Here is a 58,161-nt window from a genome sequence, read left to right on the forward strand (position 1 = left end):
TATTATTGTTTCTTCTTCTTATTGTTTCTTATTCCGCCGCGTCATTAAACCCAAATATGACGCCCTAAACATGCTCAAATGTTCCCAAAATGTAGCACGCTCATCAAGACTGGCGGAAAAATTCAAGAAAATGTCAAACGTAACCCCCAGAGGGCCGCGATGTGCTCTCTAGCGCCACCTAGAAACACTAAAACCACCACGGTTCGAAGGATTGTCAAAAAGAGATCAAACCAAAAACTCAGTTGTTCTCATCCAGACCAGTCCAGCAAATCGTTATGGAGACTGTCAATCAAATTGTGACCGCTGAACCCGTGACCCTGACTTTCCCAAAAAAAAAAAAAAAAACCAGACTCCTTCAAAATAAAAGTCCTTGTTTATCAAATATGACAATGTGGATTCCAAAATGCATATTTAAGTGTTTAGCTAGGCGTAGGGGTGAGCTGGCATGCAAGATAAAAGTCCAAAACTCATTCAAAATAAAAGTCTTCGTTTATTAAAAATTACACCGAAAAACCTCATAAATTGATATTTAGGGATTAGCTAGATTATAGTTTAAAAGCCAACTGCTTTTAAAATAATAATTTTCACAATATTATTATTATTATACTTGTCTTTTAGCGTCATTGATGTAGTTGTAGAGATTTCTTACTCCATAAGGATCACTAGGTGCCGTTTATGTTGGGGGTCCGCGCACTGGGACCATTTCAGATGGCTTTTTGCAGTTTGGCTATCGATAATGATTAATAATTGTCAAAGATAGTTATTAATTATGTTATTAAAAAGTTAATCTGATCTGTATCAGATGCTTCGGGAGCACCACCTGTTTAACAGTAAATGATAGCCAATTTAGCTAAATCAGTCTCATAAGATATGCTGAACAGTTAATTAGGATTTACTGTCAAACGTTTTTTTAATTAATAGTTAAATTAATTACAATTACCAGAAAAACAGCAACTATGATTCCAAAAATTATGTTTATAAACAATGAAAACAAATATAACACAGATTCTAACTACGTACAGTATATACAGCTTGGTGTGTGTGTAGAGAGAGAGAGAGGGGCCACTCTTGTTTGTTGTTGTTGACAGATTCATCGTTCTCTTTAACGCGACGTCCTTTTGTCTGCCACTGTTTACACCTTTAATGTAAATTCTTAAATGGAGTAGTTTTGTGACGTGAATGCATTAAACGCAGACCCAGCCTATTTTTAAGACTGAGAAAAATGTCAAACCCTTCAAACTCGAAAATTCTCGTGTTTACCATATTTTGAAATCAATGTATTTTTTTTACACAGGCAAGAAAGCAATGCTGAAAACAATGTAGTTTTCATGTTGGGCCACTGGTAGGAGCTGTTTAGATTAAGTCAAATGTTAAAAATCGTATGCTCTGTGATCAAATTAGAGGCTTTGAGAAAGTAGGATATTTTAAAAATGACTTATTAAATATAGAAATAAAGAGAATTTAAAATTATGAACAAAACATTATGAACGCTTGAAATAAGTATACTATTGTTGAGAATAAAGACAAAAATGATCAAATAAAGAGATACAATTAAATCAGTAATGCATATAAAGTTGAATTTATTATAATCAATCATTTAAAAGGATATCAGAATGTTTTTATTTTTAAGGTTAACTTAAGATCATAGAGAGGTTCTGATGATTTCTATATAAATGTGAAACATTTATATGGAAACGTTTGGAAAACGCAGAAGCGCAGAAACACGGAAACTGGTGTAGTTCTCATGTTGTGCCACTAGGAGGCACTGTTTGTTTTGTAATGAAACCAGACACGGGTGACGAGAACAATGGGCTCTAAACATCAACAATGGGAGGACACGGACATTCTGGTGGACAGACCACCAAGTTGGATTCTTATTATGGTGACTGTCAAAATAAAACTACAAAGTCCCAAGAGAATCTGGACTGGGAATAAAACACCAAGGAGCTCTTGTTGCACCATCGGGGTCAGTAGAGCTGCTTATTGCCCCCTCCGGGTAATAGTGCTTCTTGTTACCCCCTCTGGTTCCATAGAACTCATTGTTGCCCCCTCTGGGTCAGCAGAGCTCCTTTTTGCCCTCTCTGAGTCAAAATAGCTCCATGTTGCCCGCTCGGGGTAATAGAGCTCCTTGTTGTCCCCCATGGGGTAATAGAGCTCCTTGTTGCCCCCACATGGGGTCAGTAGAGCTCATTGTTGCCCCCTCAGGGTAATAGGGCTCCTTGTTACCTCTTCATATTCAATAGAGGTCCTTATTTCCTCTCGGCATCAGTAGAACTCCTTGTTGCCCCATCGGGGTAATAGAACACATTTTTGCCCCCTTGGAGTCAACAGAGTCCCTTGTTGCTACCTCGGGCTCATAGAGCTCTTTGCTACCCCCTCTGGGTCAGCAGAGCTCCTTTTTAACCCCTTCGGGGTCATAGAGCTCCTTGTTGACCCCCTTGGGGTCGGTAGAAGTCATTATTGCCCTCTCGGGGTAATAGAGCTCCCTGTTGACCCCCTTGGGGTCGGTAGAAGTCATTATTGCCCTTTCGGGGTCATAGAGCTCCTTGTTGACCCCCTTGGGATAATACAGCTCTCAGTTCACCCCATGGGACCAGTAGAGCTCCTTGTTGCCCTCTCGGGGCAACAGGGCTCCTTGTTGCCCTCTCAGGGTAACAGAGCTCCTTGTTGCTTCCTGGTCTCGGTCCACTGCTCCCTCCGACCACACAAGGCAGACAGGATTTATCGAGCCATTCAGCCAATCAGAGCGCCGCTCTCAGGGCGAGCCTCCGCCGCACGCAGCCAATCAGCGGCGCGGAAAGGGACTCGTGCCTCCAGAGCGGTCACGTGAGGCAGAGAGCAGGAATGCCAACATGGACCCGTGGCAAGGACGGAGCGCCAACGAGCCGAGGCAGTAACACGAGCGAAGCAGCAGCTTCCCCCCCACACACACCACACCACACCACACACACACGGCGGGACGGAGACGGAGAGGAGGCCGCCGGCCGCCCGCTCACCGAGCCCTCCTCCCGGTACCGCACGGTAGGTCCAGTCGGATCGTCCTGCGCGGTCGGAGCGGGTATAAATAGACGCTGCTCCTCCTCCACGGGGCGAACTTGAGACGCGTGGATCCCCCTCCAGTGGGATGGCTGACCGGCCTGCGTCTTCGTCGATAGTTGCTCGGACCGATGGCGCTTCGCCGCCCGCGGGAACTTTCGCCGGCCGTGTGTTATTGTTGTCGGTGGGCGCGGTGGGGCGGCCGGGCGGCGGGGCCGTGTTTACCCCGCACCGCGCTCCCGCTGCTCCGGGGGGGGGGGTCCGAGGCCCTCTGCTGCAACATGTGCCCCGCCGTCTGACAGCAGCGACACCCAGCCTTTACATAACCACCGCTGTTGTTGTGCCGCTCCGTGCTGTCAAAGCTGCGGGCCTGCGGGGGGGTGGAGGGGGTGGGGGGGGGGCTCCACTTTAGGCCACAAGGAGACACTGTAGTATGTTCCTTATTGTGGGACATTTTTTCCTCATAGATTATTAGTGAGTGTGTGTGTGTGTGTGTGTGTGTGTGTGTGTGTGTGTGTGTGTGTGTGTGTGTGTGTGTGTGTGTGTGTGTGTGTGTGTGTGTGTGTGCGCGCACGTGTGTGTGTGCGTGTGTGCGGCAGTGACTAACCACGGAATTGTCTAATATCAACATATAATGAAATTAATAGAAAATAGGAAACAAATGGCCCAGAAACATGTTGTATTTATAAGTTAATAATTAAATAAGTTATGAGCTATAAATTATTAAACTAAATTAAATGTATGTCAAACACTATAACCAGAATTTTATTAAAAAAAATTAAACTGTGATCAATTTATTCATGTCATTAATTATATTTATTACGATTCGATTCTGTTGTAATTGGGTACAAAGGTAAAACAGCAATGAAATATCAACAGGTGTTACCACAACAAAATTAGATATGTGAATATGTGTATATAAAATCATTTAATGACTTATTTGATATTTCAGGTATTTAATATAGTATAAAACTGCATTTTCTTGTTTTCTTCTTGAAACTCAAATGTAAATTGAATATTAAATTATAGAGCATATCACGTGTATATTTTCCAATTGTGGTATTTTTGAGTTTAATGATGTATAAACTTTAGATTGGAAAGATTAAAACAAAATTTCAGAAAATCAAATTTTCTGTTCAACCTAAAGGCCCCTTTACACAACCTTGTGAACGTGAAAACAAAACTTTTGTATTGTTTTGGGTGTCCAGAGCCACTGAAAACGCAACGTTTAGAAAACAAATCGTGTAAACCAGAAAAAGCTAAACTTTCCGGCACTGCTCGGCTCCAGAAACGCCGTTACTGCACATGCTCAGTAGTTGCCCAATCAGAACAATGTTTCATGGTGTCATGACTCCTGGTCCAAATTCTCCTGGACGTCACCATAAAGCAACTTGGTCACGCTCTCATTGTTAATGTTTAGAGCTGATTATTCTGTAAAATCTCTAAAATAATTTTGCACAATTTGAGTTGACGTGTCCCCAATAATTAAATACACCATGTAGCCCTGTAGGGGGCAGTGGCTCTGCCCTGGGGCTGTTGGGGCCATTAAGTGGCTGGGGTATCCTGGCTTAGGTGGTTGCCGGCTTTGCGGTCTGGGGGGATGGGGGTCCTGGCGTCTATCCTGGGGGGGCTGCGGCCTGACGTGGGGAGTTCTGGGGGCTCCAGGTCTGCCTTGCTCCCAGATCTGGGGGGTGGGGGACGGTGGGGCTTCTTGTTCTGGATGGACAGCTGACTGAAGGTGACTCCCAGGGCTGGAAATATGGGAGTTGGTCTTGTGTGTGTGTGTGTGTGAGTATTTGGGGGGGCTGGTGTTCCCTAATTGCTGGCTTCCAGCCAGGCTCGTGTTGGGCCATACAGGTCTTATACTCTGCTGTCTGGCCATTGGGTGGGGTGGAGGGGGCTTCCTGCACAGGTCCTCTTGCGGGGCCTTGTCAGGGTGGTTGTTGGTCCCCGTATTCTAGGCCGGCCGCTCGAGGGTGGGGTGGGACAGTGCAGGAGGTCCAGCTGCTGGGCCAGGGTCCTCGTAACGGGGGGTTCTGGGGGGTAGAATGCCCGGGCCCCTGCTACCCCTCAATTTTCAACCGCACCATGGGGGGACTCCCACTGTGTTCTCACCCTGGCCCGGGGCGAGTGCGGCTGGAGTGCGGGGGGCGTGGTTGGTGTTCTGACAAAAGCCTTGGTCCCAACACGCTGTTTGTGCTAAGACAGGATGGACTTTTGTTTCCCCCACTACCAAAAGTTGTGGATGTTACCGAACAAACCGTCGCCAACAGTTACAGTTTTCCATCCCTCCTCCGTTGAGTTAACTGGCACAACAAAACGGATCCCATAAGGAGGAGTCATCTGCTGATTGGTGTATCCATATAAACCCTCCCATTGTTGTTTTCTTAGTGTATTTATTGAAATGTTGGCGCTACACGGTACCGTGGTCTCGGTGGAGATGCCCCTCATCGTAGGAGGAAATTCAGGAGATGCTTCTCTTCGGAATGAGAACGTTTTCCACCATGTCCCAAAATAGAGGCTCATGGCTTTAATCGGACTCAACGTCTGCATTGGTCCTGTGACTACTGTGGTTTAATGACGTTACATACCTGTGTCGTTCGCAACCCTGCTACATTGTAATGGTACTCTCTGCAGTGGGACCACACAACAAGGTTGGGTCTGGGTGTGATTTGCTGTGCCAGCCTGCCCCGGTCCGCTCCGGCATGTACTACAGTGAGACCGAGGCTAAAGTGTTTGTTGCCGGTGCCCCTGGTCTTCAAACGTTAGCAATCCAAAAACATAGACAGACAGTCTTGCCTGGTTTTATCTTTTGTGATGACACTAAACCTCCTTGCTTCCCCTGCAGGTTTTTTTCTGTGATTCCTCGTCTGGATTGAGTTTCGTCAACACCCCCTTCAGAATTTGGCCTGGATCGATGGTGTCTCTCAGCAGCAGGGCGCTGGTCTCTGAGAATGACCTGTTCAGGGACAGCAGCAACATGTTCTCCCTCAGCTTAGGGGATGGAGCCCGCAGCGAGGGCGGCAGCTCAACCTCCTGTGACAGCCCCGAGGCTGGGGAGCTGGGGACCATGCACAGCTCCAGCCCTGGACAAGAGGAGGATGAGGAGGAAGAGGAGGAGGAGGAGGAGGAGGAGGAGGATGAAGACGAGGGTGAACGTCTGCATATTTTCCTGAGAGAAGGGGAGTTTGCCAGTCAGGATCTAAAGTTTCCAGAGTTTTGTTTCCATTCGTCTTCCCCGTTCTCACCCACTCTGGAAGACATTGAGGAGTTCCTGATGGAAAAGATGGAACTAGCCAAAGAGGGGCTGCTGACGCCTAAAGAGGAGTCCTCGCCTCTCCCGTGCAGCTCTGTTGACTCTCCATCCTGCACCGCTCCCCAGACGGCGTCCTCAGAGACTCCCAACGACCCTGAGACTACTGCCGCCTTTAGCACTTCCAACCCAGGGACCCCTCAGAAGAAGAGCCCCGCTGATACCTCCGCTCAAGTGAACCCTTTTCCTTCCACCGTAACCGCCCCGATGGTTCTGGGCGGTCCGCTGGTCCTCCAGCTCCAGCCTCTTCCAATGCCCCAGCCCTCAGCCCCCTCCCCTCCCGCTGCCCCGAGTAGCGGCCTCTGGCTCACTCACCTGGTCATGGGGCTTCAGGGCACAACAGGACAGAATGTCACCCTTCTGGCCCCCCAGGTTCCCTCCGCCCAGACCACCTTGCTATCCCTGAACAGCGGAGACAACAAGTCAACCGATCAGAAGTATGTGAAGATCGCCCCGTTGCCCATCACCATGAGAACTCTAGAGATCACGGGGGTGGCTGGGATCGGAGGCCGTGGAGGCGGAGTGCTGAAAGCAGTGGCTCCTCGAATGACCAGAGTACCACCCACAGAGAGGGTCCACAAGTGCTCCCACCCGGGCTGCGGAAAGATGTACACCAAAAGCAGCCATCTAAAGGCTCACTTCCGCCGACACACAGGAGAGAAGCCGTACACGTGTAGCTGGCCAGAGTGCGGCTGGAGGTACGTAGCGTGGGAAGGGGGGGTAGGGCTTCAGTTCGTCAATATCGGAGCACAACACATCGATTCAAGGTCCATGAGACTCACCAGATATCAAAGCTTTCAGACGCTTTTGATACTGAATTGAAGCCTTGGTATTATTATTATTATTACTATTACAAGACATCAGTTGAACACGTGATAATGTTGAGTACTGCAAAGGTGATACGACTGATATTATATGTTGACGTCTCTGTTCTCTCGATTTGTACTTCCCAGAACCAGTGCTCTTTCTCATTTTAGACACAGTTTTAACCAGAACCAACTGTACAAAGTTTGGCTTTCTTCTCTTATCATATTTACGTCTGCAGGTCCTACCAGCAGCGTTAAGAACAGAAAAACACCATCAACATACTCATCTGGATTTTACTGTTTGTCAGTTCATAGTTGATCAAACATCAGAAATTTCTTAAAAGTTGACCTCATATCAATGTTTTCCGTGAAAACCCTAAGATATTTACAATTAAACATGCATGAAAACCAAGGACTGTACATTTGGGCAATATTCAGCACATTGCTGCCTTTATACTTTTTTAAAGCTCAGATTTCTTCTGCATTGTTCCGCACATCATCTCTTCGCCCTCTAACCCTAATGGCTTCAATATCATGGTATTTGTGCCGCAGATCATCTAAAAGCCCCATGATTGTTAAATATCAGCAACTGATGTCAGGGAAATTCCCAAGCAGCTGCTGATTCATTCAGGTCTTGTTATCTTTGCCTCAGCTTTACCCAGAAAACATCTGAAGCCTCTGAAGGTGGTGAAACGAGTCAGCTGATGTTTGACTGTGAGACAAGATTCTCTGTTCATCTGTTATTTGATTTTTCAGTGCTGAGCCTGACCTGGATTTATCAGACTGAGCATCAATCAGGGAATGATTAACTTCCGTCAAACAATGTTGTTGCAAAAAGTTATGTTTTTGTCCGCGTGTATTTATTGGTTTGTATGAATGATTGAATGAATGAATGAATGAATGAATGAATGAGTGGCGGTTGGCCAATAAAGGATGCCAGGGCGAAGGTATGTGCTCTACTGAGTGCACATTCTAGTTGGGGTCCAAGCACTGACAGTGCCTAGGACCCTATTGGAACCGTAGGGGTTATTATTATTATTATTAGGCACTGAGCCCGAAAGGCTTGGAGACAAGGACCCTATTGTATTTGGTTCATTTATCATTATTATTGTTGTTGTTTTTCTTTCACTCCTGAAAATGTGTCTGTTCGCCAAAATTTGACCCACTAAACACACTCTAAAACTCACCATATTTGGCACGCTTATCAAGACTGGTGTGAATAGTAAGGGAATGTAAAAATGAACTCCTAGAGTGCCAAACATTTTCTCTCAAGCGCCACCTAGAAACATTACAATGGCCACCAAAAACACTAAAACGGTGACCACGGCCCGTAGAAATGCCGTAGAGATGAAACAAAAGCTCAACTTAAATCCAACAGGAAGTCCGCAATTTGCTTTGTGGACGAACTAACATGCTAATATGCGGTTTAAGCACTAGCTAGCATGCAGCGTGTGGACAAGCTAACATGCTAATGTGCACTGTGACATAATCCTAATGCTTTCAAATGCTTTATAATGCTAATGGTGAAGTAGTTAGCTTAGCAGATTAGCATATGCGATAGGACCATATTCCAGGTCAGGGACACCTGGGGAGTCACCTATGTCATTTTCAGGTAGACCATAGGTACTATCCTAGCATGCTAGTTAGCATGCTAAGAAAGTTTGTTCAATTGTGCTGATATTTGGGGGATGGCCTAAAGGGGGGGCTAGGGTTAACGAATTACGAGATAATTAGCTGGGTCCCGCCCACTTTTGACCCCATATTTTTCAAAATAAAAGTAGTTTTTGGTTAAAACCTTGAAAATCTTTCATAGATGGATGGTGCACGCTAATGACGTTGTATTCTTGTGCATTAACGTCGACTGAACGTATACTGTGGGCTGCAATTCAGCGTCCGTTTTCATTGTGCAATCTACACATGCTAACTTTATCTCGTGGCCAACAATGATTGGCTCATGTGGAACAGTGTGGCCGGCTGTGAACTTATTACTTAAGATTGTTAAAACTGTAGTTTGAGCCGGCCTGATCCTTCGCTACTGGATGTTCAGCTCAGCTATGATGCTGGGACTTGGACAGCGTTACATTTTCTCAGGTAGTACACACTGTGAAAAGTTTAACAACCACTGTTCTAACTCTGTGTTTGTGCTGCCAGGTTCTCCCGATCCGATGAGCTCTCACGCCACCGCCGCTCCCACTCGGGGGTCAAGCCCTACGAGTGCTCGCTGTGCGAGAAGAAGTTCGCCCGCAGCGACCACTTGTCCAAACACACCAAGGTCCACCGCAGCTCCAGGCCCAACAGGATCCTCAGAGCCACCATGTGACGGCCCGTGGTCACGCCCATCGCGGTCTGGGGTTCGCGCTCCGCCCCTACAACCCCCCTCAGGACTTTTTGGTGCTTCACAAGCAGAACTTTGAGAAGAATCCTGCTGTTGGGCCCTGGCCTTCCTCTTCCTCCACTGTTTCCTACCTGACACTTTCTCCTGAGCCACCACCTCAGGAAAACACACACACACACACACACACACACACACACACACACACACACACACACACACACACACACACACACACACACACACACACACACACACACACACGCACACACGCGTGCGCGCACTCAGAGCCCCCCACCTCCATGCAGGTGCTGCCTGGCGAGGCTACCGGTGATGGTCTCTGACTTGGTCGGCTGGGTGAGATGAGCAAATCAAACATTTGAAAAGAAAAGAGCGGATCGGGGGCCTCATTGATAATGTTGCTGAAGCACCAAACAGGTCCTGAAAGATGCGTACGCCACTTCCCACGCAGAGTTTGTGATTTAAAAAAATGTACTTTGCGTACCAGTAGGCAAACTTTGAACCTTGAGCAGCACATTGTAGAGACGGAGAACCTGGTAGTGCTGATTGTGAGGTGGAGAACTGAAGCCAGGTTCATCTCAAAGTTTAACGTCTTCAAATATCAGACTTGTAGATCCACATAATCATGAACAGCCAAGCTGCAGTGTTCTAGATGTTGCTTTAGTGGAACGTTACTACTGGATCAGCACCTTGTTGTGTTAAACTTTCATCTTCAAGTGACACAGAGAGGATAGAACTGACTGATTATCAATTGTGACAAAGTGTAGAAATCAGTGTCATTTCAGAGTAAACACATAAACAGTGCGGTGACGGTCGTGAGTAAAGCTACAGTGTGGCTGCTCCGGTACGACCATGCGCTCTGGAAGCAGTGGTGCTGGAGACAGACGACCTCCTCGTCACCCTCCGCCTCCCACTGCAGTGACTGAGGACACAAAGTCAAACATGTAATTCATACATTTAACACACAGATAAAAGTGAGCTTCACCGGCCTGCTGTGGTCTCCACCAACACTGCAGTGAGCTCTGGTGCTGGACCCATGATGTCACTCTCCTCTGACCTCCACCTTCAGATCAGACTCTTCTCCTCCACCTCTGCAGTCACTGATCTCTCTGTGACTCTCACTATTTCCAGCGGTGACGACGAGCTGTCGATCACTTGTTTTTCTTTCATTAGTGATTCCACTACTGTTACCACCAGATAAGATCATTTTCCTGACCTCCACCTCCTCCATGACTATTTCACTCTGTAAAATAGGGCGGGATCATTTTGGTGCTAGTTTAAAGACTATTTCCTGGTATGGTTTGTCTCGTGTCCACAAGCTGATAGTTCATTTATCTCTTTAAGCCCGGTTCACACAGCAGGATAATTTTGGCCCCGATTCTCCCCTTGTGACAATTTTAAGGAGGCTCAGATCATCATCAGATAATCTTATCAGATATTCCTGCCGGGTGTGGCTTGTTAAGACTGCTCTCGTCTGCTCGGAAGGATGTCGGGGGGGATATTCAACATGTTGGGTTGTTTTGGCCCGAGTTCTCGTCGTGTGTGGGGCCTTCAGAGCACGAGCCCGTTGACTGTGATGCGTAGCCAATCAGCAAGCGAGGCGACGTAGAGGAGAGGAAACGCCGGACCGGAAGCGCGCGGGGAATCCAAAAATCAAAACGGCTGTTATGACGAACCAACACGTCTTGTTTTTAAAACGTGTTTTTTCTGATTAAAAACACCACAAACGATCGCCATTGTGTCCTCGTCGTCCGCCGGGTTCGTTGACTCTGGAATCACGTTTGATCTCGAGAGGTTTTGCGAGATTTCCCGTCTGATCTGGGGATGTTCGCCAGTGAAATCGGTGGGTGTGTTGATGTTGCTGAGTGGCTGCACAACACACACTGTACGACCAAAACTGTTAAACCTGGGATTATGTATCGTGTGTGTGTGTGTTGTCTCTCAGGTTTGGGAAATCTGCCGACAGTTTTTTAATCCTGCCGTGTGAACCGGGCTTCAGTTGTACACAGCGTGTCAAAAAAAGTTCTTGGTAGTGTATTTTCACATAAGATGACGTCTTTCTCTCTTCCTGTGAAACATCGCCACATTTGTTTGGACTCTTCTTGTACTCCGGGGGGGGGGGTTCCCGATCGGCCAGACATAAAAATCCTCTGTAGTCTCCAAATTTCAGTCAAACGCCTTCAGGATGTTGAGGAAAATTACACTCTGTTTACACGACAACGTTTTCAAGAGAAACATTAGCGTTTGTTTCCACGACAGCGGTGCATGGAGCCACTGAAAACACACATTTTGAAAACGGCTCCACCGGTGGAACTTTTTGAAAACACTCTTGACTCACATCTCCTTGTCAATGGGTGAAAACTCAACTTTCTGCAAACGCTCTGCTGCTGCTCTGCACCTTGGCCGTAGTAACTAGTACTAACTAGTCCTGCACATGCTCAGTCGCTGGACAATCAGAACAATATTTCTTCTGTGGTGTCATGACTCATAGTCCATATTCTCCTGGGACTTGGTAGTTTTACTTTGACAGTCACTGTAATAACAATCCAACTTGGTCGTCTGTCCACTAGATTATCTCCTATTGTTAATGTTTAGAGCTCATTGTTCTCTTGCTGCACGTGTCCCGGCATGCTAACGACATTGGTTACATGAAAACATCAAAAATGCTGTTTGCCATTGTTTTCCAAATATTGCAAATGCGAATATTTCCTGAAACAGAAATGCAGTTACGTTTTCACACCATTGAAGGATAAACAGCCTAAGATTTACTATATAGCTTTTTGGGGGAAATCAGTTATGTGATGGTGGAGCTCCAGTACGGACCAAAACATCTTGGGAACATTTACATTTTCAGCACGAATAAATAGACAGTTCTGATGGTCAAAGTCAGTTTAATATTTTATATTGTATTTTCCACTTCGAGTTCAGTATTGTATATATTTGCAGATATGCTGGTCAATAACAGTCGAGTGGTTGCGGTTACACAGTCGGACATTTGGCACGTGAAGTCGAAACAAAGGCGACCATTGAACTCCGTACAAGTAAACAACTTCGCAAAGGTCTGAATTTGCTCATCTCACCCGCGAAATCTTTCCCCTTCCTCTCAACCAAACACCAGACGACATGAAGCTTGCAGACATTTTGAGTTTTCGTTTGTCTCATTGTGTTCGTGAGCGACAACGGAATTCTTCGCCGAGAAGTGGCTTGGCAGTCGACCACGAAACGGGACGAAGTTGCGATTGAAGAGGATGAACTCTCGTACTGATCGACTCTTCATCGTCAGAGGCATTAATGTGACGACGGCCAAGCCGTTGAAGACCCCAAATCAATGCTTGATGCAGCCAGCCCTGGCCTTTTTAATCACATTATGCCGATGCTTCTCTTCCAAACCCACTTGCCTTTTTTTTTTTCTTCTTCTTCTTTCTTAAGGCCCTGTCTCGACTTGGAAACCACTCAATCGATGCCTTTTGATCACGTCACTAAGCCGATCTTGATCTTTCTTTTTATCGAAGGACTGCTCTGGTTTTAAACTGTGATTATGGGTCTGGGGGTTGAGTGAAGGGACGTCGAGGAATGGTGTTGCCAAACCAGAACCCAGTCCTCCTTTCAACAATGCAACTTTGAATATAAGCTCTTTTTTCCCTCTGGAACACATTGTGTGGCCTAGAAACCTTGGGTTCGATGGTGGACCATGAAACACTGCTCTTCCTTATTTTACGGTAGCACTTACAGTTTCTTTCTTAGTCGTAACTGCAAGAAAAGCTAATCACTAAACAGCTGGAAAGGCAGCTAACATTTATCCAAACATCTGTATTATCTTGCTCACTATAACGTGTACCCAGTATAAAAAAAGACTAAAGTAACTCTTGTACAGCTTGTAGCTTTTATGTAGATGTTTTTTTTGTTTTTTTTTCCTAAAGCGAAAGGAGTTTTCAGTCAGTGCATTAAGCTATTCAGTGGTGTTTCTGGAGAGGTCCGTGGTCTGTCCTGTGATTGTAGCGCGATCAATCAGTGGCATGTCGGACGTTGGATCGCAGTCTGGGATTTTGGAAAGCGTTCACGAAACATTAAAGCCTGCTTTAGTCTGCTGGACTCAAGTGCACTTGCATAACGTGGAACGCAAGCAAAGTTCCACAAAAATGTTATGGGAACCTTAAAACGTCATGGGTCGTTTGGCCTCGACACGACCTGGTGCTCGCTATCCTGCCCCGCGTTTCAAGTAGCTGGATGGTTTCACTTCCGCTGGCGGGGCAAGGAGCTCTGTGGCACGTTGGCAGTGCAACGTACTGTCAGCAGCGGTCATATCGTTCCATAAAAAGCAAAAAAAAAAACAAAACCCAACATAATGCACTATGAGGCAGCAGACAGACGGTCAAACGGTGTTTATCTGTCTGGTCTCTTTGTGTCTGAGCCTCCCCAGGCTGCTTCCACTGACCTACATCCAGACCCCAGTTCTTCTTCCCGCTTCATCCATCAGTCCCGCCTGTGGAGCCGATGAAACACAGGCCATGTTTCCTTTTGTCTTGTTTTGTTTTTTTGAATACCAGAAATGCTATTTTCCTATTTGCAAAAATAAATAAAAATTTAAAAAAAACAAACGGAAAAAACAAAACAAATGCTGAATCAGTTTCCGTGTCGATTTGTTTTCGTGGCTGTGGAAGGATTTAACAACCACACAAGGTAACAATTGACTTGTTAAATAAACCAATGTTGGCTAACATGAACAGTGCAGATGTAAACATGAATAATAAACAAAACAACTCAACAGTCATTCAAAAATAAACAAAAACACAAATTATTTAGCAGCTGACTGCTCCAGATGAGCATTCATTAGGCCCTAATGCTGATGTATCATGCTAATGAGACACTTGTGTCAAATGTTCTAAGTGAAAACGCGAAACTTTCATCGTGTTTTGGGGTTCGGGTCACTGAAAACACAACTTTCAGAAAATGCTCTGGCTCAGTCTTCATGAGACAAGGGAAACATTGCTCCTTGTCCTGGTCACCTCTTGACTCGATTAATGACTAGTTGCTCTGCACATGCTCACTGGATAGACAATCAGAACCATGTTTCCTCCACGGTGTCATGACTCCCAGTCCAGATTCTCCTGGGACTTCGTAGTTTGAATTTTCAGTCGCCTAATATCAATCCAACTTGGTCGTCTGTCAACTAGAATGTCTGTGTTCTTCCGTTGTTCCTCCATTTCTGCCAATATTATTGACTGTTGATCATTCACACACTGACTATAATCTCATTGCTGCTCTGGCAGTGTTGTTTACATTCTCCTATTCTCAGCCTGACATGTCTTTACTTATGACATGTCATTTATAAAGACAGGGCTCAGTTAAGATCATAAATAATACCAATGAATGAATGATGAATGATGTCTAGGGAGCCACACATGGTTCTTAATCTCAAAATGTAGAACATCCAGTTACAAGAGTGGCTGGGAGTTGAACATTCCAAGTGATAAAGCTTTGTATTTACAGTATAAGTGTCATCTGGTTTATGATTTATGGTTACAAAAAAAACTACAACAGCAATGTGCAAAAATAATTTGTAGTGCAAGAACAAATGCAATCACTTTGATATATATATATATATATATATATATATATATATATATATATATATATATATATATATATATATATATAAATAGTTACAAATTCAAATGTAGAAAAACAAACACAATTAAATCAAATATCAAGCAAATAGTTTAATGATGTTAATGAACAGAGTCACCAGAAACAAAGCAACAAAAATGGTTTAAAAACAAATACAAGGTTGAATAACTAGGTATTAAAACTCTAAATGTGAGTAACTATGTGAACATTTTTAGTAAAATAAATAAATAAACGACCTAAATCCACACGTTCAACAATCACATTTACGTCCTCTGTTCTTGCTCAACAATCCAGCCACTCCTTAAAAGCTGGGCCTCCTGGCTTTTCTGAAGGCAACGTCATTTATGACGTCACTGTAGGAAATCTGATGGCCAAACGTTGTTGTTGATACTAATCACTGCTCGTCCACTCAGTCTTTCTTGTGCCATGGATGATCTCAAGTAGTTTTCTACTCATTCGAGCTTTAGTAAAGCTGCAGATGCTCCAGTCACAGGGAGAGTCAGGCTGTCCGTAGAGCCACACAGACATTTTTGAGTACACATCTCATTTTGAGAGAGAGAAGTGAGCAGTTCAAAGGGGTTCATCTGTGCTTTAAGGAGTTCTGGAAGGTTCTCCATCTGTAGCCAGAGCTCTCCGTCAATATCACACTGTTCTCCAATGGTGACTTGGTCTCTGAGAAGTTTACTCTGATCCTTCCTTGACTGTGCATCAAGCTGGCTAAAGCTGAAAATGCTTCGGACCTCCCCTAGGGACTGAAAGTGGTCTTCCAGAGACTGGCTGGTACAGTCTACCTTCCTCCAGAGACTGGATGGTACAGTCTACCATCCTCCAGAGACTGGATGGTACAGTCTACCGTCCTCCAGAGACTGGATGGTACAGTCTACCATCCTCCAGAGACTGGATGGTACAGTCTACCATCCTCCAGAGACTGGATGGTACAGTCTACCGTCCTCCAGAGACTGGATGGTACAGTCTACCGTCCTCCAGAGACTGGATGGTACAGTCTACCATCCTCCAGAGACTGGATGGTACAGTCTACCTTCCTCCAGAGACTAGATGGTACAGTCTACCTTCCTGCAGAGACTAGATGGTACAGTCTCCCATCCTGCAGAGACTGGATGGTACAGTCTACCTTCCTCCAGAGACTGGCTGGTACAGTCTACCTTCCTCCAGAGACTGGATGGTACAGTCTACCATCCTCCAGAGACTGGATGGTACAGTCTACCATCCTCCAGAGACTGGATGGTACAGTCTACCTTCCTCCAGAGACTGGATGGTACAGTCTACCTTCCTCCAGAGACTGGATGGTACAGTCTACCATCCTCCAGAGACTGGATGGTACAGTCTACCGTCCTCCAGAGACTGGATGGTACAGTCTACCATCCTCCAGAGACTGGATGGTACAGTCTACCATCCTCCAGAGACTGGATGGTACAGTCTACCGTCCTCCAGAGACTGGATGGTACAGTCTACCGTCCTCCAGAGACTGGATGGTACAGTCTACCATCCTCCAGAGACTGGATGGTACAGTCTACCTTCCTCCAGAGACTAGATGGTACAGTCTACCTTCCTGCAGAGACTAGATGGTACAGTCTCCCATCCTGCAGAGACTGGATGGTACAGTCTACCTTCCTCCAGAGACTGGCTGGTACAGTCTACCTTCCTGCAGAGACTGGCTGGTACAGTCTACCATCCTCCAGAGACTGGATGGTACAGTCTACCTTCCTCCAGAGACTGGATGGTACAGTCTACCTTCCTGCAGAGACTGGCTGGTACAGTCTACCGTCATCCAGACACTGGATGGTACAGTCTACTATCCTGCAGAGACTGGATGGTACAGTCTACCGTCCTCCAGAGACCGGATGGTACAGTCTACCTTCCTCCAGAGACTAGATGGTACAGTCTACCGTCCTCCAGAGACTGGATGGTACAGTCTACCATCCTCCACTCACGAGTCATGACGTTTATTAACTTGTTCACTGAGTCATTCTTGCTCACAGAGGGTTTTTTTGTATACATTTTTTTTATTTGTTTATTTTTGAATTGCTCTTGATGGCCCTCCAGTGTCCATAAGCAGGCGCTGAGTTCTCTTATGCCTTGGGCCGGCTCTCAATCTAAACAAGGCAAGGCTGTTGTAATGTGGCTTATAAACACAATATTTAATTGAAGTTAACATTGGCTGGAATTGAATAATAATGAAGCCCCACCTAAGAAATCTACCACGAGCCGCCACTGGACACTTTCCTTCCCAGGTTTTCTTCACGTCTGTCATGAAAAGTTGGGGACAATATAAAAGATTGGATTCTTCACAAAATCAGTGATGTTAACAATTAAAACCTATCTGATAGTTTACATTACAAAAAGCAGCATACCTGGCATTATCTCTGCTATCATTATACTTCTTTTGTTGGAAAAATATAATTTACATTTTAGTTAGAAGCCCCCGTTCAACTGCTTTAAAACTGAGTTTATTGTTCACCTCTCACAAAGATGTCAAGCGCGGTTTCTCAAAGAAATATATAAACATATGTCTCTTTCTCGTCTGATTTAATTTCAAGTGAGATGCCCAGAGGAATGTATGTTTATGCGATTGTTTACCTGTATTGGTTCATTTACTCCCTTTTCAATGCTTATACCTCTCCCTTCTATTTCTGCTTTTTGTGTTTGCATCTACTTTTTTATTCCTTTTTGTGAAGGATGTTTGCTTGCGTCGCCATTTGTTGTTTTTTTTTTTTCACTCTTACCAAGCAGCAGTATGAGCAGCGTCTCTGGGTGCAGCACTGTGACTACAGAGCAGCAAAATACCAAGTGGAATAATACTCCACTTGGCAGAAAGTTTGACTTTAAAAAGTTCCTTGACGGCTGATTGAGAAAGTGAAAGTCTTGAGCTTTACTTTGAAAAGCCGAATTTTATGACCACAGAAATTACTCTGCAGCAAAACAGCAGGTTGCCATGTTGGATGCCAGGAACCAGCAAACTGCAAAAGCTGGAGGAAAGACTTGCAGGTAAAATATTAATTTATCCTCTTTCTCCGTCAACATACGTCAACATCTCTCTCTCTCTCTCTCTGTGTGTGTGTGTGTGTGTGTGTGTGTGTGTGTGTGTGCGTGTGTGCGTGTGTGTGTGTGTGTGTGTGTGTGTGTGTGTGTGTGTGTGTGTATTACAGTATATTATTGCCACTTTGTCCATGTAATAAGTTTACACATTGTTTCTAGAAATATAAAATTTCTCAAAGTAGTGGACCTGCACTCCACAAAAGACTTATGTTAGATATAAATTAAGTAATCAATTAATTATCCAATGAATGAATGAATGAACGTTTTTCTTATTTTGCTAATCTCGGAGAGCAACAGTGTCACACAAAGGTGAAAGGACGTTGTAAAAATAGTATTTTAATTTAAATATAGTCTCTGTGTGTTGAGTCGACATAAATTCCGTGGTTTGCCCTCAATAAATATCCATTACAAGCTTCAGTCTTCAGTAGGAAAACCAATGCGATTTATAGCAATTAATTACAGAAAAATTTTCAATTTAATTTGTAGTTTTTTTTTTTTTTTAAATCAATTGACAGCAGTATATTTTTTTTAAAATAAATAATAAAAAAGAAATATATTTGGCGTTCCTGGAAGCGTATCTGAGAGGGAGTAGGAAATTCCGAGGCGGCCATGAAGGCAGCATTGTTTCCTGTTTCGGTGCAGAGCGGTTCTGCGGGAGTCGAGCGCACTTTAATGTCCCGTGCGGGCTTTCCACTGTACACCGCGCCTCCAACCGCTCCCGGAATGGCCACGCCGGCCTAGCACGCGTCTTCCGGAACATGATTGGGGGACATCTGGCCGCGGCTCGGCGACTCGGAAACCCAGCGGGCTCTTCGAGCGAGGTAAGGTTAGCACAGGGAGCTAACGGCTAACCGGAGGAGGCTGGGTTTGTTTACCCGCTCCGTCCCGGAGTTAAGCCCCAACATTGGGTCTCCGAACGGCCCCGGGGTGTCAGCCCCGTCGCGGGGCTCCAGGGGACACGAGTGTCACCGGGGACCGGGAGGCAAGCAGCCGCCTTTGTCCCCATCAACAAGTGGTGTTGTGCCGCTGTGCTGAGTCTCTCTGGCGGTGTGACAGCTGGAACCAGCCGCCACTTTCCTCCCGGACCTGGACCGGGACCCGGACCCGGACCGGGACCGAGCCGGGCTGACGGAGGCTCTGCTCCGGCGGTGTCACACTTAACAGAACCGGTAATCTCTCCGGGGCTGAAGATCTGAATCTGCCCTATTTTCTGCTTTCATATCGCCTCTTTTATAACATGACTGATTGCGCGCGCGCGCGTGTGTGTGTGCGCGCGCACCAGCAGGTCCCGATGAGTGAAACATTTTTTAATCTCTGTAAGAAGCTTACACACACACACACACACACACACACACACACACACACACACACACACACACACACACACACACACACACACACACACACACACACACACAGACAGATGTTGACGTTTGGTCTACATGGAGATGAAGCTTCAGCTTCTGGTCCCTGATATAAATTAATCAAGTTTTTTGTTGTTGATTTCTCCGTTTTAGTGCACTTTTCTTCCTCGTTTAGAGCCTGGAAATGAAAAATGATGGCAGCTCCTTTAATGATCTTTTTATATTGTGCATGACGATGTAATAAAACATCGTGTGGCTCCAGGCTGCATGTAAAGTGAACCAACAACCTCCTGCTGAGATGAACACTATGGAAGAGTGTTAGGGCCGCTGAAGAAAAACATTTTGGAGGCTAAAAAACACGAAACTCCACATGCACTCCAGAAAAAGTCGAACATCAAAGTCGAGACTTTTCTTGTTGTTTTCTTCTTCAGTGGCCCTGATGCTCTTCTGTAGAACATAGATTGTGGATGCTTTGAAGTTGCATTCATGATCTGTTTTGTTCTTTTTAGTGCAGTGGTTTGCACTCATCACTCGAAGCGAGAAGTCACGAGTTCAAATCCCGTCTGGTTTGCATGTTCTTTCTGTGTGGGTGTCCTCCTGGTCCTCCTGGTTCCTTTCACTGTCTCACATGCATGAGCTTCACTGGTGACACAAGTTGCCTCTCTGTGTCTGTGATTGTCCTCTGATGGACCACAGACCTGTCCTGGTCCTCCTGTCCAGGAGCACAGTGAGGTGGGGTCAGCTCCAGGGTTAGGGTTATAAATGAAACTAAACGTAAACAAATATAATGTAAAATAAATGTAACTACTCTTCAATTGAAATAACCGACATTATTACTTATTCATATTACAAACATTACACATGCATAGATGTAAACACATGTGTTTGCTAGTTGCTCTGTTCAGTCTAACTTTGACCTCCTTCGCTCTGCTTGGTGTCAAAATGTGGCATCTTAATTTGGATGTGCAGAACTACTTCAGTGTCAACAAAAGCACATGTAATTGCCGTACTTTATGGAATGTTTGAACTTGTGATCACATGTTCCCAACAGACGCGCACCCCAAGGCTTGCACTCGTTCACTGCGCGTCTATTGGGAACAGTATTTATTTAAAGACAATCAGACCTTTAAGGCCACATGAAATAACGTGGCGGGCCTTGAGTTTGACACATGTCGGAGAGAGATCAAACCCAAATTCAGTCGTTCGTCTCATCAAGACCTAAAAATGATGTACTGGTACCCCAGACCTCAATCCAACAGGAAGTCTGCAATTGGCCTTTCAAAGTAAGATATGCAAACGCGATCTCCTCTGAGGGCGAATATCGTATCGGCTTCAGAACACTAGTGAATGACAGGAGAGACTCTCCTGCTCAAAACTTCAATTCAGCTTTTTGACGAGTCGAGTGGTTTCATTTTTTATTAGCTGCCAAAGTTCTGAATGCTGAATCCTCCTGCCTCCTCCTCCCTCCTCCCCCCTCATCCCTCCTCCCTCCTCCCTCCCTCCCTCCTCCTCCTCCTCCTCCCTCCTCTCATTCAAATACATGGGAAAACCAAAATGTTTCCTCGAAACACAAACACCTCAAAGAAGTAGCGACTGTGGCTGAACCGTGACTCTGGTCAATCGGAAATCGTGCGTCTGCGTCAAACTGCGCCTCCCACTGTCCAAAGTTTACGTCTGACTGCTTCCAAAACCCACGCAGACTGAAAGACGACGACTTTTCCTCTCAAGAACTGATCATTTTATGGAAAAATTTGACCAAAAACTGTGGATTCTGAAGAGTTGTTACCAAAACCTGTAGATAAAACCCGTCCTCTCCCGCTCCGATGACATCACCAACTGCAGCTGTGTCCAGCAGTGTTGCATCATTCACAAGAAGAATTACACAATACCGTGTCAGTCAAATGATGTAATCCAGATGTTGAAGAAAGCGTCGTAGACGTCATCAGGCCGGCTGACCGGTGGAGTGATTGTCCAGTAATGTGTGAACCAGACGAGGGGCGCAGCAGACGCTGCACCTGGGCTCTTTAACCCCCGTCTCTTATTTCTCTGGCTAACAACGGTATGTAACTCTCAACATATGTGCGCTGCTCAGCGAGCCCTCACCACGTCTCCCCGCTGTGCGTTTCCAGTGAGAGACATGGACAACTCTGTCACCCTGTGGCAGTTCCTCCTCCAGCTCCTCCTGGACTCCAGCAACAAGCAGCTCATCTGCTGGACCAACGAGGAAGGAGAGTTCAAGCTGCTGCAGGCGGAGGAGGTGGCCCGGCTGTGGGGAGCCCGCAAGAACAAGCCCAACATGAACTACGACAAACTCAGCCGGGCGCTCAGATACTACTATGACAAGGTAGGCCGCCTACAAATCCAGCATGTGCAAATTTGTCCCAGTCTGATTGCAAACTACCTCCATAGTCCTTGAACGTCTGTGGAGTAATTAAAAGATGTTCATCAAACTGGTCATAATACAGTCGTCAGAAGCGGGTGTTGGGCTCCAGTAACCAGCCAATCGTGACGGATTTTAACACGCATCCTTTTTTTTCATTCTGACCAGATCATTGTGAATTGTTTCTAATCATGAAAAACATTCAATTCATTTCAGTTCAACTGTATTTATGGAGCACCAAATACAACACAGTTAACTCAAGGTGTGTTTAACAGAGAGAATTATGTGTTATATGAAGGACTGTAGGACACTGCTACTCAGTAGAGGGCAGTCAATGTTTTATTGAAAGCCAGTGACAAATAATATATATTCTTTTTTTTCCTGGTGGAGTTGGTGTTGTAGCCCGTCTTTAATTATTCCATCTACCCTCAGCGCTCTCTTGAGAAAATGACTAAATAAAAGCCTTCTTCCAAGTCGGTCAAGAATCTGTCAGTGTTCCAGTGACTTCACAGACACCCCACAGTGGGTCTCTGACTGCTGTGGGATTTGAACCGGCAAACTCCTGATCCCATGTCCACGGTTCACACTTCCAGGCCACGACTTTCCCCAAATCAAGTTTCAATTGGCGACACTAAAACCCCTATCGGTGTGAACGTGAGGGTGTCGTTGCCTGTTTCTGTGTGTTTATCCTGTGATGGACCAGAGACCTGTCCAGGTGGATCCTGTCCTCGTCCACCGTAAACTGGGACTGGTTCCAATGTCCCTCGTTGCTTTATCAACATCTGCATGTAATCAACAGCTCACCGTCGAATCAAATGAATCGTGTGTGTGTGTGTGTGTGTGTCATGATGCAGAACATCATCAAGAAGGTGAACGGACAGAAGTTCGTCTACCGCTTCGTGTCCTACCCCGACATCCTGAAAGGGGACATGTCCAGTCGGGCTGAGGGAGGGGACGCGGGAGGCCTCCCCCTGCTGGTGAAGAGGAGCGACAGCAGTTTACAGGAGGGCGACTCGGGGGACCAGGCCAAGGCGGCGGGCGGGGCGGCGCCCCTGAGCAACGGCGCCAAGCAGTCGAACCGCAACGACTACATCCACTCGGGCCTCTACACCTCCTTCACCCTCAACTCCCTGCAGAACGGGCGGCAGCTCTTCAAGTCCATCAAGATGGAGAATCCCGGCGAGAAGCTGGCGGAGAGGAGGGGCGCGGGCGGCGCCACGCAGAGCCAGGAAGCGCCGGCCCAGCAGCAGAAGCAGAGTCCCCTGTCCTCCGTCATCAAGTTCGGAAACACCCCCCCCAAAGCTCCCGCCGCCGCCACCGTGGAGCTCGCGCTGATGCCCGGCGGCTTCGAGCCCGTCCACGCCCCGCCGCAGAGGGCGGAGGACATGCTGGCGCACTCCGTGTACTCCTTTGAACACGTGCGCCCCTCGGAGCCCATGTTCGGCCTGCCGGACCTGCCGTCCTCCAGCCCGTCCCCGAGCCTGGTGCCCGAGTCGTCCCAGGAGCTGGTGATCGACAGCGACCTGGAGTCCTCGCAGCCCGCCGACCTGCAGTCGCGGCACGCCGACGCCCAGCTGCAGGAGATGGTGCGGTATCCCCCACAGACGTGCAAATTCACCGCCAGATTCCCGTCTTTGTGACCCCCCCTCCCCGTGCGTCTTGTGTTCCAGCAGGGGGACGGCTGCTGCGCCGGGGCGTCCGGAGAGGAGGCCGGCTACGTGGACACGGAGACCAGCTCGTCGTCGGTGAGCAGCAGCACGACCGTCAGCACACAGAGCTCAGGGAAGATGCGCAAGCCGCCCAAGGTCCTACAAATAAGCCCGCCGGCCCTGCTGGTCACCGCCTCCGACTTCTCCCCCATGAACCTGTGCAGCCCGTCGCTGCCCACCGCCTCCCTCACACCAGCCATGCTCCAGGTCAGTGTGCCACACCGCGGGGGGGGGGATTGATTAATCCGCTCGTATTGTAGCGCTGACAGTCGGACATCAGAAATGTGAGTGTTGGAGCCAGTCTCTCTCCTCACCGGAGCTCCTGTGTCCAAACCAGCAGCCCTCTGGATTTTCCTCTTCTGAAAGGTTTTATAACCAAATGAAGCCGACAGTGAACCAGATGAGACTCTCAACCTTCTGCTGGGTCCAAGCAGAAGGTTGCTTGGTTACCCTTTTGCCTTTTCCCTCGTTTTGGAGGGCTAAGGGGTAGGCAGAGGGCTAAGGGGTAGGCGGAGGGCTAAGGGGTAGTGGTACAAAATTGAATTGGGATTGGGCCAAAATAATCCTTTCAGTTCTGGTGGATTCCACTGACGCGAGAGAAGTTCCACTCGTTTGTTGTCCAAGTCTGTTTCCATGGAAACGAGGAAACACTTGGGCTCCATGGCCGTGCGGGTGCAGTAAAAGTTGGTCCTGGTCATTTCAGCCGATGTAGCTCGTCGTCGTGCTCATGCTGGGTCCCCGAACGACCAGGACAATGTTTCCTCCGTAGTGTCGTGACGCCCGGGCCATATTCTGACCTGCTGGTTTTATAGTTGACGCCCACCGTGATAATAACCCACTTGCTCGTCTGCCTTTCCGCCGTTTCCATGTCAGCTGACATTGTTTTCAAATCGTTATCATGTGAATGCACAACTTTTCTGAGACAAAAGTAATGTCCTGAAGTGTCCGATCTGAAAAGTTTGCCCAGCATTTAGCGTCGAATGACGGCTGATTGAGATGTAAAAATATTGACGAGGCACTTTGCATTTGCATTTGTGGTAGAAAGTGGGCGTGTCGAGGGCAGGAGATGAACCGCCTACCTTCCTGGTGGATTGGGATTTATAAAAGGAAAGAGCAGGCAGATGTGCGTACACATGGTTTGACCATTTTTAGTAGAAATCCTCCACAATGTTTTCTGAACGAGGCCCCAGATGAGGACGTCACATGTGGACAGTGCAGGTACAGTAAAGGAAGGATCCCCAGAGCAGCTGGATCAGGACGTTTCCCTTCCCAGCGTCTAACAGAGCTTAATATCATTAAGATATCGGTACACACAATGTTTGTATCGTCAAAAAAACGCCAAGTGGCGGCGTCCAGGCTGGAAAAGATTCTTGTGATAAGAAGCTCACAGGTTGAAATCACGTGCTTGATATTGTGCAGCCTGGACTTTCTGGCAGCGTCTTCCCCCACTGGTGACTTTATCTCCATCTGCTCATCTTTTCCACACGATGACAGACTTCCAGAAGAAGGTGCTGCAGCCTGCCTGCAGTGTGAAGAGACACGGGGGTGGGCGGGGGGCGGGCGGGGGCACATGAGCTTCAGACAGATTGTTTTGGTGTCTCACAGCTCGGCTCCGACAACGTGACCACAGAGACCCATCTGCTCAACGTTCGTCTCCATGAATCACCTCAGTCCTCCCCAGAGCTCAGAAGGGCCACAGAACACAGCAATGGGCACGAGACGTTTGTGCTTCATCCTCGCCACCAGGTGGCAGCAGAGCTCCATGTAGTGTGAAGGACGTTGTGTTCTCTGGCCAAACCAAACAGATTTCTGATCAGTTGCAAACAACAAATTCCAAACATTTAAAGGCCTGGAAAACTTTTCTTAGTTTAATTTCCTTGTCCGATAGTTTCGTGGAACATTCTAAAATAGTGTTATTACACTATTTTTCTTTAAATATTGCATAGAAACTAGTAAAAGGCAGGGCTGCCAAACATAACTGGCAGAAATACTGAAAACACTAGATGGCATGTCAGGCCACGAGTTGGCGCTGTTGGTTGTTTTCATAATGAAGCCACACACACACACATGCAGCAGAGAACAATCCGCTCTAAACATTAACAATGGAGGAACGCGGACATTCCAGTGAACAGATGACTAAGTTGAATTGTCATTACGGTGACTGTCAAAATAAAAGTACGGTTGTTCAGTGTCTAATATGTTTATTAACGTTTGAACAAAAGTACGCAAAGAACAGCATTGACAACAGTTTTTCAAGAAAAGAAAGAGGGGAAAAGAATTGTAGAAAGAGACAAAAAGCCTCCACACGCCCACACGCACACACGCACACACACACACACACACACACACACACACACACACACACACACACACACACACACACACACACACACACACACACACACACACACACACACACACACACACACACACAGTGTATGCAGACTGCAGGGTCTTCCTGTCGTCTCTGAATCGTCCTGTCTGTTGGTTGTGGTCCTCCCAGACGCCGACTCTCCTGCTGACTCCCAGCCCGCTGCTCTCCAACATCCACTTCTGGAGCACGCTCAGTCCGGTGGCGCCGCTCAGCCCGGCCACCCGGCGCCAGGGAGCCCACTTGTTCCAGGTGGGTAGAAGGGGAGAGAGAGAGATACATCTCTGCGGTGGCCTGGCGCCTCCGTTTAACCAATGTCCCCTCTGCTGTGTCCCACAGTTTCCGTCCGTCCTCACCCCGCAGTTCCAGATCCCCATACACAGCATGGACGGCACCAACACGCCGGGCCCCATTTCCCCGGACCCCCAGAAGACATAGAATCACAACGATCTCTCCCCACCACCACCACCACCACTCCGGCTCCCACATCCAGGACAATGAGGATTCACACTACATCAGCTGTGTGGAGGGGGGGGGGGGGTTGTTGGAGAGCTCATGCTGTCCAGCTCTTTCTCTCCGGTTGCAGCAGTTTGAAACGTAAAAGGAAACGCCGTGTGCTGAATGGAGGGCAGCGGGTCAGCAGACGTCACAAACCCTTCAGTTTTTCTCAAAGTCTCGTCAACAAGACGAGACTTCAGCTCTGCTGCTGCCCTCGGACCACTATGCCCCCCCCCCCCTTCGCCTGCCAACCTGCACATTTACCGGTTTGATCCAGAACTTAAACATCAAGCCTTGCCTCAGCTTCTGGGAAATCCTTTCCTTTCTACCTGACCTGTCTTATCATAACGTGGCCATAAACCCTCCAATCAAGCCTCAGGCAGCACAGAAATATTGTGAGGAACTCCGACAGCCAGCCCGGCCGACCTTCATTCGGTAGTTTTCACGTGGGAACGAAGCCAAGCCATAACTGTTTCTGTGCGTCCACGCTGCAAGCAACAGCCCCGCTCCCCCTTTCACCCGTGTGACGAGACTGAACACTTTGAAGTCAAAGGAGCTTCAGTGCCCCCTTGTGGAGGTTTGCAGTATAAGCTAAGACTCCCAGCACAAACCCAATGACACATTTCCGGTGTGAAATTTCGCTGAAGGTGAGTCTTTCCTCCTGGTTTTAGTCAGTTCTTTGATGTGAAGATCTCTTGTTGCTTGCAGCGTCCATGCACCCGAGATGTTCACATGTGAGTGGCTGCAGTCATTCTGGCCTTGACCTCCACATGGCCTTACCTGTTGAAAACATGCTGACGAGCTGGAGCACGACCACCAAGCCCACTCCACACACCTTTTCCCATCGTTGGTGGTGTAACGGTTCGGCTCATGTGTATTTAGAAACCTTTAACAATCTTGTGAGCCCCTTCCGCTCTCCCCTCTTACAATCAATCAATCAGCCATGAAAGGTTTACGCCTGCTTTCTCACCGACCGCAAAGCCATAAGTCTGGAGACACAGACTCGACTACCTAACAACGGGAATTGTACAAGATGCTTGTTTACAACGATACTTGGATGGGACGCGCTGGGCTATGTCTTCACCACAGTGTCACTTACCCAGGGATGGACCAGTGACTGTCGTAGGTGGGGGGGGGGGGGGGGTCAAGCTTATTTTCACTCAAATACCACACATCTGGTAGACGCCCCACCCCCTCCCCCAGTTCAGCCTGCGGTCCTGCACAGCTACCCGTCAGGTGAGGATGAGTGCTTACAAGTCTTCTCCAAGCAGGTCTGGAAGAATCTCTGGTTTGGGTTCATGTCTGTCAACAATTAGGTTTCGGCAAGTTCGACTTTTTTGCATGGGAAATGCCCAATGGTGGAACCGCCAAACAACTGACAAAATATTTATATTCTGAGCAAGTTCAGGATTTTGACATAAATTGAGGAATATTCAATTACTATCACGACAAAGTGTACCGTGCTTTTGGGGTTTATCTGCGTCGGTCATCCAAGCCACATCGGTAACAAGAGCTTCACCTTGGGATACTTCAAGTATTGAACACGCAGCGCTGGTGGTCAATAAAGAACAGCTCATTGTAGTCGAGGTTGATTCATAGTGTAGATCCACTTGGAGCTATCAAAACATTTCGACCACGCTGTTAAAAAGATGACATGAGCTCACATTAGCAGGCCTTCCAGGAACAAGATTGAAAATCGCGTAGCCAGACCTGGAAGGAGTTACAAAGCCACATCAAAGACTTTAGAGCGTCTACATCAGTGGGCCAGCATTAATGTTTGGTCCGCCGGATGATTTAGAAAATGAGGCTACGGTTTGACCGAAGCAATTACTGCAAACATGGAGTTTTCAGTAGCGAGCTCCTCCAGAACCACCCGTCCCCTTCTGCTTAGTGTTTTATTCTCCTTCCCACCGGCCTGGAAGCTCAGATCCTCTGTGACGTCGACAGCATGAACGAATGGTTCCAAACCCGGCAAGCTAAGCTAGGCGACCTTACTAAAGTAAGGTAACCTTCACACTGCAGGCAGCTGTGACCCAATTCCAATTTTCTACTCACAGCTGACCCATTTCCCACCTGCTCTGCTCTCTCTTTTCTCAATCTTTTTCTTTCCCTTCTCCTTTTGTACAACCACAAAAAGGAATTCGCGCCTGCTGACCCATGTAGCATTCACATTTACTTCATAAATGGTGTAATCGGCACGAGGTCACGCCTTCTGCTGCCACACTGCAGTCTGACGGAGGTCCCGTTTAAAATGTGGTGTGAAGGATCCCGCCAACCCCTCCAACTCAACGTCTGAACTCGACAAGAGTTCAGACCTGAATCCAGCAGACGCGCCGAGGAAGGAACTGGGACGGTTTGAAAGTTCAGCGAAGACGAGAATTTCTTACTGTGGTTTCCAGTTCGGCGCTTTCGGTTTGTCTCCACTCGAGATCGGTTCTAAAAGTCGTACGACATGTTTGACCAGTTATTGCTGAAAACTAGTAAAGCCATGCTTTCCTCACCACGGTATTGTAATCGTACCCCCCCCCCCCCCCCCCCCCCCCCCCCCCCCACTGCCCGAAGCTGCACATTAACCCAAAGCAGAGATTCTTCAAACCCACCCTGACAATCGCCTTGAAAGTAAAAGATTTTTAGATTTGCTCCTCTCCCTGAACCCTACTTCTGATTGACCCACATTACGGTGCCTTACCACAGCCAAGCTCCAGTCCCCCCCCCCCACCCGTAGACCGAGTGAGATTGAAGAAACATCCCGACGTTCCCGTTCATTCCCGTCTCTTCACAGACCAAAACCCCAAAAAGCTGGGAGTTCCTTCCCTCTGGGATGTTTTGGCTTTGTGGGGTCTTTATGCAGTTTGTTCAGTTCAATAAGGCCGTGTGCAGACGGTAACCAGCGTGTGTTTCTGGTAACAGGTCTACTCGAAAGTATCAAAGTATACATATATATATATATATATACATACATAGAAAATCTGTTCAGCATTTTTTGTGTAACCTCTTTATTTTCATGTAAGCCCATAGATTTTTTTAAATTAATTTCTATTTTTGTAACAGCCAAATAGTTAGACGTCTGCTCTTTAAGTTCTCCGATTACATGTTCTCTCTGGGCACGTTTGGTTTTCCCCTGGGGGATTTTTCTTTGGGAGTTGGGGGGGGTTAAACCTACAGCGCCCCCCCGTGGAGACATTGGATACTTTTCTGGGAATCAAAGCCTTACGTCGTCGGGGGAAACTGCAAAGTCTCTGTTTTCTATGTGAAGTGTTTTGATATAGTGTTGATATTGTACATGCAGATGTTGTGATGAGACGTTTGCACTTAAAAATCCGGGGGTTCCTGTCATATTGGATTCTGTCACTTTTCTATAACGCAGATCTTTCGAGATGTTCGCTGACTGAGAAATGTATTTCCCCCCCCCCAAAAAAAGCAGGGATAAAGTTATGCACTTCGTATTTTTTATGGCAAAGTTTAATCTTTTACAGTGTCAAATCATTTACAAAAATTTGTAACTAGGCACTACCATACAATATTTATTTATTAGATTTATAGTATATAACCCAATAGAATTGGTAATCTATACTGCATTTTTTGCAATAATTTTAATACAAAAAAAAAAAAAAAGGCTACAGATTAGCTATGAAAACACCTCAAAGCCCATTAAAGTGGAAGTGACTTAAAGTTTGGTCAGATAAGGTCATGTTGAAACAGGTGTCAAGTTTGTTCGACGATTTGTGTTCACGTCTGAGAAACGACATTTACGCAATTTTTGACTCTGTCACCAACAATGACAAGCAACTCGTTTCACAAGCTGGAGAATAAGTTGTGGTGTATTCAGGTTTAAATCAGATTTAAAGTGGCAGTGATTGTGTCATAACTTATTAGTGGAACAGGAGGAGGATTCAATATGTTGGATTCTCTTGAAATTCTGAAGAATCCACTAAAGTTTTAATGAAAATTCCAAAAGATGACATATATTTATGCAATACCTTTTTTTTAACGTCAAGCGCCCAACAGTGCGTTTTGATCAGATCCCTTTCTAAAAGAAACTAGAAGCACTTCTCTCTACAGCCACTAGGTGGCCAAGTTGTAGTCCACCCAATGGATGAATTAGGAATGTTTCATGAAATAAAAATGGGACGTACCTCCAAAAACTGGAATTACTCCTGAACATGTTGCTCTTGACAGAAGTGTGACTATTTAAAAAAAACAAACAAGCAAACAAACTCCACTTCATAATTGTGAACTTGTCGTTTGGACTGGAGCGTCGCCACAAACTGCAGCTTTGACCAAACTTGACTCCTGCTCTCAAACGAGTTTAGTGTTGTTTTTTTGCGGAACCTCGTGTGTCACCGACTGACAAACTGACCATTCACTGGTTTCCTGATGCTGTTTCTCTTCTACCGTCCTTTCTAATGTCAAAAGAAATCTTTGGAAAGAACCGACGTGGTTCTTTGCTTTTGTTCTGTCCATTTCTTGATTTGTTTGATGCTTTTTGTTTTTTCCTAAATGTTTACAAGCTGCTTGTCTTAAGTGGCGTATCAGTGTGCGAGAGGTGGAAGAGTTTGTTGAGACCAACAATAAAAGATCTCTGACTGTAAGCACCGCCGCCTTCGTTGTCTTGCTTGACAGCCAGTCACACTGAATCGTCCGTCTTAATTGTCAAGAGGTGATCTGTCCTGAAGAAACTCTGTTGATCGTCGACGACAAACGTCTGTTCCGTGGGCCTTCCTTGTGAGACGCCCACGTTGATTTCCTGAGGTTTCTTTGTCTTGTTGGCTCCCTGTTCATCAGGAGCCGCTCGTTGGTTTCCCCGCCATGGCCGTTCCTTGGAGCGACTCTGAAAGGGAAATGAGAGCGTTGCTGAAAACTGCTGACAAGAGGTGGAAGCTCGTGTACCTAGAAAAGAAGAAAACTCTCCAGGGGCTTCGAGTCGGGATGAAGTAGACCCATTCGAACATGTGGCAAATAGTTTAACCATGGTTCAGTTTCCCTGTACACGTTGACCAAACTGCTACGACAGAGTCACGCAGGTGCAAAGCTGCTGGTTTAAACCGATGGAAGTCAATCCTGTTGAGCTTCACAAGCCCACAAACACACACCAACACACCATGAACACATTCGGCGACATCATCAGGGTCTGAGTGGAACTGGGCCAGACCCAGTTGGTAGTCAAGGAACTCCAGACCCAACTCTCTAGCATGGTCCCACCAGAGAGTATGGTTACAATGCAGGCAGGGTTGTGAACGATGCATAACAGCGCAGGGACGGAACATCGTCAATAGAGGGCGCTGCTGCACCTGGTGGCAGCAAGGGGAAGGTTTTTTTGTTTTTTTTATATAAAATATGTGAGTAATACTGTTCAAACTTGTTTTCATGCCAACAAACTAACAACAGGCCCTGAAATGTGTTCACTTCATTTTATACAGAAAATCTTCAATCACAGAGGATTTCTTGATTTCTCCTCTTTGTTGTGTGTGTGTGTGTGTGTGTGTGTGTGTGTGTGTGTGTGTGTGTGTGTGTGTGTGTGTGTGTGTGTGTGTGTGTGTGTGTGTGTGTGTGTGTGTGTGTGTGTGTGTGTGTGTGTGTGTGTGTGTGTGTGTGTGTGTGTGTGTGTGTGTGACATCTCTTCTAATTTACTGATTAGAAAGAAGAAATGTGGCTGAAAAGCTGCAGGTCAGGCTCAACTTTCTCCATCATAGTTATTTTTAAATGAAGACAAACATTAATGGGTTCAGAATTGTATTATGCAAATGTGTCCAGGTTTGTTATTGTTTATAAATATTTAGATATGCTCATATTTATTAATGACTGAAAATCTAAGAGCTGAAAAAGTTTAATTTGCATTTCCTTTTTTGGGGTTTCTATCAAAAACATTCTAAAATGCTTTGATGGATTGATGTGTTGTTTGAAAATATACCTGATATAACTTTAGTTTTCCATAAACTCAGACTAACTGTTATTTCACGTAAACCAGCCCCAAAACACACTCATTTTCTAAAAGGGACTAATGAAGCATCTGCTTGTATTTGTTTCCACATATGTTAATAAAAGAGTCTTAATAAGTGTCTCTGTTCATTAGTTGTTTCAAGGAACTCTAGTTTCATCACTGGGGGCCTCTCGCAATATAAGAAAGGCAAGATTGTTGTAATGTCATTTATAAACGCACTGTATTTAATGTAACATTGCCTGAAATGGAATAACGATGACGAATTAGTATGTCCGAGAGAGAGAGACTAAAGAGTTTTATTTTGAAAATGCTCATTTAAGTTTCTGTTAGTCTGGACTGTTCACTTCACTTCTTTCAGCGTTTGTTTGTTTGTTTTTTTTCTTTTCTTTTTTTTACCACACAGTTAAACCTCATTAAGACCTTTTCATTCTCCGTCCTGATGATCCAGGAAACATTATGTTGCTTCAAACCGTCTGTGGTGCAGAACAGGTGGAGGACCTGCTCTATAACACCTCCAGGATAAACTGTGGGACCCGGTCCGGTGCACCTGACCACTCATGTTTATCTCGTGATGCATCATCAGGAGGATGAAGGTCAGACTGCAGTAACGTGCTGTGGGAAAATATCACTCCACGACTCGACGGTGACGGAGCAGCAGACAAACTGGTGAACTTTGTATTTAGTTGTTGAAACTCCGACAAACTGCCACACCAGGCCGTCGCCGCTGACGACCCAACCAGAGGCTGGAGACGAGAGTGGCAGGTTTGCATGGACGCTATGATTGGTGTCAAGATGGACTTTTCACTGGCTATTTTAGGTCGCCATCTCGATCGACGGGTTGAAGACCACTGATCTAAACCCAACAGCAAGTCTGCCATTCTGCATTAATCATAAAACACAATCCTAATAGACATGAAGTCCTGCAGACCTGAAATGTGGCCAGTAATACACAACAGACCTTCCCGATGAAAACGCATCAAACGTTTTGAAATCCTCGCACAAATGTCATGACACTCATTAACACTAAACCCAACAGGAAGTCATCCATTTGGTGAAATTCTCATGTTGAACTCCTCCTACAGACTTCAAATCTGGCCTAAACGTTGGAACACAAACTACAGCACCAAACCCCAACATGCACCACGTTCCAGGGTGTGCTGGAGTGCAGTGACCTATGCTCTCTGCTTGCAGCTTCAATGACCTCCACCAAGGAGGTTTTATTTGTTTGTCTGCTAACAAGATATCTCAAGAACTAATGAGCTGATCTTTCATGAAAATTGGTTCACGGCTGCATTTTGATCAGAGGAACAGCTCATTACAATTTAATGGGGATCCAGATCAAAATGATTGTTAAATGACAAGTGCATCGTGGGAAATTCAGTTGTAGCGTGTTTTGGGTAGCGCTGCGCTCCACTGCTGTATTGCGAGGGGAGGGGGGGGGGGGGGGGGGGATTCTGCACCACCAGCGTCTTTCCTCCTCCCTCCATCAACTCCATACAGAATCAGCCTGCAGCAGACACGAGCTACAAGTTACTGAGGGATTCTCCATAATAAGCAGCATCACTTGGTGGTGGTAAACTCCGTAGCCACAGCTGCCCCGGGGCGGACTGACGGTCTGCACCATCAGCCCCTCCTCCGCCCACCACCACCACCAACCACTCACTCACACAGGAACTTCCCAGATAGTTCAGGGTTCACTGTCTTGCTCAAGGACACTTCAGTCGCTCCACCAACCAGAGCCAGAGTTTTCTGTGTTCATTCAGATTATAGAGATAAAAATTCATGGAATCGCCAAACTGAATTAAATGGTTAAAGGTGCGAACCAGCTCACGCTCCTTCATAAACCATCGTGATCATGAGGCCACCAGACATTTCCCCTCAAGTCTTCCTCACTTTCTCCAGACTTGACATTGGTCATTGGTTCACTTCCTGTATTTGGATCATTTCTCACTGTGAACGAACCACCAGAGTTCACCTGCAAGTCAACGTTTCCGAGAAGATCGGCGTGTGCTTGTTTGGTCTGAGGCGTGGAGTGGCGGAGCTTTTCACACCTGCACAAATAGAGCGGAGGAACGTTGGCAGCCACGTGTGGCTCTTCCACTCCACGAAGCAGAAAATTATAGCAAAATAAACATTGATCTGAATTCATTTTTAATGAATGAATTGATTTTAATTGAATTTAATTGAAATTAATTAAATGTAATTTTTTTTTTACAGAGTTCTTTCCAAATGACTTTTACCTCTTGGATAGGAAAAGCTTTAAAAAAAAAAAAAAGGCACAACAGCTAAAATGTGTGTGTGTGTGTGTGTGCGTGTGTGTGTGGGGGGGTACGATTACGATACCGTGGTGAGGAAAGCATGGCTTTACTAGTTTTCAGCAATAACTGGTCAAACATGTCGTACGACTTTTTAGAACCGATCTCGAGTGGAGACAAACCGAAAGTGCCGAACTGAAAAGGGGGGGGGGGGGGGGGTAGAAGAGGGGAAAAAAAGCTTAAAAATAACAAGCAAAACTGCTTAGAACAGGCATAATTTCTTTCCCGTGGCCATAAGACTCTATTACTCCTCCCTATTAACAGTTTTTTCTGCATTTTAGTTAATTCCATCCTTCTGTGCTTCTATTACTCAGCCTTGTACATATTCATATTGAAATGTACTTATTTCATTGTGATCCTGTCTTACTGGATATTCAACTTTCTATTAATTTATAGTATGGAGCAATGCTTAAAAGGATTTTCCCCTGGGATAATAACTTATTTCTCTTATTTTCTCTTCTATTACAAAATGTCACAATTACTGTATCTGAAGAATGCTAGAAAAGGATGAAACTGTTAAAATCAGGTACAAAAAACAGCAGAAATTGTAAATGTGTGTTTCCCATCCTAAATTGCACTTGAAACTTCATAAATGCAACATGCATGTTTTGAAACTACGGAATATATGAAACTTTAAAAACTGTGTCAGCCTGATTCTCCAGATCCCCAACATGTTTTCTGGCTTCAGCTCAACTTGATTTGGTGGAAAAACACAAAAACTGGCTCCTGACAGAAAAGTTGCAGAGACAAAATACTGCTGCTGTGAAGTTGATGGACATGAATGTCGCTTTGATGGACGAGGCAAAAAGAAGAGCGGCCATGCAGGCTGACCAACGCTGACAGAGTCATATCCACCTGATGGTAACTTCAAATGAGTCGCCAGACGCAAAAACTGACCAGAGAGAGGAAGAAAAGAAGAAACACACTCATTGATTGGTCCAGACCGAAACCGGAAGTCCTGCTACTTTAGCCCGTGGTGGCTAGGCTAGTTAGCCCGTGGCTAATGGGTAACAACAAACAACTGCAATATACAGTCGTCACACCAGATATCCATAAGGGCTTCATTCACTACTTCTTCCTCTTGACTTCTTCCTCTCTACTCCACGTCTGCCCGCCAGATATTCTACAACTTTTTTCTTTCTGTGTCTGCTTCTTCTGATTCGCGTGGTCAGCTTCTTGTTTACTACCCAGAATGCATTGTGCACGTCACATCCTCCTTCGCCCTCTCACGCCACACGCTAGAAAGATCGCTTGTAAAGGAACCACTTCATCGCTGTGCTACATCTGTGCACCAACCGTTTTCCAAGAGAAAACCAATGTTGCAGGACTTTTTTCAGATTTGTACAACCGAAATCCATCGCGCTCCCCGTCACGTCCCCTCAACCCTCACCCCACGCACTCAAAAGTCTGTCTGAAAGAGGACCGAGCCGGTGGTTTGTAGGGGACCAGGTTCCGCTTGCAAAAATCCAGAATCAAGTTTGGGGTGTGTTCACATTTCCCCAAACAAAAGGGATTTTCTTAGAAAGTCCCTAAAGAGAACTCTGGTCCACCTCAAACAGGGAAACGTGACCTACATGGACGCTTTTCACTATTTAGAGGCTTTTAATATCCTGATCTCTACACCGGCCACAGGTCAGCCCTGACAAAATAAAAAATTAAACTTTCATTGCATTTTGGGGTTCGTTTACAAATCACTGGCGCTCGGCGCCACTGAAAATGCAACTTTTTGAAAATGGCTCCCAAGGTTGAACCATTTTGAAAACACTCCATCTCCATGGAAATGGGGGAAAATGCAACTTTCCCAAAACTCTGCTCATTGTATTTGTCACCACGGCTGCAGTAGCGAGTAGTTGTTGCACATGCTCAGTAGCTGGACACTCAGAATAATGTTTCCTCCGTCGTGCCTTGACTCCCCGTCCAGATTCTCCTGGGTAGTTTTTTGTTGATAGTCACAGTAACAATCCAACTTGGTCGTCTGTCCACGAAAATGTCTGTGTACTTAGAGCCCATTGTTCTCTTTTGTCTGTCAGTCTGTCTGTCTTACTGACCGTTTTGGCATTCTGCCATTTCCAGAGAATCTTTTTAAAATGATGCCATGTAAACATGAAACCTCTTACAAAATACAAAACGGGGCCTCGGTCTGACAAAGACACCCCCACGTCTTCCTGTGCTGCTTCTCACCTGTGAGCTGTTTCCTGTGGACTCGCTCCGTGTAGAGGAAGACCAGGAACAGGAAGGAGCCCATGAAGGACGATACGGTGCAGCACAGCAGGAAGGGGTAAGTGCCCTGGCTGTGGATCACCTGCAACGAGTCACTGAAAGTCAATGCACCTGTAGAACACTGGAAATCACTCTGATGCGTTGTGCTTCCAACTGAACTTTGTCCTCCGTGAAATGTGCTTCTGACACAACAGTGAAGCAGACACAGGGTGTTAAACTCTGAAAAAGGAGTGAGACTGTGGACATATTGTGTTGGTGTGGTGGCTTTTTGTTGTTGTTTTTACCGAGCCGACGAGCAGCTGGAGCATCATCTCTCCGGTTCCAGCACTGGTTACCAGGACGCTGGTGGCACAACCTGATGAAACACAGGCACAAACTAAATCAACAAAAGGTTCAAACGGAAACACTATTAAAGTACGCTGAAAAATTTACACCCGTTTTTTAAAAGCTAGAATTATTTTAATTCATGCTAAAACATGTGATTATTATACAATATGACAATGAGAATGGACTGATATTTTTGTTTTATGGGTTTACAGTTCTATACATTTGAGCCAGTTACAACTGGGTTAACATCAACATTCACCTCCTTTAAGGGTAAGTGTGTGTGTGTGTGTGTGTGTGTGTGTGTGTGTGTGTGTGTGTGTGTGTGTGTGTGTGTGTGTCTGACCCTGGTAGTTCAATACGTCCTCGGTGAAGGCCAACATGGAGGGAGACACACTGCTGATACACAAACCCAACACACACGTCCCGATGAAGAGGAAGACATTGCTGGTGTAGAAGATCAGCAATAGGCAGTGAACCAGTGTGACACCAACCTGAACACACACACACACACACACACACACACACACACACACACACACACACACACACACACACACACACACACACACACACACACACACACACACACACACACACACACACACACACACACACACACACACACACACACACACACACAAATTATTCAATCTATTGCAGTCTTTCTATGATCTTTATTCGTATCTTGTGGCAGAAGTGAGTTCACCTCTGACATTAAATGAAAGCAGCTTTCCAGGTTTGTCTTATTATTTATTTGTTTGTTTATGTTCAGTGTGTAGTAGAAGCTGTTCAGTGTGTAGTGGAGGCTGTTCAGTGTGTAGTGTTCAGTGTTCAGTGTGTAGTGGAAGCTGTTCAGTGTTCAGTGTGTAGTGGAGGCTGTTCAGTGTGTAGTGGAAGCTGTTCAGTGTGTAGTAGAAGCTGTTCAGTGTGTAGTGGAGGCTGTTCAGTGTTCAGTGTGTAGTGTTCAGTGGAGGCTGTTCAGATGTGATAGAAGGATAGTTAACCTGTTTCCACCTGCACAAGAGGCGCGTCACAGAAACAAACAGTGATTTGCAAAGTGTTAATCTTCATAAAACAATAAAAACGAATTAATTTAAAGAGGTTTCCCATGTACTGCTCCACCCACACCAAATATTTGTTCTGATCTGTCACGGACCAGCTGTGCTGGACACCTTATGGCTGCTCCACCCAAACCTCCGTCCTGTCCACACTCTGAGTCGGGCTTGTTTGCTGCAGGCGTGTTCGTACCAGACTGGCGGTGAGCAGCACGGCGGTGGGGAATCTGTACGACAGGTAGATGGAGGCCAGTCTTCCTGCGGTGATGGAAGCCCAGAACACGCTGTTCAGACAACCGGCCGTCTTACGGCCAATCAGAAGAGGAGGGGAGACGGCGTAGGTGTAGATGAAGCCGGCGTAGGCGCCCTGCGGGACAAGAAAACCAAAGTAGCCGGGATCAGGCCTCGTTTACGCCACGCCGTTTGAAGTGAAAGTTCATTGTTTTGCATTTTGGTTTCAGAAAATGTTCATGTTTACACAGCAACATTCTGAGAGCGACGTCTGTTTGCAGGGAAATAACAGAAACTCTGAAAACGGTGGAGTTCGCCTGTTGGGCCACGAGTGAGAGATGTCGGTTGGTGCAGTTTTAAACATGAACAATGGAAGGACATGGACATTCTAGTGGACAGACGACCAAGTTGGATTGTTATAAAACTACCAGGTCCCAGGAGGATCTGGACTGGGAGTCATGCCACCATGGAGGAATTGTTCTGATTGTCCAGTTACTGAGCATGAGCACTACTTCTAGTTACTACGACCGTGGTGACCCGGACCAGGAGCAGCGTTTCTGCCATCTCCATAATGACAGAGCCAGAACATTTTCGAAAAGTTCCACCTTGAGAGTCATTTTTCATGAAGCTGTGTTGTAAAGTTGTCATGGAAGCAGATGCCTAAAATGCTACGGAAGTTTAGCATTTTCACTTGATATTGCTGCTGCTGATATTGCTAAAAAGGGCCTTGGACTAGTTTCTATCTGTCCTACTGTCCTATTGTCTGTCCTACCATCTGTCTTATTGTCAGCTGTCTATTTTAGTTTGTATCACTATAAGTCATATCTTGGCTCCTCGGGTGTTTATTCTTTCCAATAAAGTCTGATAAAGCAGCTTTTAATGAGCACATCTCAAAACACATCTAATAAAGCAATAGCTTGAATAACGTCAGGTTCCATGTTCAACATGGACTTCAGACTCTGGTTTCGCCTGGTCAATATTATACCAAACCTGCAAGCGGAGGATGAACAGCCCTGGAGATTGAGCGACTGAACTGATTTTTGTTCTGTTGGGAGTTTAAACTGCCTTCCAAGAGAGGTCGGTATTGATGAGGATGTTGACCAACCAGATGATTACAATCAGGTTCACTCGCAAAATAAAATCTGTTCACTCACCAACATCCTCCAAACATTATTGTATTTCTTTGACAATTGCAAATCAGACTTTGATCATTTTAGCGCAGGCAAAGTCTTGGACACTCTTGTGATAAGTCGCCCCCACCAGTAGGACCCTAGTTTAGGAGCAGAGCTCCACATTGAGCACAGTAACTGGGTGGATCGACATTATCGAATAAGAAGTGAATCCAATCCAATTAAAAAGCAACTCCATTGAGAGGACTGGGGTCCTGCACGGTGTGTGTGTGTGTGTGTGTGTGTGTGTGTGTGTGTGTGTGTGTGTGTGTGTGTGTGTGTGTGTGTGTGTGTGCGCGCGTGCAAAGGACGCACAATACTTTTTAAAGGACGGGTACAAGTACAAGCAGAAACCTTTAGCTATTTGGCGACACTGAGTACTGATACGAGTACTTATTAAAGGCCATTAAGTCTAATTAGTCTGTTGCTTTTTTGTTTTTATTTGCATTACTCTGTTGTGTTTGTAGTTTGTGGTATTTTATTTTAGTTTTGTGTATTTTATCATTGGCCCTGCTTAGAAATAAAAATCTATCTATCTATCTATCTATCTGTCTATCTATCTGTCTATCTATCTATCTATCTATCTATCTATCTATCTATCTCCCCACATGTCTGAAATAAACTTGAATTTATACTCAATATACAAACACTACATAAAGGCTCTACATTGCCGTGAATCACCTCCAGAGAACTGATTCTTTCTCCTGTCAAGAAATGAAAGTGCACCACCAGATCTACATGAAGGAAGATTTCTCTGAAGCTGTTGCAGCAGAGGAAAGAGCTGTGGTCCAAGTTGAAAGCTGCCAGAGGGAGAGAAGTGACAAAGCCAGCTTGAAGTGTGATAAACTGACCATCTTCCCCAGGGCTGGACAAATTCAGTCACTGCTCTAATTGGTTTGAAAGTTCTATTTTTTTCTATATTAATATTTTTGAAGTATTGGTGTATATGCATGTCTTTCCGTGTGCTGGACACATAAGTCTGACATAGACTATTGATGATGACAAAACAACTTATGGTACAAGGTACCGCATTTTTTTCAGACAATAAGCTGCAATTTTTTTCCAACACTTTGAACCCTGCAGCTTATAACATTATTTGATTGAGCGAGGATTTGTCATGTGATACAAGGGTGTGTGGCCTTTCTCTATTTTATTGTTATTTATTTTAATAAGTGCTTTTTACGGAGCCCCTCTGGCGACATTGGTGAAAAAAATATTATTGCTTAATAACGCGTGGCCACGCGTTATTAAGGCGTGGGAACGAGATAAATAAGATAAATAAGTCGTGGCCACGCGTTATTAAGGCGTGGGAACGAGATAAATAAGTCGTGGCCATGCGTTATTAAACTGCCGTCAAGTGAGCCGGCACTCAATTTTAACTGCGCTTTTATTAACGCCTTTACGGTAAAACACAGGTCAGCATACGGCCGCAATGCTGACAGAAAGACAGATGGTCGGATTTCAAAATGCAATAAAACGGAATCCTTCATAGGTTTACACCCAATTTCACTTCAGTGCAATACTAGGCATACTCCTTTGTTACTACAAGAAATATGAAAGAATATTACTCTATATATTTGGAGAAAAGTACTCTTAAACTTGGATGTGTTGATCGAAAATGATGGTCTCATCTATTTTCAAATTGCAATACAATGGAATCCTTAATAGGTTTATGCCTGATTCCACTTCAGGCAGTACTAGACATACTCCTTTACTACTACAAGCAGCATCAAAGAAAATCACTGTAGGAATTTGGAGAAAAGTACTTTTAAACTTGGAGCAAATTAATGAAGGCAAGACCATTATTTTCGACCAACAGATCCAAGTTGGACATTACTTTTCTCCAAATGTCTACAGTAATATTCTTTGATATGACTAGTACTGGTAAAGGACTATATCTAGTATTGCTTTGAAGTGGAGTCAGGCATAAACCTATGAAGGATTCCTTTTTATTGCATTTTGAAAACAGGCGAGAGATCATTATTTTCAACCAACAGATTCAATTTTAAGAGTACTTTTCTCCAAATTTCTATAGTAATGTTCTTTCATATTTCTCGTAGTAACACAGGAGTATGCCTAGTATTGCCCTAACGTAGAATCAGGCATAAACCTATTACGGATTCCATTTTATTGCAATTTGAAAATAGACGAGACCATCATTTTCAATCAACACATCCAAGTTTAAGAGTACTTTTCTCCAAATGTATACAGTAATATTCTTTCATATTTCTTGCAGTAACAAAGGAGTATGCCTAGTATTGCACTGAAGTGAAATTGGGTGTAAACCTATGAAGGATTCCGTTTTATTGCATTTTGAAATCAGACCATCTGTCTTTCTGTCAGCATTGCGGCCGTACGCTGACCTGTGTTTTGCCGTAAAGACGTTAATAAAAGCGCAGTTAAAATTGAGTGCCGGCTCACTTGACGGCAGTTTAATAACGCGTTGCCACGGCTTATTTATCTTGTTCCCACGCCTTAATAACGCGTGGCCACGACTTATTTATCTTGTTCCCACGCCTTAATAACGCGTGGCCACGACTTATTTATCTTGTTCCCACGCCTTAATAACGCGTGGCCACGACTTATTTATCTTGTTCCCACGCCTTAATAACGCGTGGCCACGACTTATTTATCTTGTTCCCACGCCTCAATAACGCGTGGCCACGACTTATTTATCTTGTTCCCACGCCTTAATAACGCGTGGCCACGACTTATTTATCTCGTTCCCACGCCTTAATAACGCGTGGCCACGCGTTATTTATCTTGTTCCCACGCCTTAATAACGCGTGGCCACGACTTATTTATCTTGTTCCCACGCCTTAATAACGCGTGGCCACGACTTATTTATCTTGTTCCCACGCCTTAATAACGCGTGGCCACGACTTATTTATCTCGTTCCCACGCCTTAATAACGCGTGGCCACGCGTTATTAAGCAATAATATTTTTTTCACCAATGTCACCAGAGGGGCTCCGTAGCTTTTAGTGTTGTTGTTTTTTGTTTTTTGAGATTGTGAGCAATTGAGATGTGATGATTGTTTTGTATGTACTGTCGGGACCCCAGGAAGACGAGCTGTCATTTTGGCATCAGCTAATGGAGATCCTTTTAAATGAACAAATAAACAAACCTGAATGCAATAAGGGGATCCTTATTGGGCTATTTTACAAGCTTGAAGAGGATATCATTAGCCTGACATGTGCTAAAGCTGGAAGACATCCAAAACATGCAGGACACCGGCCCTCGGGGTCTGGAATTGAGTACTCCTGCTAACTCTTTAGCATGTAGCATCTAGCACGGCTTGGAATAAAATCCTCCTGATCCACTGAGCAGTTAAGATATTGTGCAACATCGTTCGAACTCTGCTGGTCTAAAGGCACGGTTCCACAGCACTTTCTGTCGCGGAGCGTCGTGGGGCAGGACGTGTATTCGCGCGGTTGTGGAAGGTACGGGAAGAACCCGGGACCGCCGGGTACGACGCTGCTGTTCACAATGAGGATGTTTACTCTGAATCACGAGAGAACAACTTGACGGCCACCTGTCTTCTTCACTGGAGCGTCTCCGGGTCGCTCACAACCCCGCCTACATTTTTACAGCTCATCCTCTCTTGTCCACCTGCTGCTGGCGGACGACATCACCTATTACTCTCCAAGTTGTATCGGGAGCTTTTAGGAGGACGAGTACTCTGTGCAGTACAGGATACAATACCTGATACTGGTATTGGCATGAGTGCATCCCTATGTTTGAGTGTGTGTAGCCTCGGAGGGAAGTCTCACTATGATCCCGTCAGTGAGGAAGAGGATGGCTCCACCGAGCGCGTGGATCACGAAATAAGTGGCGGGGCGTCCTCGGAGCTCAGCGGGGTGACAGCAGCTGAACACGCCGCGGTGTCCTGGAGAGACGGCGACACTTAGAAGAGTGGCAAAACACAGTATGCTCAGAGGCGACAGACGTGGTAAGGTTACCTTGGCCCAAGGGGTCCAAGCCTGGCGGGGCTTCGCGGTTCAGCAAACGTGGACTCTTGTGGGACCAAGGCAGCAACCTTTCGTGGTTCATCAATGCCAGCACTGCAGCTGGGACAGGAAGCTGCCAGGAGAAACACGCAAACACCCTCCTGATCACACACGGAACTGTCAACAAGCCCCGTCAGATGATTCCTCCTCTCACAATTGTAGAATCTGTGTTGTCTTTTCAGTTGGAGCGTGACCAATTCAAATAGAAAGTTCACAATCCTTGTGACCATCTGAGTGGTGACAACCCGGCTGCTCGTCACTGAAGGAATGCAAATAGCTCCGAGAAGAACAAACAGAGACATAAGTCTGATCACACCTGTCATGACCGAGGACTAGAAATTCCACTGAATTGTTGACTTCCACGTGTGTCGTGTTCATATGAAATTATACCTCATCACAAGTGTAACTTGGTCATGGGTTGGACAGATGATTTGATAATGAGGCCGAAACGTTTGTATTTAACGATTTTTTTCTGAAGGGAATCAATGTTGCTGAGTCGTCTACGTCACTCACATGGAACAACAGATCGATTGCACTGGTGAATGAATACATTGAAGTGCCAACAAACTGGGAAGACCTCATTAAGAAAAGCTTGCATTTTCAAAAAAGGTCATGTGGCGTCAACCTAGTTTATGTGACAAGGTTTTGAAAATGATTTAGTTTTCATGTTGGGAAACTCGTGGGCGCTGTTTCTTTTTGTAATGGAACCACACACACAGAGCAGAGAACAACCCGCACTGAACATTAACAATGGGAGTTCACGGACATTCGTGTGGACAGACAACCAGGTTGGATTGTTATTGCGGGTGAGGACATGCAGTGACAGTGACTCACATTGATAAGAGCCATGATCCAGAAAGCGTACGAGACCCTGGTGACCACAACGCCCTTGGTGTGCAGAGGATACTGGGACATGTTATGCAGCTCTGCTCTTTGTCCAACCAGGCTGCTACGGAGATGGTCCAGGTCAGAGGGGGACGACGTGTTGGCTGTCCAGTTGGCTTCCAGGATACAACTGTCTTCAGCCAGGAAAGGGTCTGCCACCAGGGGACTGACCAGCGCCCCCAGTCCTATGAAACAGTGTAAGGCCTGTGGAGGGACACCAGCATACGATAGAGCCAATATCAGCAGTGTCAAAACTGTCAACAAAAGAGTATATCTATCCATCTTCTGTCTCCATTTCAGAGTTATGATTGACTTGAGCTGCTGGAGCTGAGCTCTGGTGAAGCAAGTTAACCTCCTCCAGGTCACCAGTCCAAAGACAAATCATTAACCTGCCCCGGTTAATACCTGGATTCAGAATATAGCTCCAAAGTGTCAAACTCTGTCTTTTACAAACTCCTTGTTTGACATTGTGACGTTCACTCAACGAGATGTATTGATGGCAGCACACGATGTACTTCCTCCCTGAAATCCTTTTCACAGAAGCACGACGGTGTGATCAGAGGAACTTCAGTTATGAGCTGAAAGGTGAACTCAGTGTGTGATTAGGTGACTCTATAGGTTGTGTTACTTATGGATTATAATTAAAATGTATATTTGCCAGCTGTTTGACTGCCGTGCAAATGTCATTACCTGCCAAATGTCATTGCTTCAACAGCAGGATGGGTAAACTTCACTGCGTCAGAGATTTAGGCCCCCCCAAAAAGTGACGACTGTTTTGCATTCTCGCTTGAAAATGTTCTGTAAAAGTTCCTTTAATGAAGTCCACACAAACGCAGGGTGTAATCCATACATCTGTGTGATATTTGATCATTTCACACAGTGGGCAGAGGTCTATCCTCTTAAAAAAAACAAAAGCGAAATTTTGTCTACAACTACCAAAAATGAATGTAAACTATTGCAGTTAATTCTGGACTTAAGACTCTATGGCTGCCTCTGGGACGAGGGCCATAAACAGGAGCATCCAGCCGCCATCAAACTTCAAGTTCTGTGCTGAAATGATTGGGACACTGTGTAGGATGTGTTGCATTGGGATTAGAATGAAATCTATTTGCCATATGTCTGAACAAATGTCATCCCTTCAGCAGGAGAAACAATAGATATGCAGTGTTGTGCCTGAACGAGTTCAGCGAACGCTCGTTCATGAACTCGATCATATTTTGGGCGAACGTGAACTGAACGTTCTGCATTTCCTCCTGATGAACGTTACTGTGAGCGGCGCTCATTCTGGTGTTTGTGAACGGCGCTCTCACAGTTTAATGTTGTTTAACAGGGTTGCCAGGTTTACAGAGCCTTCCAGTGGCTAAAGCACACTGGAAACAGGCTTTAACATGTCGGGGCGGGAAAAACAGCCAACCTGGCAGCAGCAGCCGCCACAGAGTCGTACCGACGCATGCGTCATCAACATGCGACGCTTCACAACAAATAGAAGACAGCAGCACGACCTCAGACTCTGCCTCCACCATTAATACTTCATCTTCCTATGATTACTTAAAATAATTTTATGAAAAGGTCAGTGATGATCCAGGTGGGACAATCTTACCTTTTTGTGTAAACTTTGCCCGCCGGGTTTCAAGAAGCAACATCAACAACATCAACATCGACCTGAGACGGCACATTGAACTAAAGCTTTTCAACGTATGTGGAGGAACTAAAAACTCAAAAGACACGTCGACAACGAGCCAAAACAGATCCTCCACCACCCAAATCGCATTAATGGCATACAGCAGTGGCTCTGTTGTCTTCATCTACCAGCTGCTGCTGCACAGCCTGGTTTTGCAGTTTACCGTCGGAGTCCTGCAGCCTTTGAGACTGTTGCTGTCCACTGGAGAAGTTTGGACTGGAACTGGTAACTTGAAATGACCCAGTTTGAATATAAGCTTCAGTGGTTGTCTGTCTCACTGTGTAATAGATGAAAGAAATATGCAAGTCATGTAAACTATTGCAGAGATTTGGAAAAGACAAATTCTTTGCATATCCAGGATGCAAACCTTGAAATAGCTGTGCAAACATGGCTGTAGTAAATATGGACATTTGGTCCGACTAGAGAAGATAAATAAACACATTATCACCCTGGGTCTGAGCCAATGCTAACTCGCATGGTTCAACACACCACATTGATGAAGGGAAGCAATGATTTAGCGTCACGTCGACAGTTGCTTGAACACATCGATTGGCTAACCTGCATAAAAATGGCCGCATCTTTCTGGTACAACTTCACCAGCTCCACGTTGGCGATGGTGTCAATCACTCCCATGGCTTGACCGGCCAGCGCCATGGCGACGGACAGCAGGATCACATCATAACACAGCGGTATGATGGCAAACACCAGCGAGATAATGAAGGTGCAGAAGAAGAGGGCTGACAGAGAGGACAGGAGGCTGAAGAGGAGGAGACAATGTATTAATAATGGTGAGGGAAAATGAAAGGTCTAAAACCACTAGAAAAGACAGACATAACTGCCTCAAGATGAAACAGCTTAAAATAAATTGAAACAGAAAGAAACTGCTAAAATGTGCAAAACAGTCAAGATGGAAAGTCCGGAAATGGAGAATCTGAAAAAAAAAGGACAATAGAAAGAATATTGAAAACATCACAATAAAAGTTAATACATAGATAAAACATGTAAAAAGAAAAAAAAAAAGGTAAAATAACTGAAATTGTTAAATTCATGTATGACCTAAAACGATAAAACAGCTCAAACATCCCAAACCAGTAAACACAGCCACAAACAGCTGGAACATTGAATATTTGTCATTTATGTGGACCTTCTAAACTATATCAATGAGCTTCATAAATGCAACCAGAAGAACAGTTTTTGTTTGAATAATGAAACTATAAATATGTTTTATAAGTTCAACATTCATAAATGTGACAGGCTTTTTGATACCTTCTCTTTTAAAGCAGGGTCGTATGGAGCTGAAGCCTAAATACAACCTGAACACTGCAAATGTTTATACAGCACATATTTAAATAAATTATATTTGTATATGTCTTGAGCAGTGGTGTCAAACATGCAGCCTGCATGTGGCCCACTGGATGGCATTGTAAAGTGTAAAAATCACTTCTTATAATAATAATAATAATAATAATAATAATATAGAGCTTTTCTTGACACTCTAAGATGCTTTACATGGCATTATTCATTCACTCCCCACTCGGTGGTAAACTACGTCGCCACGGCTGCACTGGGACAGACTGACAGAAGCAGACCCTTCTGCATTTAGGCAGGTAGAGACGGGAATCGAACCTGCAGCCCTCCGATTGGGAGACGACTGCTCTACCAACCGAAAAAGTGAAAAAAGTGTTTCAACACGTAAAAATGAGAACTGGTCCAAACAGCTCAACAGCTGGAAGCTGGTCAGGTGGGACGGCTAAAATCACTGAAATAGTTGAAATGGCAGAAACAAGTAAAACTGCTTAAACCACAAAATTAGGTTAAACCTAAAATGGCTGAAATACAATAGTTTAAATCATTGAAATTGCTCAAATGGCTAAAAACATGCCAGTAAATTCACTGAAAACGATGCGGTGGTCAGAAGCGTTGATGTTTCACATCGTGAAGCAACAACGGCTCAGTGTCGTCTTGTTCCAGCTGGGAGGTGGCTGGTTTGAAAATGACATTTCTGTGAGAACTCAGTGTGTCCAATATAATAATAGTGCCTCGACTTTATTAAGTGTCCCATCAGGGGTCCCCCAGGGTTCTGTCCTGGGCCCACTTTTGTTCATGTTAACGACGTGGGTCATGAACATCTTTATTGACTGCAGCGGTGCCACTTCTTGTTCAACCTCTGGAGTTCCTGCAGGCTGACCTTAACACTGTACAACGAGACCTGTTTGCTTTAAAACTTCTATTGAATGCTTTAAAACGGTGCTTTTTTCTAAAGTCAGGGAGAGAGTCGATTCCTCATTAGAACCCTGCAGGGCAGCCAGATTCAACCACTGATACAATACGAGTATTTAGATATTTTAATTGATGAACGTGGACATTTGTCACTCTTTCAGGTTTGTCACTGTACCGTGTACCTGTACAGTGAACAAGGCTGACATTATATTTCCCTGTTTCCCACCACTGGACGTTTACATGAGTCACCAGGTTCACACAGATCATTACAAAATAAAGTCTTACAAGACCACTTCCACACATACACACATATAGCTGAACACACAAAGTAGCCTATATTAATATGTTTATTGTATATGGCTTTTCATAAAAATAAATATAATATTATAAATGTTACAAATTAAGCTTTATATACTGTATGTAGTATATAGTTTTTTATGTACAAAACATTGAATCTCAATTCTGAGGCTGTTCTGCAAATAGTTTTCAAATTAACAATAAATAAAGCAACTTGTCATCAATCCATATCAATTTCAGACTTAAAATAATGTACTGATTTAAGCCCCACCCAGTTTAAATTGAACCACGCCCACTTCCGGTTGAAGCCCCGCCCACCCAGAGTACAGCTCCGGATACAGATAATTTAGATGGTTGAATAGAGACAGATACAGATAGTAATGTACTCTATGAAATAATATGTCAGCTAATATGTCATAAATTGTTCACTGAATTCTTCTCAAAAGCGCCTCGTTCAGTACGAGCAAAGTTTTCTAATTGACTTTACATCACCAGCCAAAGTCAGAGCAAGGAGACGGGTAAAAAAAAAAAATCTTATTTAATAATTATCTTGTATACATCTATGTGTATATATGTATTTATATTGTATACATCTTTGCATTGATTCAGTTATGTGCTTTTAAATAACCAGAACATATTTAGTGTTTGGTTCCTTCAAGATCAACTGGTCCTACAATTTGTCCTGGTGACTCGTCCCTCTGAAGAGAGGACACCTGTCTTCAGGGGACACTTGCCCTTGGATTTTAGGGCGTCCCTACATCAGTGGTTTTACTGTATTAACACTGTAATACTTTTTTAAAGTTGATGTTTGACATGTATGCCTCTGGAGTTATGTTAAATTTAAAAGGTCAGAGTGGAACCTGAGCCAAAAGGTTTGTCCACCTCTGCCTTAGACGATATTCCTCATGACTATATCTTGTTTTTTACACAAGACTCAGGAAGCAGGATGATTAGAAAATGTGATTATTGAATCGTGGAGAAGGGGTAGGATTAAGACTATTAAGATTAATATTGTATTTTGGTTCATACCATGGTTTTATCATATCTGGACCAAATACATAATAAAAAAAAAAAACCCAAGACAAACCCAAAGAACTACTTTTGTGTCTTCCCCTTTGTTTCAGTGCAGTGATTTACTAGTAATACAATTGAACATCACGCCAACTTCTACCATGTGAAGTATTTGTGAAATCTCCTCTATTTGTAACATTTAATAAGGTTTTTACAAATTCGCCCTCACAATGTGACTTTAATACAAATAACCAACTCGTCTCAACAACTAGTGATAGCAACTTCGATTTAAAAATCCCAAATAATGTTTTTTTTGGGGTGATTTTCTTTCACTTTGCGAGGTGTAAAGCGGTGGTGAGCAACCTTTATCTTGAGGGACACATATTTCTACCTTTCTAAACTCCTGCTGCTTTAGCTTTACGTTATAGACGCTCATTCTCCAGTTTTTCACTGTAAAAGATGTGTTCAGCTTTAATCTCATACATTGCTTCAATGAAACCATTTTGCCTGTAACTGTTGGTATACTCTTGTTTTTTCTTTTTGACTGATTCATCTTGTTTATCTTGATTTACTTACTTTCTTCCTTCCGCTTTGTTGTGTATATTACACTTATAAACAGTAAATATTAAAAAAAATAAATTGATACACTTAATGCCAAAGTTTAAACTTGGTAATTGTGTAACATAAATGACAGGATCAATTTACCCCAGGGGTTGGAAAGAGCACATGGAAGCATGAAACTCACGTTTTCTGGAAGAGCCCCCCGATACTGCTGCCCAGCAGCAGGAACAGCTGCTGCGAGAAGAAGACCCAGGTGATCTGCTGCAGGCTGGACTGGGTCTGACACCGCAGGTCCAGCACGGTGGGTCCGAGGAAGGCCAGGCACAGGCCGAAGCTGAAGAACACGCTCCAGTAGGTGAGCGTCTGTCGCCAGTGGCGCTGCAGCAGGGAGCGGATCCGCTCATCCAGGAGCTGCATGGTGCGGGGGGGGCGGGGTGGGGGTCGGGGTCGGGGGTGGAGGGTGGGTGGAGGGGTAGTGGAAGGTGTAAGGGTGTAGGGTCCGGAGAGCTGCAGCGCTCCACGGTCCTGTCCTCCGTGGAAGTCGCTTGCCTCCCGCGAGGAACAGAAGTCGGACTTCGCGAGTCACCTGAGCGCTTTCGCCTCTTTTATGAGCGCTCGTACGTCACGGACGGACATGACGCCGATTGGCCAAGAGGCAGAAGCCCCGCCCCCTCGAGTTCGTCCCTGGGAAGGTAACATGTGCAGCGGGTCGTCGCATTCTCACACTCCTACAACCACATCAGGAAGGTTTCACACCTTTCAGGAGGAATCACATGCGAGTTATACGGACGAAAATATAAAAATGTACTTCGTTTTTCTGAATTAATGATGCCATTAATAATTAGAAAAAATCAATTACAAAAAAGAAATTCTGCTCTGTTTTTCAAAATTTATGAGGTGACGGTTTTCTGAAACAATAAAAAATTGGTTGTTTTTCTGACTTTGTAAGATAATATCTCAGAATTATGAGTAAAAAAATAAATTTCGCACTTTTTTTCAGAAAAATAATTGGCTCTGTTTTCCATACTATCAAGAATACTTAAACACAAGAGTACCTCCAAATGTCTCAAACCAAATAGAAATAAAACTGGATTAAACTTGAGAGCTGGAACGTGTCTGGTTCCTACAACGGTCTAGCAGAGCGTCTGCCTGGATAACTCACACCACTGTCACATTAATGCAGCAAAACAGAGCCAACTTTGTATTTTGTCAGAAAACATTCTCTCATGAATTCAGAAAAACAGCCACTTTTTTAATGAACTTTTTTCTCATAATTATGAGATAATTATGTCATCACTTAAAAAACAAAAAACAAAGTATGTTTTTATTTTTTTCCCATGTGTTTTTTTCCACTTTGCTTTTCTGAAGTAATGGCATAATGATCTCATAATTATGTCATTACTTCAGAAAAACAAAGTGCGTTTGAATTTTTTTCCATGTGAATGCAATGGGGGGGGGGGTGGGGGGGGGCGCAGGTCTCCGTCCTGTTCGTTGGGGAGCTTATACAATGTATTATTATTCTTAATCAAAGAAACCCTGTGTTAAATCACATGTCCACAAGAAGTAAGTACTCAGCATTAGGTGATTTAGTGTGATTATTTCAGCAACGAGGGATGAACCAGAGGAGACAGAAGTCTCAAAATCTCAAAATAAAATCAACTTTTTTCTCAAAGTGCATGAGAATTTGTTTTTCTTTTACCTGAATTTTTCTTCTTCTTTAGTGGCCATAAAAATATCTTGACATTGATTTTCGACATTTTTTTTTCTGTTTTACTTTGAAATCCATAAATTGTTTTTCTTTTTTAAACCTCCGAATTTTCTTCTTCTTCAGGGCCCGCATACTCTTCTGTAAAGTTCATAATAATTTATTTAAAAATACAGGCAGAGTCCATATCTGGAGAACTTGTCAATAATGGTGTTATGTCTGCTTTGATTGTTGTTTTCGCTTCTATCTTGTCCTTTTTTCACCTTTTATCTTCCCTCAGCCGACCGGGGACAGTTTGACGAGAGAAAGATCCGACTTGCTGTTACATAGAAATAACCATTTCTTGGTAAGATGTTAAAAATCCTGCCATTAGATTCAAGTAGAGAGGCTCCTGTGTTTTACCACCATCTTCTGTTTTTTCTGTGGTATTACCATCCAATATGTGTAGAAAAGTGTCTATATACACAAATGACACAAATCTCTTTATACAAATGTGTATATAATTGAAGCATGTTTGAACACCAGTTGCAGCATCCAGTCTTCTTTTTCTTTTGTATTTAATGTTCAGCTAACTAGAGTACCTTCGTTTAATTCCAGTTTTGACAGTCGTTGTTGTCCAAGGAAGCTCCGCACAAGAACTCCTAAACTGTCACTTCATGTTTACAAGTGGTAAATAAAAATGTTGAATTGTGAATCGTGCACACGCACGCCTACATACATGCAAATACATACAAAAACAAATATACACATGTATCTATATATAGTCAATTCCCCCAAACTAATTTGATGATTGATGATTTTGAAGGTTTTAACCATAAAGGATTTTTATTTTGAAAAACATTGAGGGGGGCTTTTATTTTGAAAGCCAACTACACTCGTCAAACACACACAAACGCATGTTTGAAAGTAGCAGTGGACTGTAGGCTGACAAACACTGAATTGGAACAAAAACAGGTTTGGTGAAGTTTAATTCCAACTCAACTGACAGGAAAAATAAAAGTTTAAGACTCAAATCAACAGTTTCACAACTTTTCCCCGTTTGGTACTTAACCAAGTTAAATAATTTTTTTCAAACGAGACTGATGGTTTGCCAATTAGTTCATTTCTGCCCCATGATTATTAATGAATAAATAACAATTTTATTCCAATTAATGTTAATACATTATTTCTAATAGTTTATTATCTTTAAATGGGACGTATCATGCAAAATAGACTTTTTAATGATTTTCCTACAATAATATCGCTTTCCGCACTTCACAGAGGAGTCTTTTCAGAACATCGGTGTCTGTGTCTGTGTGTTCATCAAGTCCATCGTCAACTCTTACTCTGTGTTCACTTCCTGTTTTATTGTGTAGTCCTCCGTCTATCCTCTGTGTGTTGCTTGTGTCATCAGCCTGGTGTGTCTCCCCTGTGATTCCCTCTCCTCACGTATTTCAACCTGCTCCTTCATGTCTCTGTGCTCGGTGGTCATTGTTGCTCTGTCTTCATGACCCTGGCTCTTTCCCCGTGTTCCTCTTTGTGTTTTGGATTTACCCGTGCACCGACCCCTGCCTGGACTTGGACGGCCTCTTTGTAAACTCGTCTGTCCTGACGGCTTAAATACACCTGGAAACGCCGGTTCCTGGTTGGAGTCTTGCTCCTGGCTTGTCCTCGGACCCTGACAATCGGCCAGAATGACACTGGATTCACTGCAAAACTTCTAATAAAGCAAGTGTGGAAAAGGAGAAGTAAAATATTCTGATTAATTTTTTTATTTGATATAACTTTTTGAAGGACCAGACTGGTTAGTTTGCAACAGCTGTTTTTTTTTGTTTGTTTGTTGTGAGGTATTGTTCATGTCTGCAAAGTTGTGCTGATAGAGACTGTAGATCAAATGGAAGCTTTGTAGAGTCTGAGGTCAGTTCTTTGTAAAGAAAATATTCAGTGCAGCTGATGAACAAATTCAGACATGCAATAGGTTTTACTAACGTTCTGAAACGTCCTGCTGCAGCAGCAGAGTCACAACTTCTTCAGGAGCTTGTCCTTCTGGGTCATCCTGGTTATTATTGGTTGAACTGTGTTTCTCCATAATGTAGTGACAGATAGAATGTAAACAATAGCACATGGCACAAGGAGAAGAAGCACTTCCTGCTCTTCCCAAGATGGGCATATGGGCGGAGCCAATCCAGCTCCTGAAACCAGCAGATTCGGAATGAGGCTCAATGATCAAATATTCAACTGGCTGAAAACCAAGGACAAGCTGGATTTAGGGAAAAACTAAATTTGAAAACAATGTTTTTGGACCAATAGGAACCATGTGAAAGTGTTGCTAAAGTTGTGTGATATGACTCCTTTAAGTAAATTACTTAATTGATGAATTGTTAATGAGTAAATAACAGTTTATATCAATTATTAATTAAAATGTTTCATACATTACTTCCAATAAATCATTACTTTGAGTAATTTAATGCTAATAACCAAACATAAGTCCTAACACGTTCACACAAAATAAAAACATGTGTGTAAGTTTATACACACACACACATACACACACACACACACACACACACACACACACACACACACACACACACACACACACACACACACACACACACACACACACACACAGAGAATGGCCTTCTGGCCGTGAGGTGACAGCCAACCACTGTCCACCTTGCAGCCGAGCATCATCAGACCGTCTCCTCATGGAAAAGTTAAATATATAAGTCGTTGAAATATGAACATTGAACAGGGAAGTGTTAAATTTAATTTCAATAGTTTATTTATTCATCAGTTAATCAATTATTCCGTCGATGTTATGCCCGTTGGCTTCCACAGTACATTCAATTTCTTTTTGTATAACAGTGTAGACAAATCACACAAAATATCACATCTCATACAAAATCTAGACTTATCTTTTATAAAACACTGGAACATCTGGGTTTTTTTTTTTCAGTATTTTTCATTTTTGAATACTCTGTTTTGCCTCCTCTGAGCCGCATCAAGCTCACTGAGAAAGAAGAAAACATCTGTTAAAATACATGTATATTATTTATTTTTCATTGCAGTATTTAAAATAGCTTCACATCTAGACACAATAATACTCTTGCCGCTGAGGGGGGGGGGGGGGGGGGGGGGGGGATCAGGGGGAGGGTGGATGAATCCACAGATTTCCATCTCTCTGAGGTCTCTGCAGGTTGAACTCTTCTTCCTCCAGATGTTCGTTTCCAGGTGGAAACCTCTCCAGCTTATTAAACCCTTCACCTCGTGTTCAACAGACACTGGATCAGTACTTCAGCGCTTAACTCAAGGGTACTCGGACACACTCTTCTCGACTGTATATTTATATATATATATATATCCTCATTAAAATCTATACTCTGAACTGTCGTTGAAGCTGGGTTACAGAGTGTGTGTCTTCAATGAATGAACGTGACGACGGTCCCAGCCTCTGAAAACAACCCAAAACCTGCAAAATTACAGTTTACCTGCAAGAAATTCACAGATTTATGTATCCTTACATTACTGGCTGCACTTTTTCCATTTTAGTTTTTCAATTGTTATTCCATCCATCCATCCATCCATCCATCCATCCATCCATCCATCCATCCATCCATCCATCCATCCATCCAGTGCAGGCTTTGGGGTTCCCAGCTCCCAGCTAACTGTGGGTCCAGGTACAGTACACCTGGACAGGCCTTCAGTTCTTAGGTAATGACTTTTATCACACCGAAAAAAGGCCTAAATCTGAACATAATTGGCAGCTATTAGCTTATTGGCCATTATTGTTTGACATGACGAAGAAGTTAAGATGTCGCATCATCGGCTCACATGAAAACTGGACGTCGAGCCTGGGTTCATGTGACGATCAGATAAACAGCAGATAAGATTCACAACAAGGGAGAACTTCTTCAAGTGAAAATGCAAAACTTTCATTGCACATGGGTGTCCGTTTAAAGTCTACACTTTTGAAGGAAAAAGGGGGAAAATAATGTTATTTTTAACAGCTGCTGCTGGTCAATCGCACCACTGCCAGGGTAACCAGTAGTTCTGCACATGCTCAGTAGATGAACAATAAGAATATGATTCCTCTGTGGTGTCATGACTCCCAGTCCATGTTCTCCTGGGACTTGGTACTTTTATTTTGACAGTCACCGTAATAACAATCCAACTTGGTGGTCTGTCAACGAGAACGTCTGTGTTCTCCCATTATTAATGTTCAGAGCTGATTGTTCTCTGCTGTGTGTGTGTGTGTGTGGTTTCAGTACAAAAACCAACAACAGCACCAAATCAAGGCCCAACGTTAAAACTACCTCATTGTGAGTGTTTCTGCTGTTGCTCTGTAAACATGAAACTTTTATGAAATGAAAACGATGCATTTTTACTTGAAACATCATGTAAACGGGGTCTTAGAAACTCAGGCCCATGGCGTGTGTTTTTTTTTCTTTTCTTTCATATTGCGTTTCCCCCCACACCTTTATGAACCCAGCCCTGCATGAGGATCCCTCGGGTTTTCTCATTGTGCTGGACCTCTGCAGCTCCCTGGACTGAGCGGACAGAAACAGAAACGGCCGGATCGTTAATCGTCACTCAGTGTAAATGGCTTGATGGCTGGAAGCTCCTCTAGCATTGAGCTAAAGCTGTGCAAAATATAAGGGGGAGTCGGAGACTCCTTATGAGAGCAGATTGCTACTGAAGAGCTCCTGTAGGAGTAAAGTTTGTCTTTACTTGGCTGCGAGACAAACTTTACTCGGTCAATAGTTGGGGAATATGGGGACTGGGTAGGACGAAGATCATATATGGGAACGACTTGAGGAGAGACACGAAAAGGAAGGGAGCAGGCTTCAGAGGACACTTCTGGTTTGTGCAAATAGGAGACTAAGAAGTACACACACACACACACTCATAGGGAGTTATTTACAGACACTCAGCGATGCCTCCTAACAGTGGCTACACTAGGTCAAATACAGTCTTCACAAGCCAAAGTAACATGCAATGTTTACTAAGGCAACGTTAATACACTCGAGTGAAAGTCAGCTGTTAACACGGTATGGAACAAACAGCAAGGCATGTCCTTCCACAGGAGTCCGCTTGACCTCCCAGGCTCGTATTCACAATGAAGGTAGAGATTGAGGAAGGCCCACTGTGTGTTTGAAAGTGTAGGTCGAGGTAATGTCAGTCAACTGAGTGACGCTACTGCAATGCTTTTAGATGCTCTGTGTCACAACACACTTGGAGTTTTCATAATACGGATTCCCAGAAACCATTTAATAAAGTGCGGCATTATTTAAATGATGGTAGCTCATATAGAATCAGTGACAATTGTCCAGATTATGTTTACAGTGTCTGCAAATGGTCATAATGTTTGAACACACAGCTCCAATAAAAGTTTGAGTGACCAATTCTGAACATAAATATGTGAATTAACAGGATTTTGAATAAATTCTTTTCACTTTATTCACACTTTGGCTCCCTTTTAGCTTTAAATGCAAAACTTTCATTGTGATTTTGGCATCCCTTTACATGACAGCAGTGCTCAGAGAGACTGAAAGTGCACGTTTTTGAAAACGCTCCCATTCTGTCACCATGGACACAAGGTAAAATGCAACTATTTGAAAATGGTCCAACTCCCGTATCCATGCAGATAGTGGAAAACAATAACACTTTTCTGAAAAGACTGCTACTGGTGATGCATGCCATGGCCGGGGTGACTCGTTCTTATGCACATGCTCAGTAGACGGACAAAAACGTAAGATGTAAACATTGTTTTTAAAAAGATGCTGCGTGACCATGAAACTTTTCTGATACAAATAGTGAATATGATGAGTTTTCACTTGAAATGTTGTTGTGTACAGTAAATGTGGTCTGAGCCGGCACAACATCCAGCACAAGTTACACGCGTGTCTGAGCGACTCCTGTTTAATTTTGGGATTCCGTAGCTTCACGATGAAATGTTCTTTAGCACATTTATTTATTTATTTTATCTAATCTCAATTCTTTGTAAACAGAATCTCGGTCACTGATGTTTAGAAGTAGT

General features: G+C 44.6%; 3 protein-coding genes across 4 annotated transcripts; 2 read left to right on the forward strand and 1 right to left on the reverse strand.

The window, feature by feature from the left end:
• The first annotated feature begins 2,851 nt into the window (after nucleotides 1-2,851).
• LOC308129135 (Krueppel-like factor 15) lies at nucleotides 2,852-10,492 on the forward strand. The gene is made up of 3 exons (XM_080494925.1): nucleotides 2,852-3,021; nucleotides 5,885-7,047; nucleotides 9,307-10,492. The coding sequence occupies exons 2-3, from the start codon at nucleotides 5,954-5,956 to the stop codon at nucleotides 9,473-9,475; spliced, it is 1,263 nt and encodes a 420-aa protein (XP_080351051.1). The 5' UTR covers nucleotides 2,852-3,021; nucleotides 5,885-5,953; the 3' UTR covers nucleotides 9,476-10,492.
• An 8,390-nt stretch (nucleotides 10,493-18,882) lies between these two features.
• elk4 (ETS transcription factor ELK4) lies at nucleotides 18,883-31,101 on the forward strand. Of its 2 annotated transcripts, XM_080495062.1 has the most exons (6): nucleotides 18,883-19,014; nucleotides 21,687-21,901; nucleotides 22,792-23,523; nucleotides 23,608-23,853; nucleotides 26,150-26,269; nucleotides 26,357-31,101. In XM_080495062.1, the coding sequence occupies exons 2-6, from the start codon at nucleotides 21,695-21,697 to the stop codon at nucleotides 26,453-26,455; spliced, it is 1,404 nt and encodes a 467-aa protein (XP_080351188.1). In that variant the 5' UTR covers nucleotides 18,883-19,014; nucleotides 21,687-21,694; the 3' UTR covers nucleotides 26,456-31,101. The 2 variants fall into 2 exon arrangements, with proteins under 2 accessions (XP_080351188.1, XP_080351187.1); XM_080495061.1 differs by lacking the exon at nucleotides 18,883-19,014 and having other exon boundaries at nucleotides 21,135-21,901.
• Nucleotides 31,102-31,296: 195 nt separating this feature from the next.
• mfsd4aa (major facilitator superfamily domain containing 4Aa) lies at nucleotides 31,297-50,854 on the reverse strand (the record flags this gene model as incomplete). Its single annotated transcript, XM_080494429.1, has 10 exons — nucleotides 31,297-31,346; nucleotides 36,953-37,073; nucleotides 37,276-37,346; nucleotides 37,662-37,809; nucleotides 38,567-38,740; nucleotides 43,546-43,661; nucleotides 43,735-43,855; nucleotides 44,617-44,871; nucleotides 46,907-47,105; nucleotides 50,622-50,854. 10 exons carry the CDS (start codon nucleotides 50,852-50,854, stop codon nucleotides 31,297-31,299), a joined length of 1,488 nt encoding a protein of 495 aa, XP_080350555.1.
• Between the last annotated feature and the right edge of the window lie 7,307 nt (nucleotides 50,855-58,161).

The sequence above is a fragment of the Blennius ocellaris genome (assembly GCF_963422515.1).
Source record: "Blennius ocellaris genome assembly, chromosome: 4".
NCBI classification, from domain to species: Eukaryota; Metazoa; Chordata; class Actinopteri; order Blenniiformes; family Blenniidae; genus Blennius; species Blennius ocellaris.

Coding starts and splice junctions, on each gene's coding strand:
- LOC308129135 (XM_080494925.1), top strand. CDS start 5,954: ATGGTGTCTCTCAGCAGCAGGGCGCTGGTCTCTGAGAATGACCTGTTC. Junction 7,048..9,306: donor TGGCCAGAGTGCGGCTGGAG/GTACGTAGCGTG, acceptor TTGTGCTGCCAG/GTTCTCCCGATCCGATGAGC.
- elk4 (XM_080495061.1), top strand. CDS start 21,635: ATGTGCGCTGCTCAGCGAGCCCTCACCACGTCTCCCCGCTGTGCGTTT. Junction 23,854..26,149: donor TCACACCAGCCATGCTCCAG/GTCAGTGTGCCA, acceptor TGGTCCTCCCAG/ACGCCGACTCTCCTGCTGAC. Junction 26,270..26,356: donor AGGGAGCCCACTTGTTCCAG/GTGGGTAGAAGG, acceptor TGTGTCCCACAG/TTTCCGTCCGTCCTCACCCC.